At 39.8% G+C, this 72,089-nt stretch overlaps 1 protein-coding gene and 1 pseudogene across 8 annotated transcripts; both read right to left on the reverse strand.

Annotated features, from left to right (window-relative positions):
• Nucleotides 1-2,833: 2,833 nt before the first annotated feature.
• Nucleotides 2,834-46,341, reverse strand: CAPRIN2 (caprin family member 2). Of its 8 annotated transcripts, XM_038577175.1 has the most exons (19): nt 46,184-46,341; nt 44,795-45,060; nt 42,570-42,632; nt 33,992-34,078; nt 29,481-29,719; nt 27,950-28,032; nt 25,809-25,976; nt 24,658-24,701; nt 23,130-23,804; nt 20,671-20,793; nt 19,076-19,157; nt 18,011-18,066; nt 15,375-15,479; nt 13,029-13,175; nt 9,304-9,472; nt 7,820-8,002; nt 6,982-7,082; nt 4,926-4,989; nt 2,834-3,757 (listed from the first exon to the last, which is right to left on the reverse strand). In XM_038577175.1, exons 2-19 carry the CDS (start codon nt 45,044-45,046, stop codon nt 3,189-3,191), a joined length of 3,210 nt encoding a protein of 1,069 aa, XP_038433103.1. In that variant the 5' UTR covers nt 45,047-45,060; nt 46,184-46,341; the 3' UTR covers nt 2,834-3,188. The 8 variants fall into 8 exon arrangements, with proteins under 8 accessions (XP_038433103.1, XP_038433100.1, XP_038433099.1 ...); XM_038577172.1 differs by lacking the exon at nt 46,184-46,341 and having other exon boundaries at nt 7,820-7,942; XM_038577171.1 differs by lacking the exon at nt 46,184-46,341 and having other exon boundaries at nt 7,820-7,999.
• Nucleotides 46,342-69,659: 23,318 nt separating this feature from the next.
• On the reverse strand, nt 69,660-69,823 carry LOC119866470 (annotated as a pseudogene).
• Nucleotides 69,824-72,089: the final 2,266 nt, after the last annotated feature.

Genomic DNA, 72,089 nt, shown 5'->3' on the forward strand with positions numbered 1-72,089 from the left:
ATAGTATACTACTATATCGTAGTATAAAACAGGGTGATGTTAAAGCACTGTAAAAATACAGCTATTAATAGGACTTGAGAAAGTTGAAACAATGAGGCAGTTAACATAATTGGTATAAGAGGAGAGTGAGCAAATCTCTCAAAAAAACATATCCTGCTTTAAATACCTGCATTTATTCACTAAATCATTATACAGGTGGTAACAGAAGCTCACTGTCGTTGGGGGAGAGTTCATTTAAAAAGACTAAAAAATTTAAAGTGAAATAACTCCAAGGGGAATTTAGTACACAGAAAAGCTTCACCTCCCCCATCTCTCAACCCCGGTAACACAGATGAGTATCTACATATTCAGGGACTACATAGTAACTATAGGGAAAGCCTTCCTTCAATTGTATCTACAAGTTCTTCTGAATAAATACAGGTTCTTTGCACCAGGTCCATAAATGGGCTAAACCTATCTAGAGACCCTCACTCCATGTCTTGCAAATACATTCAAAATATATGCATATGTACACCTTTCTGTAAAGATATCTGGACTTTTGCGATTAAACTTTCCTGGAGAACTGTCTTCAAAATGTTACATTGTTTCAGAATTAAAGATCTTGCCCATTCATTCTCCCCAAGTCTAGGGATTGTTCATTTCCAATTCAGTCTTTACACTGGGGAAAATATTTCATTTAGAAGACTGTCCCAAAACATGACTGTCTTCACAAGGGAATAACCTAATCAATCTCTTTGTTAGACACTTTGACAGTTCTTAAACAGTTCTTCACAATATTTCAAGTAAATTTATAAATAAAAATGGTCTTATGTGTAGGAGAAAAGACTAAGTTGGAGACCCTAGTGTTGTAGAAAATAAAATGGCTAAAAAAGCTGAGAGGTGGGCAGCCTGGGTGGCTCAGCCGTTCAGCGCCGCCTTTGGCTCAGGGTGTGATCCTGGAGACCCAGGATTGAGTCCCACATCGGGCTCCCTACGTGGAGCCTGCTTCTTCCTACGTGGAGCCTGCTTCTCCCTCTGCCTGTGTCTCTGACTCTCTCATGAATTAATAAATAAAATCTTTAAAAAAATTAAATAAATTCTTAAAAAAAAGGCTGAGAGGCCTTGTTGAATTTGACCCATAATTCTTAAAAATGAAATTTTCCCCTTGGTCATTTAATGTCCCTGCTTTTCCATAATTTTTTAGTTTGTATTCCGGACAAAAAAAAGCCATTAACTGGGATCCCTGGGTGGCTCAGCGGTTTAGCGCCTGCCCTCGGCCGAGGGCATGATCCTGGAGTCCCGGGATCGAGTCCCACATCGGGCTTCCTGCATGGAGCCTGCTTCTCCCTCTGCCTGTGTTTCTGTCTCTCTCTCTCTCTCTCTCTGTGTCTCTCATGAAGAAATAAATAAAATCCTTAAAAATTTTTTTAAAGCTGTTAACTTATTAACTAGGATACTGATGTCTCTACCCCACATCTACCATGAGTTGAAAAAATTCTATTAATCACATTATATCCTCTATCTTGAGAATACTAACATTTAACACCATGAAGAGTTAAATGTGGCTTACGGGCTTAATTGAAGCCATGCCCAGGACTAAAATAAACAAAAATAATTTTATGCTCTTATACCAACTCCCTGAGATTCAGCACCTGAGAGTTGTCAAACAAGAACTTTCAGTGGGTACCTGGGTGGCTCAGTGGTTGAGCATGTCTTTGGCGCAAGTGGTGACCCCAGGGTCCTGGGATAGATTCCCCACATAGGACTCCCTTCAAGGAGCAGGTTTCTCCTCCTACCTCTCTCACGAACACATAAATAAAATCTTTGAAAAAAGAACTTTTTGCCTCAGTAAGTTAGTTGTAGGATTAACAAAGCCCTTCTCCAATCCTTCCCTATATTCCAGAATACTGCAAACAAAATGCTTACCCATAAAAACTATTCTTTAATCAATAAAATACTTATTCATGAGAAACATATTTGAGCTTAAATTGTCAAGTGTGAGAATATGTGACTAAAATGAATACTAGGGCAGCCCAGGTGGCTCAGCGGTTTGGCGCCTGCCTTTGGCCCAGGGCGTGATCCTGGAGGACCCGGGTTCGAGTCCCACATCGGGCTCCCTGCGTGGAGCCTGCTTCTCCCTCTGCCTGTGTCTCTGCCTCTCTCTCTCTCTGTGCCTCATGAATAAATAAATAAAAATCTTTAAAAAAAAAACTTTAAAAAAAAATAAAAAAATAAAATGAATACTAAGCTCTGGCAGTGCCTGCTACACTAATACTACATAAGACATTATATATGAGGGGGAAAATTACATCACCTAACATTTATTAAATACTTATGTGCCAGGCACTGTGTTAAGTCTTTAGATATTCTCAACTGAACTTCACATTTGACCTATGAGATTATAGAAATGGTCTATTACAAAAAAAAGAAATTAGTAACTAAGTGGCAAAATTAGGACTCAAACATAACATTACCTGACCAGAGATCTATGCTTTCTCATGACTAAACATTCGGTCTATTGAGATTGAGAATCCACTAGAAAATGTAATGCCTGTTTATCTTGTATTATATTATAGATGTAGTAGTTACTTAAAGACAGCTAACAGATAACATGTCCTACTACAAAATAGCTTCAAGGAGAAATGTTATTCAATAGCCAATGGAAAGCAGATGAAATCTTTTGATGAATTACATGTATAATCAGAGAAAACTCTTAAAAAGAACTGTTCTATAGTCTTGCTTTAAAATAGCATCAACACATGAATAAACACTCATTCAAAAGATATCAGTGATGAATAGTAAAAGTTAAATATTTTACCTCAACTAAATTTTAACCAAATAAGAACACTGAAGGTGCATGTAACTTTTTTATTGAGGCACAACAAGGCATTATAACTTGCCTGAATTTGAGGCAGTCAGTTTAGTAAGCTGAACGTTAATACAGTTAAGGATTAAGTGCAAACAATATACATTCACAGCTTGACTAGCGAGGCTACATCACAATTTATAAAGTGCCAGATTAGTGCTAATTGTCATTCAGCTTGAAATTTTTCACCTTGGGGAGGAAAACAAAAAAAGTAAGGACCTCCTCCTTCCTCTAGGAATGAAACCATTTTCCTAATCCAATCAGTCACAAGGGCAAAGACTACTTCTCCTTTAACCCCACTAATTAGAACACCATCCTTTTACTGTCAATTCTGCACTGACTTTCAATCTTGATAAAGAAGATAGCCTGAAAATGTAGAATATTTCCAACTACTTCCATAAATTGCTCCCCTGTGCAAACGTAACCATATCTGGTCTCCCTGGAAGAGCTGAAGAATTGCATGATTGCTAGCAGTTTCGTGGTCTGGAGCACCGTCATTGGCATAGGCAGATACCAAGACTTCTTCATTCTTCATGAGGTTGACATATAGTGGCACATTCACTGCCAGCTTTAGCATGTGAAAAATGAAAACATAAGTGCCATTCACCGGGCAATTAAATCTACCAAGCTGAAGATCAAAAGTTTCTCCCAAGTTGTTTAGAAGAAGATCAAACACAATAGGTTGGTCTAAAGTTCCAGGGGCGAGATTAGAGGTTCTGGCTGCTGAGAAGGCAACTCGCATCTGCTGAGGCAGGGGATAGACGTGTACTGGCAGTATGGTGGCTGCTGGATTTGTCACGGGCACATCCACAGGGGTCATGCTACGGGAGTCTCCTTGTCCAGAGTCACCACTGTTAAAGGTTTCGTTGTCTCTTTCTGGGCTGCTCACCTGAGAAGAATCACTCCACCCTGCTGTTTTATTAGCAACAGTGAGTTTCTCATAATGAAGCAGTTAGCTTTGAACACAATATTTAACATTAGTCGGCTACTGAAACACAGATAAAGATACATTTTATAGTAAATTCTAAAACAAAAGCAACAAAATATAGCTACAGTATACTTTTCTAGATTTTTCTAGCCAATAGGCTTTTATCCTAAAGTCAAAAAGGACCTAAGATGATCTTGTCTAGTAGCCTCATTTTCTTAACAGTTTTCTTAAGAAAATGAGGCTCCCGAAAATGTTGGCTATTTCACTCGTTTCGATTAGTAAAGTCTAAAAACCCAGGTTCAAACGCTCTTCATACTACTTTATCTTTCTTCCATAATTCTAACTCAGCTCTTCATTCCTCAGTGATAAACATACTCAAAGAATCTAATGTATGATGACTCAAAAAAACTTAAGACTACTTTAAAGAAAGACTTTTAGAACTACTTGCCAAAGATTAATTTGTTATGGTAATAAGCCCCATGATAAATTTTTGTTCTACATTTCCCAGTTAATGTGATATCATAAAATTTTAAACACTAAGTAAAAAACTAAAAATAAAAAAATAAAAACACTTTAAGTACTGTACAGATAAAAGCTCAGATAAAAGGCCAGGACAGTGTGAATATATCAACTGCTTTCTTAAAAAGATTGTTTTCCTGTGATAAAGTTAGTTAATCCTCAGGAATTCTTGATTTTCTCAGTTACACTGTTTATCTTTTAATAGTACCTTCACATTTTAAAGAGTATTATAACATCCTGCCTTTGAAATTTCAAGTCATGGTGTCTTAATTGCTGTTTATGCCTATATTTTTAATGTAGTGACACTAGAAAATCTAGAAGTGCCCGTTATCACAATGGGCCATAATCCTAAACCATCACATGAAACTATTTCAAGTATGCATAGTGAATATGTACCCAAGGTTGAATTAGGCTGTGGTGCCAAGCAAACTGAAAGAAGCATACATTTACTTTTAATTAAATGGACAACTGATTTCCATAGCAGGTCAAGTTGTCTATCTCCCTCAGGTCAGCAGTACTACCATTACACAAAAAACTTTAAAAGATAAGCAGTAAAAACATATTCTGGGGGAAAATTCAAAGAAGATAAAGATTTAGAGGTATGTTTCAGGTAACCCACTTAATTATCCTTACCTCTTGAATTTGTTCGAGGACCACCAGATGTCCCTCCTCTCTTGTAACACTGCTGGAAATTATCCTGAAACGAACACATAAAATGTAACCTGGATATAAAAACTGCAAGATGATTACTTAGTTCCCAGTGTTACTGCTGATAAATCTGTAAGATTAAAGTCCTCTTAGCCTTTTATCTGGCCTTCTCCAACAACCACAGAGGATCATATATTTCCAAATACCAAGAAAAATAAAAGCAAGAGCCACAATAGCAGTACTTGCTTCATCTCTTAATTAACCTGACCAACTAGGTATACTATTATTTGCAAAAATGATAGGGCATCTAGGAAACACTATGTAAGATACAGTTCAATGCTAGGTAATGAGGGAAAATTTAGAAATAGGGCTTGATCCTCTATCCCTTATCTCAAGATAAAATGAAATAAGGTAAGAACGCAGACTATTTCAATCTTCCTCTGATTATAAATCGAACTGTGAAGACAATTATGTTAGGGTTTTATTTTGTTCTGTTTTGATACAGGAGTCGATAAGAATTATATGAATGTATCATTGTCTGAAAACAAAAAATGTTCAGGAGGGAACATTTCAAACGGACTACCAACTATGGTGAAAAGTCAACCTCAAAAAAAAAAGTCAACCTCCATACAATGTGAAAAGAATGGTTAGTGGTATGACTAGATTAATACATGCAATAAAAAATCTCAACAGTACAAGAAGGTGCACAATAATTAAGCCTCCTACCCCAAACTCCTAATCCTCTTCCTAATAGCAACCACTGCTACTAATTTTAGGTTTCCTCAGGAAGGAATTAATAATGTGATGGCTCTACACCTCACATGGGACTTGAACTCATGACTCAAAAATAAATTAATTAATTAACTATAAGTTTAAGGAGAATTATGCACGCTCTGATTAAGCCAGCCAGGTGCCTCAGGAAGAAATTCTAGAGGGGGGCACTTGACAGGATGAGCACTGGGTGTTGGCAAATCGAACTCCAATAAAAAAATACCAAAAAAGGAAGCAATTCTAGAATACTGGTGTTAAGAACAGCTCCAATACTGAAGTCTGTATTAATAAATGCACTCCCATCTCAATCATGTTATCTGAGCTAAAATTCACATCCTTGATATACATCCAGCATTATGGCACTAAGCATTTACATATATTAATTCAGTTAATCCTAAGGATAGCTCAGAGTAATCCTCACAACACTTCAGAGTAAGATGGGGAACTAACAGCTGAGTATCATCTGAGGAACCAGGGCACAGAAAGTTTACACAACATACCTAATAATGTCACAAAACAAAGGAAGTCTTGAAATCAGAGATCAAACCTAAGTCATTTGGGTGATCTGGTGTGTTCTTTAAAGCATGTTTTTAACCCCTTTTCAATACTGCCTCTGCACAGACCCTACTTTGTGTAACTAACTATAAGCTCTTCAAATACAGGTACTTTATTACAACAGAACTCGGTTTGGTACCATATACATTATTTCAGAGGCTTATTTAACGTCAAAACTGAAAATTCTGATGTATACATTCATATCCATATATGACCAAGGGCAGGGAGATCCCAAGATTTGTTATCCATCTTTTATTATAGTTAAAGAAAATCTGTTCAGTTATTCAAAAAAAATAAACAAAAATATTAAACTAATGAAAAAGACCTTTGCTACACCTGATATCTAGAAGTTAAATTGAAAGCAACATAACAAAGTGAAGCTTACAGGGTCTGGAGTTAAAAGAACTTAAATTCTTGCGTTTATTCTACCACTTGCTGAGTGACTTTAGAAAAGTTATTTAACTTATTTCTGAGCCCCAGTTTCTCTTATAAGGTGGAATAAATGAGTTAATACTAAAAACATGATAAGACCTTTTATGTTCTGTGTTAACAGGCAGGTGTCATTTACCCTCTTTGGTTACTGGAAAATCTTCCAACTCAACTACTCTCCACAGTACTAACAAGTAGTTCTACAACAGAGTGACTCTGCTATCATTTAATTGCCGGCTTAACATCAACAGCTGTACAACTATTCAACTACAACAACTCTTCTTACCCTTTGGGAATAAGGTGTTCCAGGATACTCTCTAGCTTGGAACTGTAGCTGGCTATAATTTCCATTGGTAATTGAAGGTGGTCCTCTATAAGTATCAAAACCTAATAAATAAACAACTTAAATAAAATTATGGGCAAAATTATACTAAACTTTTCAATAGTTAATTCCATACCACTTTAAAAGTTAAACTGATCCTATTAATACCATCATTAGATTTATGCCTTCTTTATAAGCAAACTCTACTGATATTGCTTCCACCATTAAACATATTTATAAAATATCGCCGACTTCAAATAAGACAACTGTAGAAATTTACCATTGCTAGAATGCATGTGGGGACTAAGAAAGCAGAGTAGCTACGGCCTGTCTAGATAGAACACTTTTGCTAATACCAAGCAATGACAGAACACTTGGAATCAGATCTAAGACTTAAGAGACTATCACTATTATAGTCTCAAAGTTTCTGTTTTTATCTACAGTATCCTCTAATAGACAAATAATTAGAAAGTGGGTATTGTCTAATGACATATTTTAAACAATCAAGTCAATTAAGAAAGGAAAGTACTTAAACATGAAAACCAAAATTCATCCCTGGAAAAAGATGCTCAACCTTTCACTTCAGCAAATCACAGGATCAACCTGCTTTTCATACAAAAAGTTCCTCTGTTACATACACAACAGGTACAATAGAAATACTGTATTTTGCAGAAATAGGGAATTCTCTACCACAATATGGAGGGCAACTAAAAAAAGAACAAGGTAAAGCAAAAATAGTTTTGAGTTAAGTAAATATATAAACAAAATAATTCAGTATAATTAAACTTTATTCAGAGCATACCTTTATAACCACCAGGGGACCGATACGTATTGGTTAGTAATCTCCCACCACGAGTACATCCTCTAACAGATCCCCGGCTATTGACAAATGGTTGAGAGGGTCTGGGAAATACATTCGTCTGTGCTGGGTAAAAGGCAAGGCTACCATTGCTTACTTGAATAGTTCCATCAGGATAACTTGCTGCTTAAGGAAACAGTTTTAGAGTCCAAGAGTTAAATGGTAACAAAAGTTTAATACTCTTTAACTTAAAAGTCATTGTATATCAAAACGTCTAATGCAATTTTCTTGTATTAAAAAAAAAACCAGGTACTATATAAATGGATGTATAGAGATCCTGGTATCTACACATATACATATTTAGGTAATAGAAGATTATTCACCTTAAAAAGGGAAGATATTCTGACACATTCTACAACATGGATGAACTTGAAGACATTATGCTGAGTGAAATAGGTCAGTCACAAAAGGACAAATACTGTATGACTGTACTTACTCTAGGTTAAGCACCGAGAGTAGTTACATTCATAGAGAAGGGTGGTTGCATGGGGGCTGTTAAGGAGAGGGAATGGAGAGTCAGCATTACATGGGTAGAGTTTCAGTTGGGGAAGATAAGTCCTAGAGATGAATGGTGGTAATTACTGCACAACAATCTGGATGTCCTTAATGCCACAGAACTGTATACTTAAAAATGGTTAAAAGGGCAAATTTTATGTTATGTATATTCTACCACAATTAAAGGGGAAAAAAGGCTAAATATTCCAGATCAAGAGTAAAAGACGATGAATTTTAATACATACTGTAATTGAGAAAGCATGTGACAAATAACTGTTATGTAAATCATCTGCTCTGCTTTCACACTGAGGTGGATAGGTCCAAGAATTTACATTTATTACCTCCTGTGATTAACCAAGTACCCAGAATGCTCAATTCATTTGCTCAATCTTAAGTTTTAGAAAAATTAAAAGGGATCTGAAATAACTGCAGAGTTGCCTACTCTTTCATGTATTAGAATAGCATGAAAGAGCAAACTAGTTTTTTATCTCCAAGCAAACAGTGGAATAAGCACACTAAGTTGTATCTTCACTTTAATCAATGCTTTATTAGAAGAGGGAAGAACAGAGACAAGGCCAGATAGCTATCTGCGCTAAAAGAATTAACAGAATGCTTTCAAAAACCTTCATAAAAGCAGCTATAGTGTCCTATATACCTCTCTTATCATGGTCCATGGTAATCAAGGCAATCAGATTTAAAAATATCTGCATGGTTCAAGTTTAAACCACCTAGGTGCTACCTCTACCAAAGTTAAAATTAAACAGGTGAACTTAACCAAAGAGAAAAGGCATTTAAGTGTTTCTCAACACTTGAACATGAAAAGAAATAATGCTTAGCTAGTAAGAAAGAACCCCTAACCTATCACTACTGAGTAGTTTTCCATTCAATGAGCTTTCATTTGTCTTCAAAATTATCATACTCAAAGATCTTACCAGTCTCTTGAGAAAGGACAGTTTGTTCTACATGTATAGCTGGCAGTTGGCACTGGGGTGGTGTTTGTGTACTTGCTGTAGTAAAACTTTGATTGTAGCCGGATGAATAAGGGGATTCTTTTATTTCTTGTTCTTTCCGTGGAGGCAGAGGTGCATTAACATTAAATACCTTAAAAGGGAAGACAGTCTTTTGTGAAGTTTCATAGAAATTAAGGATGACATCCAACAAAACTCTGCAAGGACTTTAACATTTCTCCAAAGAGAAGTGGCCAATAAGCACATGAAAAGATGCTACACATCATTAGTCATTAAGGAAATACAAACCCAAACCACAATGAGATCCACCTCATACCCATTAGAATGACTGTTACAAAAAAAACACACACACGAAACCAGAAAATCTAAGTGTTGGTGAAGATGTGGTGTAAATGAAACCTTGTGCATTTCTGGTGGGAATGTAAAATGGTGCAACCAATTGTGGAAAACAGTATGGTGAGAGCGCCTGGGTGGCTTGGTCGGTTGAGCATCTGCCTTCAACTCCGGATTGATCCCGGGGTCCTGAGATCAAGCTCCACACTCCAGGCTCCCTGCTCAGTGAAGAGACAGCTTCTCCCTCCCCCCACTTCCCCCACCATTCCCCCCACTCATGCTATCTCAAACAAAATCTTTAAAAAATAATAGTATAGCGGTTCCTCAAAAAGTTAAGCATAGACTTACGACTGTGTGATCCAGCAATTCTACTTCTCACATATACCCAAAAGAAATGCAAGTAGAAACTTGGGTTTTGTAAGCTAAGATTAAAACATCTGTAGCTTGGTTCTAATCTATATAAGTTTAAATACTTAATACACATAAGTATAAAATATTATTCATAATAGGCAACAGGTGAAAACAACCCAAGTATCCATCAACAGCTGAATGGATAAACAAAAAGCAAGTACAGGGGCACCTGGGTGGCTTAGTCAGTTAAGCATCGAATTCCTGATCTCAGTTCAGGTCGTGATCTCAGGATTGTGACCTCAAAGCCCCATATTAGGCACTATGCATAGAGCCCCAACCCAAAGGTGGAATATGCATACAATGAAATATTTAGCAAAAAAAAGAATGAAATTCTGATCCATGATACAACACAGAAAACCATTGAAATATTATGCTAAGTAAAGTAAGTCAGACACAAAAAGACATTTTGTCTTTATATGAATTTTACATGAATTTATATATGAATTTCCATGAATTTATATCAATACTTAGGATAGGTAAAAGTTGTAGAGCCAAAGAGTAGAAGAGAAGTTACCAGAAACTGGAGAGACGGAAGAATAAAGAGTTATTGTTTTAGGAGTACAGTTTGTTTTGGATGATGAAATGCTTTGGAAATAGTGGATATGGCTGTACAACAATGTGGATGTACTGAATGCCACTGCATTATATACTTAAAAATGGTTAAAATGGTGAATTTTTTTATACATATTTTACCATGGCAAAAAAAACCCACTTCTATTTGTTTTCTAACAGATATAAATTCAAGTACAAAAATTAATCTTCCTGCTACTATGATATAAGACTGAGAATGGGGATCCCTGGGTGGCGCAGCGGTTTGGCGCCTGCCTTTGGCCCAGGGCGCGATCCTGGAGACCCGGGATCGAATCCCACGTCGGGCTCCCGGTGCATGGAGCCTGCTTCTCCCTCTGCCTGTGTCTCTGCCTCTCTCTCTCTCTCTGTGTGACTATCATAAATAAAAATAAAATAAAAATTAAAAAAAAAGACTGAGAATGAAAGCTACATAGGAAGAAAGGGTACTTTTTTCAAAAATTAAAGATGAAAAAAAATCTACCAATCTCCCTAAATTTCTACCAGGTGCCTGGCAGTGACCTGTCCAGACTCGAAACACTGTCTATAAAATAGCATCTCTAACCCCCTTATCCTGCTTCTTTTTTTCCACAACATATAGCATTTGATTATATCATATATATGAACTTTTCTATTAGTGAATAGAGGCCTATAATAGGCCTCTATTATGAAATATAAGCTTCTTGAGCACAAAGTCTTGTCTCTTTTTCATTGTCAAAAACCAATCCCAGTCATTGAGAACCATGTCTGATTTCATCACTGTTTATTGAATGAGTAAACAAATTAATAACAAATGAGAGTCAATTCATACTGGATAGGATTCAAACAGGTAGAGAAGACAGACTGGCATAGGCAAAAAAGGTACTGTGATGAGAACATACAAGCCAGGGACACCTGGGTGGTTCAGTAGTTGAGCATCTGCCCTCGGCTCACAGCCGGAGTCCCAGGATCAAGCCCCATATCAGGCCACCCGCATGGAGCCTGCTTCTCGCTCTGCCTTTTGTCTCTGCCTGTCTCTCTGTCTCTTATGAATAAAAAAATCTTTAAAAAAACATAGAAGCCAAGTACTTGGGACTAGCCTAGAAAGATTATATCAGACTTCAAAAGTTATTAAGTGTCAAGCAAAGGACTTTCAATTTCATTCTGTAATGAATCATTGCTTTTAATTAGGAATGAGAAAGTCAGTAAAACCAATTTGGCAATACTGAGTAGGAGGGACGGACTAACAGGGTAAGAAGAAAAACAAAAACTAAACAGTTCCAAGTGGCAAGCAGGAAGTGTTAAGATTAGTGAATTCGGGTGTCTGAATTTATCAATCTATCTCCCTGCATTGTACCTGCTTCCCATGGCCATTCCACTGACTCTACCCCACCACCATCACTCAAAAGTATCTATTGTAGGGCATTAAAGCACCATTAGATACTTATTGACTAAAACTTCTTTTTTCCTAAAGAGCTGTTTTATACTATCTTGTTTTAGAGAATAAACAGAAACCTAGTTGTCGAGCCTTACACTTAAACAATTTATAGAGGAATATGTACTTAAGAATACCAAACAAATAATGCTCCAAAAACCAGCATGGGATCAAGAGGAAATCAAGTTTCAGGGACACCTAGGTGGCTCAGTGGTTGAGCGTCTGCCTTTGGCTCAGGTTGCGATCCAAGGGTCCTAGGATCAAGTCTTGCATTGGGCTTCCTGCTCAGTAGGGAGCCTGCTTCTCCCTCTGCCTATGTCCCTACCTCTGTGTCTCTCATGGATAAATAAAATCTTTAAAAAACAAAAGCTTAAGGAATGATGGAACACCCAAGTATGTGTCCATATTTCAGGTTATTGATGCCATGGACCACCACTTGTGTAGTATTAGTAGTGGTTAGTACTATTAACCTATTCACAGAAAATTATGTTTCTCAGGTCATGTGGATGGTGCAGTCAGTTAAAGTGTCTGACTTGGTTTCCACTCAGGCCTGATCTCAGGGTCATATGATCGAGCCCCTTGTCAGGTTCCACTCATTCGGCTTACCATTCTTTCTCCCTCTCTCCTCCCCTCACTCTCTCAAATAAATAAATCTTTTTAAAATAGAAAATTATGTTTCTCACCCACACATTTCATTTAATTAATATGGATCCTCAGCTTTCCTTACTAATTTTCTAAGAGGGGAAAATGTTCCAATAATATACCCATTCGAAAGTCTCAAGGCTTTGGATTTAATACTCTTCAACCACAAACAATATTTGCATTGGACAAGAGTAAATAATCCAAATAAGAATAAAAAAGCAAAGTTTTTCACATACATCCATTATCGTGTACTTAGTAAGAGAAACAATGGTTTTTTTAACAGGAATAATGAACTGCAATTGTTATTTACGTTTATACTCACTGTCTGCATGGCTTGAAAGGGCGCTGTGTTAATGGTTACTGAGCTACTACTTGCTGGAGGTGACTGGAAGCCCTGTTCAGAGCCCTTTGACATGGGAGGATTTGGAGAAGCTAGTGAAGACGGCTGCTTGCTTGGGGGAACTGCTGCCTGAGGAGGAGAAATGCAGCATCAGCCAATCACCTGCCATGTAACAAGCAGTTAACTTACACTAAACCCCAGGCTAGCATAAGTCAGCAAGTTCTATAGGATGACATTTGGACACAGGAATGCAAAAGAATAGCTTTTGCTTACAATTTCAAATCACAACTGCTGAGGATGCACACTAGCATTTGCTTTGCACAGCTTGCTGACTATGTGAAAGAGTCTTACTATTAATCAGTCTAACAGATGAGGTGCTGAACTTTTTATGAATACTTGGTACTTTTCAAACCCTGAAATGGCTTTTTCCAGCTAAGAATATAGTATTATTCCAAATCTATACAGAACAATTAAGAAAAATCTTGTGTTAGTTGCTTAGTGTTAATTTTTTCTTATTTTAAAGTCTTATTCTTGGATTGCTATGTCGGCTGCCTAAAAAAGAAAGCCAAACTTGATCTAATTTATATCATCTTTATCTACTATCTATAAGCAAGTCCTTGATGAAACAGATTACAAATTCAAAGGCTTATTTAAAAACATACCAAAAAAAACAAAAAAAAATAAAAAAAAAATAAAAACATACCAAAAAACAAATCCCAAGTAGAGAGCTATGACTCACTTGGTCACATTTTCCTCTTAAAATGAGGAACCAAATAATTTTAATTTAGTACAAGTCTGCACAAAAAAACTTAAGGTGTATCTCTATTTTCTTATATTCTATAATGAATACATTCTCTTGTATAATAGTTATATTGTAATAAAACTTAAGAGTTGCTAACTTGACCCAAAAAATCATGGTATCTCACTATACTTACTTCAAGGACTTGCTCAAACTTAGCAAAAACTACCACTTTAGAATTGAAAACACAAACAATATAGTTGACCCTTGAATAACAGGTTAGGTATGCTGACCCCCAAGTCAAAAATCTCCATATTAACTTTTGGCTCCGTCAAAACTTTACTAATAGCCTATACTGACAGAAAGGAAGCTTTGCAATAACAGTAGTCTATTAACATATTTTTTAAGTTATATGTATTATATACTGTGTTCTTACAATAAAGTAACCTAGAGAAAAATGTTAAGAAAATGCTAAGGCCCCAGTGTCCATCAATTGATGAATGAGTTAACAAAATGTGGTATGTATGTGCACACACACAATGTAACATTGTTCACCCACAAAAAAAGAATGAAATCTGGCCATTTGTAATGACACAGATGAAGCCAGAGAAAGACAAATACCATGTGATTTCGTTCATGTGGAATTTAAGAAACAAAGCAAATAAGCAAGGGAGAAAAGAAAAAAACAAACCAAGAAGCACTCTTAATCATAGAGAACAAACTGATGGTTACCAGAGGGGAGGTGAGTGAGGGATGGGTTAAATGGTGATGAGGAATAAGAAGTGAACTAATTGTGATGAGTAGCAGGCGATTTATGAAAGGCTGAATCACTAAATTGTACACCCAAAACTAACATAACACTGTATGTTAACTACTGAAATTAAAAATTTAAAAAAAGAATCTGGGCAGCCCTGGTGGCCCAGTGGTTTAGCACCGCCTTCAGCCCAGGGTGTGATCCTGGAGACCCAGGATCGAGTCCCATTTCAGGCTCCCTAAATGGAGCCTGCTTCCCCTTTTCCTTTATCTCTGCCTCTGTCTGTCATGAATAAAATCTTTAAAAAAAATCATAAGGAAAATACATTTACAGTATTATATCATGCTTATCAAAAACTCCATGTATGTAAGTGGACCTGCACAGTTCAAACCCATGTTGTTCAAGGATCAACTGTACTGTCAAAATACTGACAAAATTAGCAAAAGAGAATGTAACTTATTCCAATGGAGACAGTGCTAATACTAACACTATAAACTTACTGAGTCTTCAGTCACATAAGTAGATTTTTCTAAGAATTCCTTTGATATAAAAATATGAGAAACATGACCTAATCCTATCTAGAACTTTTCAACTTTTTTAACATAAGCAATTTAGTCATATTTATTGTATCTCATAAGGCAATACACTATTAAGTCCATTTATATGGCAAAGTTACCTGTGTAAGTTCCAGGACCATAACATCTACAGAAAGCAATACATTAGTAAAGTATAAATATTAAATCATTCAACTGATTGTGCCCATAATGCATAAGGTAAGTTGGTTCTGCTGTTCTTTAAGACAGAAAAGAAATTAAGACAATTGGTCTCTTATTACCTCAGGAGTCTCCGAGGTCATAAATTCGGTTTCAGATCCCGAAGAGGCCTGATCGGTAGTGACCAAGCAAGCATTTGAGCTACAAGTAACTGAAGAAGAAGCAGCCTAGACACAGGGAAATATAAAACATTATAAAAAAGCATATTTTGTTCACTTTTTATTTCCTGGGCCATAGGCTTCCTAACATGTTACTCTTACCAAGCACTCACTACTGCCAAGTACTATGCTAAACACTTTATATTTATTAATACATTTAATCCTGACAATAACTCTGTAAGGCAGATACAACCATTCCCCTTATATTGACAATAAGGCAGAGGCAAAGAAAGGCTAGGTAATTTATACAAGATCACACAAAACTTAAGTGTTAGAGCTGAGAGTCAAACCCACGCAGTTAGCTATTCCAGGGCTGGTCACCAAAGCTACACATCTAATCCTGTCCTCACTTAACAAGATTCTTGGCCCTGGAAACCTGGGGCCAGATTTTCTATCTGGCACTCAATAGCAGTTCACCAGAAGCAGCTCAAGGTACATTTAACACTCTAGACACAGCTCTGCCAGGGATCATAATAACCATGTTTTCACTCTCAGTGCTCCCAATGTCTTAAAGAGGTAAATAGAAAGGATCCGCTCTACATAAATCAGTTGCACCAAAATTCTAAAAAAATTACTGCTAATAATATTTATAAAACAAAAATTGAGAAAGCAGAGTAGGAACTAAGGGTGGAGACAATTATAACTGATAAGCTATGAGAGTAGCTGAAAAAGAATTGTAGTACAACAATATTAGAATATAACTAAGATCTATAAAAATCTAGCAATCTCAAGCTCCAAAGTGTCAGTGAATCAAGTCCTTTTATCTAAGTGCTTTGATGTGGAAAAAAATAAATGCTTTGATGTGATTCTTAGAAGCCCAAGTAATATAATGGGTAAACTGGAAACTAATGAACGGCAACCAAATATCCAGAGTAGTGTTTCAGTGACCTTCTAGATGGGGTCATTGTAATAGGCCACTTCTTGGGAGGGAGACAAAGACGAAGTTTTAAAAAGCTCTTATGAAAAGTCTGAAATCCTATAGAACATTTTTTATACCTAAATAGTTGTAATTTAGACCTTACCAAAATAACAGAACTATTAAGAAGCTGTTGTCTTTCTAAAGCTAGGCCTTTCTTCTAGCCCTCTCATTAAAATAATGAGACAACTGTCCAAAATAATTCAGACTGGCTATTGTAGGGACAGAACTCTCTTGCCAGAGAAAGACTTCTAAATGCTATGTTAAGACAACTCAGGGTACTTGATACTTAAGCTTTTGTTTTTGAGTTAAAAGAGTCACTTAACAAAATAACACATTCTTCACATTACTATTATTTACAAGTTATTGCCGATCTTGCGTCCAAACTATTGTTCTTCAAGTAGACCAGCTGAATGTAGTTTTAAGTATTGAGTAAACATGATGGTAGACACCAGTGATTCCCAAAAAATGGATGTGCAGATTCATCCAGGAAGCTCATTTCAAATAGATGGCTAGGTTAACACCTCTGGAAATTATTATCTGATAGGGTCTATGATTTCTGGGAATATATAACTTTATTATTAAAGTGAGCTTCTGATGTGGGACACCTAGGTGGCTCAGCTGTTGAACATCTGCCTTTGGCTCAGGGCTTGATCCTGGAGTCCCTGGACGGGTCCCACATCAGGCTCTCTGCATGGAACCTACTTCTCCCTCTGCCTCTGTCTCTGCCCCTATCTCTCATGAATAAGTAAAATCTTTAAAGTATTTAAAGACCAGTATATTCCCAAAAAATTTAACTTGTCAAATGAAAGCTCATGTAGAACCTTAACAGCCAGAAGGGAAAAAATGGAGCCTTTATAGCAATGAGTTGAGTGAGGACTCAGCTTAATGTATTTTGAAAACTGAGCCACACATCTAAATATAAACTACTATAAACAAATGGTATTTACTCAGAAGTTTTTGGACAGAAAGGCAACAACTGTTGAGCCATCTGGTAAAAATATTTAACCTGTCAGAGCTGTTACTATTAAGAAAATTGCAATAAGGTTTTCAGGAAGATCATGAGCTTTTTTTTAAAGGTTATGAACAGAAAACTAGCAAACCTTGAAATTACTACTGATGGAATCGTAATGTGGCATCAGGGATCTCAATGATCTGGTCCCTAAGGGATTTCTAAGTATGTTCTGTGAAAATCAGTTCCTCGGAATGTTAACTCTTACGTGTGGAGGGAGGTGGGAGATTAGCTAACCATGGGTTTAACAAAATTAGTGTTTTTTTTTAGACCCTTTACTGTGCTACCATACCAAGTGACTTAGGTAGCTCAATGGCAAAGTTAAGATTTCCAGACAAGGTACCTCTGAATTTTTTAGTCTTGCTTTTTCCTTATTAAAATCAGCTAGCCTTCTCTATTTTAACGGAGTTCTTCCCCATAGTCATTAGGTAACCTTGAGGACCAGTTGTACTTAATCTATAAAGCTAGATATCCTTAGAACACTGTCGATCATTTATTTAGGTATATTAGAAATAAGCAAGTCTGATCATTCTTACCAAATCAAGAGTTTCTTCCCAGAAGAGCAAAACAGGAAAAAAAAATAGCAAAGATAGATTACTTTGGAAAAGTTACCTGTAATGGCTCTTGAAGAAAATCACTTTGACTGGATAGATTTTGTTCTGTAGATGCTACAGATAGTGAAATAAACAGTAAACTACTGAGGGAGGAGTAAAGTTTATGCATCTCAAATGAGTAGAAACTAAAGTTCTTACTTTACAAAAAAAGCAGTAGCCAAAAGAACTAGATCGAGTTCATCATGAATTTTTCTATTAGAGCTCTAAAAACTCACAAAGGATTGAAGAACAGGATATTAATCCGTTCTGTGATACACAATGTTTTGAGGTTATAAACAAGTAAAGCAGCATTTTGAGGCTTCCAAAAGAACTATTACCTTAAAAAAATAACTAGTAATAGTCATCTGGAAGATCTGAGCTATCGTGAATAGTAACCAACTGCTACTCAAGTTCCAAATTTCAAAAATAAGTCATAGGTCCCTTCCAGGTTCATTTCCTCTTTAATCATGTATGTTAATATACTTTTTCAATTATACAGTTTTCGTTTGGTATCTTATTAATGTCCATCACTTTTATTAATTACACTCTTCTCCTTACTTCACACAGAATTACTACACCAATCTTCTACTTGGTGTCTGCTGCTCACTACAACCGGACTATGGCTTCAATTACCTCATTCCTCCCAGAAATAAATTATTGTAGAGCAAGAAGCCTAAAGTTTGTACGTCAGACCAGATTTAATTCTAGGCTCCATCATTAGTTAATGTGTTAATTAGCATACTAAATATCACTGAGGTAATTTCACTCATAATTAGGATTGAAAAGTTTCAACACTAGATTTAGAGTCAAAGGGACTCCAGTCACTTCAAAAATAACATTAAAAATTGCAAAAACGGTCATTGCACATCTCTTCAACCATCTGGATACGTTTTCTAAAATGCAAACAGGCCAAAGGAGTACACTTATGTCTTAATGTAATTTACCCTTATGTAACCAATGACATAGATACACTTAGAATAAATTAGTGCATAGTTTAACCCCTAAAATACAGAGTAAAATTTGTACAAGACTCAACTACTTATCCTATACATGTTTATTCTAAGTATCAAGGATGATTACATACCTACTGGGCTACCTGGAGTAGTTGAAGGCGGTTGTGACGATGGAATTGCACTTGAAGGTTTGTCAAAATCCAGAATAGATTCCTAAAGACAAAACTAAATCATGACTAGAAACAATTATTCATTTTAAAGCTATTAACATTATTCATGATGCTATCCATAGCTATTAGCTATAAGAATCTAGCTAATAGGGATCCCTGGGTGGCGCAGCAGTTTGGCGCCTGCCTTTGGCCCAGGGCGCGATCCTGGAGACCCAGGATCGAATCCCACGTCGGGCTCCCGGTGCATGGAGCCTGCTTCTCCCTCTGCCTGTGTCTCTGCCTCATTCTCTCTCTATGACTATCACAAATAAAAATTAAAAAAAAAAGAATCTAGCTAATAACTATCACAATATATTACAATTTAGTCTTAAGAGATAAAAAGTTAAAAATAAAATCTAAAGTAACTGTCAATCCTTAGAATTATTTCACATATTTGTAAGGCTTACCTTGGGGGAAAAAACTAAACACCTGACTTGAGGTCTTAAGCATACACATTAATCCTGTAACCTTGGGATGCCTGGGTAGCTCAGCAGTTGAGCACCTCCCTTTGGCTACAGGTGTGATCCTGGAGTCCTGGGTTCCAGTCCCACATCAGGCTCCCTGCATGGAGCTTGCCTCTCTCTGCCTATGTCTCTGCCTCTCTGTGTGTCTTTCATGAATAAATAAATGTTTTAAAATCCTGTATTTTCACTTTTATTATGCCCAAGCAATGAGGGTTTTAATTATCTCAACCACTAAACTGGCTCATGCTATTATTAAACCTTTCCTAAAGAGCAACCATTCTCTTCTCCCATCTGCCTATCTTGGTTCTCCTAGAAATGTTTCCAGCCTTTTGAATACTTAAGCTACACTCTAGTTAGAGTACGCTTGTACAGTTTAGTTCTTTCATTTATCTTAACGGGGTAAGGAACTCCCTCATTTTAGAAGAGGGTTACAAGCTAAATAACTTCCCACAGATTTTACAGGTAGTAAACAGCAAAATTGGGATTTAAATAAATGCAGGTCTGAAAATAAAGAAGAAATGCAGGTCTATTCCCAAAGTATAAGATCTTTTTATTTACACAAAAATATTTGTCTACTTCCTCAGTAGGATCATACTATTCTGAAGTTTTGTAAGACTATGACAATTTTGCACTTCATTATTGCCATAACACTACAATCTTCTACAACTACAACATCAATTCCTTGAAGGCAGTAATTGTCTTGCAATTTTCTAGACACAATAGCACCTACCAGCATACCAAGCAGAGTAGATTCTCACAGTGGAAACTAGCCATGTTCTACAGCAGAAATTATATTCAAGCACTAATAGTTTTTACATGTTTAATTCATTTTATTTCAAATTTAGCAAGAACCATCATCCTCATTTTTTCAAAAGAGAGGCAGAAAGTGAAGTAACATCCCTAAACTATAAAAGCTAGGAAGTGGCAGAGCCAGATTCACTTGCATTCTGAACACCAGAATCTATGCTCTTAACAATGTCATCATAATGCTTCAGATCAGAAGCTAACAGCCCCAGGAATATCATTCAAGATTCATTGAAGAACGACTCATACTTGCATAAAGTTACAAGTTCCTTGAATCTGGGTCATCAGATCCTGCAGTTTTTCTTTCCTCAATACTGGATCCTTTGGAAGAGTCGAGGAAGAACCTACAGGCTGATGCATAGGCTTAGGCACCTACAAAATAAACCCATAACGTGTAAGAGTGAAACTCACAAAAAAAAAAAAAAAAAAAAAAAAAAAAAAAAAAAAAAAAGAGTGAAACTCACACTGAACAGCCTAATTCAAGAAACTCATCTTAGCTACATCTTAATAAAATCGAAACACTTAGCAAAGCCCATTTATCAGATTCATCTCAGGTAAAGAATTTCCACATAAATGCATTTTCTTAATAAAGTTTAAAGCACTCTTCTCTCCCCTTCAGAACATCTTAAAATATTTCTAAAATATCCTTTTTAATGGGAATACCCAGAATAACTGAACTTCTTTGATAAAAGTTTTTGCATTGCACACAATCAGCTTATGTCCTTTATATTAAGATGCCACTAGCTGTAAGACACATAAATGATTTCTGAGAAAAAATTACTACCACCATTCTCATTTTTAAATGTCTGATCTCAGACATTTAACATTAAGATGTAAAAATGTATACATATATATCCTAAAATTGATGAAATACACTACATTGTCATCAAGTAAGTTTACTTTGGGGGGGCTACTAATGTTTATGCAGTGGTTAGCCTTCATGTTAAATCGCTTATGAATTCCATATACCCTGAATTAAAAACCTACTGCTCATATAGTTAACTCCTTACAGCTGTTGGTGTGCCTCGCCTACCAGCAACTCTTCTCGACTTTCCAATTCACTGGGAAAGTCACAAAGCTAAGCTGGTCAAGAGTATCATAAAACCAGTTAGTAGACCCTAAGTGAATATATGAAAGGAGAAAAGCAGGAACTTCAGTGATTAATTTCATGTTATCTAGTCTTTTAGCTCTGAACTTGATTTTGCCCTTGACTGTACTTAGGCAGCTAAGATTGCAAGACAGATAGTGTATTATACAGGAAAGCATCCTCTCAGTCACTGAAAGGCCCTGCAGTTTCAGTATAATACTGTCTATACCATCAAAGCAAATTAAATGAGTTTTGGCCTTTCCAATCAGCACTCTTGATTTTAAATACTATTCAACAAAGAGCACACTCCTCTGGTATAGTAAAGGCTCACCACTGCTAAACCTAATGGAATTTTAAATTGGGTTTTTAAAAGCAGCCTTACTGAAATATCAAATTGGGTTTTTAAAATAAGTTTCTCAAAATAGTTGTCATTACAATTACTGCTATGTGATATCTGGTTAATGAAATAAAGCTATCAATCTTCTACAGGGTGAGAAAAGTTTTAAAATCGATATTAGCACTTGAAGAGGAAGAAAGGCTAGCAAAAGCAGACAACTCTAAAATTCTCTTCCCATGAGGTAGGACTGAGGTAGAGATTATTTATAAAATGCAATGCTTTGATTTTTCCAAGCAAATGTTTTTCATTTTGTTAGAGGGCCAATGATTTATCAGAAAAACTCTGGCTAAAATGGCATTGAAGTATGGGGAAGACTACCAGACAGAGATAGACAACACTGGGAAGATAAGTTTCCGGAATGCCTGGGAGGCTCAGCAGTCTGCCTTCAATTCAGCTCAGGGTGTGATCCCAGGATCGAGTACCACATCAGGCTCCCTGAATGGAGCCTGCTTCTCCCTCTGCCTATGTCTCTCTCTGCCTCTCTCTCTCTCTCTGGATCCTATCAAACTTTCTAGAATATCTGCAACCAACATGTACCTTCTTCAACAATAGTACAGGCTAATCTGAGTGATTATAAATGAGTGAAAGAGAAACAAGAAAATATAGAAAAATGTAACTTCTGTCAGAAAAAGTCATCTTGGGATGCCTGGGTGGCTCAGCAGTTGAGCATCTGCCTTTGGCTCGGGTCCTGATCCTGGGATCTGGGATCGAGTCCCACATTGGGCTCCTTGGGGGGGGGCTGCTTCTCCCTCTGCCTATGTCTCTGCCTCTCTCTTATTAATAAATAAAATATTAAAAAAAAAAAAAAAAGAAAAAGTCACCTGTGTGCCAGGTCGAAGACAATGAGTGACTTACAGTAAAACAAGCCCCTCAAAAAAAAAAACACACCCCTCATTCTATGAAATACATTTAGACTTCTCACTTGTTCATATTATGGTCTTGTCTGAACTATCCATTATTTTCACATCGTGCCATGTCATTAAAATTTTGGCATTCAAACAATATTTTCTAACTGGAAATTTCATCTCAGGTTAGGCTCAAAACAGACTAGGTCTACTCCCAATTTTCTTACGCATTAGAGTTAAGTGAAACATTTTACACATTAATTTAACATGGTTTTGTAGAATTTAAGAGGACTAAATAATTTAAAAAAAGAGGACTAAATTATTACCCCAAGTCCTTATTAATGCCTACACTGACCAAAGTAGACTGGTACAAACTCACATCTTTGGGTTCTGTATTAAACTTCCTGGGCAGAAGCTGGTCATTTGGTATGAGGCTTGCTGGAGCTACCCCCCAGGACTTTGGAGAAATCTGTGACTGTGGTGTTAAAGGGTGTTTTTGACTCTCAACATTGTTTTCCCAGGATTTTGGAGTCTCTGGCTGTCTTGAATCCTGGTCTTCACACATGGGAGTGGTCCATGACTTGGTGATGTCCTGTTCATTCTGCACAGAAGGTGTCCAAGACTTTGGAGATTGCTTCTTTGGATCCTGTTCTTTCTGCAGCTGAACTGGCCAAGGCTTTGGTGTCTCCTGCTTCTTCTGTTCTTCTTGAATATATCCTGTTTTGGATTTTGGAGTTTCTTGCTTCCACTGGCTAGAAGCTGGCTTGGGTTTAGATACATCCTGCTTCTTCTGCTCTTCCTGGAGAGTGGACCTGAGTTTTGGATCCTGTTTCCTCTGTTCTAAGGAAACCACAGGCTTTGATACCTCCTGGTGCTTAACAGAAGGCTCCCAGGACTTGAAGGATTCCTGCTTCTTCTCCTGACCATCTGGTTCAGTAAGCATATCCCAACATTTGGGGAGATTTGGTTTTCTAGCATAATCTGCTTCCCAAGATTGCTCTTCATCTTGTTTGCTTGAATAATCTACTTCTGTCATGTAGCGTCTGTTAAGAAACTAGACCAGAGGAAAAAAACATGCTTGAGTCACAAAATCTGTAAAAGACCTCAAGGGGGAACACTAAACTCTTAGTATTCCTACGTCCCCTAGTCTGAGTCACTGTACTAACAGGAAACTTCTGTCCTTATCCTATTTGAAAAGAACATCCTACTTATTTATCCATTCCTTTTCTCAACAGAAATACCTTTGATACTTCAAAAGTAGCAATCTATACTTGACTTATCCAAAACTAGTCAGAACTGCACATCACACAGTGCTACTTTTGCTTGTTTCAGGATTTTACCAAGGTTATTGGCCTCTGCCAACCTTAGATTACTCACTCTACCCACCTGACGTCCTAAAATATTAAGGCAGAGGATAGTTCAACTGCACACATCTATACTAGTTAACCTTAAGCCTTGGGTTTCCTGAATTACCAGCCTTTTCTTTATTTCTATTACACAAATCATGTACTTTGACTCTTCCATTCTTTTCGGCTTCCAAGAATTTTAATGTCGCTTCAGAAAAAGAACAAATACTCTATTACCAATATAAGTTCTGACCAAATCCTACCCCGTCTTCAAATTCTAACACCAGGGCCAAGAACAGCAGCTATTGTGTACCAGGCCAAATTCTAAGTAATTTAGAACTGAACCCCTTTAACCCTCATAGCAACATGAGGCAGACATTACTATTATCCCCACTTTACATGAGGATAACAGACACAGCTGGACCCAAAGTCCCTAAGCTAGTAAGCTGCAAAGCCAGGTTTCAAGCTTAAAAAAATCTAGTTCCAGAGTCTCAGCTCCTAAACGTAGCAAAATGCAAATGTCTTAAAAACCAATCAGCAAATTACCTTTCAGAAACTTACCTCTTGGGGTTGTATCTCTGGCTGTGCAAGTTCCATAAGCGACTCTGGAAAGATAATACCCCCTTGAGTATTAAATAAATACTAAATAAGCCACATATTTTTAGGCTGATTACAACTTTAATTCATTCTAGTAACAGATTTCCCAAGAGTTACAGAAAAAGGATAATACAATGAAATATATTCATGGCAGGAGTAATCCCCACTATTACTTATGGGTCAAAAGCATGTAGTCTAAAGCTAGCTGAAGCTAGCAGCTCCTCGCATGTGCCACTTTTCTAAATTCAAGTTCCAATTAAAAACTGATTTTTGGTTGAAAATAAGACTATTTCGTCTTACGCACAAATACAGCTTCTTTCAAGTTGAAACTATAGCTCCAGGCCTGAGGTAAAAATTAGTCATCTCAGCTTGAAACGGAGGCCTAAAAGGCCTCTTACAGGCCCTTAAATGACTCCTAAAAGCCAGTGTAAGGATGGAAGGTGGTAAGGGAATAGACACACTAAAGTATTAGGTTTATTGTTAGTTCTTTTCTTTTTTTTTAGACTTAGTATTAGTTCTTAACATGAGAAAGTAAACATAAGAACTTGAATCATGCTAATAAAGGCCACTAGAACCCCACCCTGGACTACCTGCATAGAAATGCTATTTTATAAACAAACTGAGTCCCAAAAAACAAGAGCAAAAGCCCATTTACTCAAAGTATTTCTCCCCCTGGAAAAAGTGGAATTTTGAAGTTTACCTCCTTTACTGACTTTGGCACATTTTTTCTGAATATGTTAACACTCAATTACTTATATTCTCATTCTACCACCATTTTTAAATTCTACTATGAATATTTTTAAAAACAATTTTAAATGGAATTATCTTACCAACAACTTAACCAAGAGATCCATTCAAATTCCATAAAGGTCTCATTTGAACAGTGTATTCCCTCATAACAAAGGATAACCTTATGTTTCTGTTAAGATTCATTCTGTAAATCATGGCAATAAAGCCTTTAGACATATGCTAAACCTAAGCTTACCCTGCTGTAAGATTTCCATGCATGTAGAAATTAACAAAATTAATATAAGGCAATCCTTTAACAAAGATTTGACTCATTTTGTGTATTAAAAATGCAACCACTACAAAGAATTTCTGAGATCACAACAAACCTGACTCTTTGACAGATTCAGTTTTCAATAATTGTTTTTTCTTCTCTGATTTTATTAGCATTTCTTCCTCCAATGATACTTCTTTCTCCTTAGCATTTTTTGGGACTGGGATACTCTCAAAATAGCCTGAGTTCAGCAATTTAGACAGCAGATCTTTCATGTGTTTGTCTAAGAAAGAGTGATTAAGACTTAGTTATCACATAACCTAATAGTTCATGGAAATTATTTGGAACAGATATTCTAATATAATTTTATCCTAGTTACAGTATCTCATTATAATATCCTACATTGGGGCGATTCAAAGAACTGGTCAGTACCATGAAGGGTAATTAGCAGTCCATCTTTGTTGCATGCTGAATCAATATAAATTTTAAAGATCAGAATCCCAAAATTTAGCAAGTCACTTAAGTTTCTCTGGGTCTCCATTTCTACCATTTGAAAAATCACTAAAACCAGAGATCAATGACTAATGTTACAAAAGCACACATCTGTTTCCGGAGCTGAGAAGAGAAGCCATTTCTCTTATCTGTCCCCAAAACATCACAACTAGCAACTACTCTACCTTCCAAGTTAATTATCGTTTTATAGACAAGTGAAAGTTCCTCAAGCATAACCAGTAGAAAACTCCCTTGGACAATCTCTAAAGGATTTTAAACGACAAAATCCCATGATACAGATTTTACTCTTGAATTATACTGTGACTCCTCACGTATCACCATTCGATTAACAAGAAAAAACTTAAATGATGAAGTCACTGCACCATAAATAGATCTAAAATCTATTTCATTTTTACCATCCACTAAAAATATAATTCCCAAATTTGAGCGCCCATACCCATACTTGATTTGGGTCTATTATTACTTCCATAGCAGTACTATGACATAGATTTTTTTAATCAATTTTGAAGTATTATACAAAGTTCAGTCATTTTAAGTATAGTTTTAACAGATACATAATCATATTACTTCCACCAGAACCACAACATAAAACATTTTCATCAAAAGTTCCCTTATGCCCCTTTTATATCAATCCCCTTCACTCCACTCCCTGGGAACCACTGACATATTCCTCTAGTTTTTTCTAGAATTCTATATAAATGGAATCAGAGTATGTACTCATTTTGTGGTCTGACTTCTTTCATTCAGCATAATTATTTTGAGATTCACATCCGTGTTGTTACATGTATCAATAGTTCATTCCTTTTTTATTACTGAGTAGATTCTACTAACTGGATATACCACATTTTCTTTATTATCAATTGATGTCCATCTAGGCTGTGTTCAGTCTGGAGCTATCATTAATAAAACTGGTATGAACATTCATGTATAAGTACTTATGTGAACCTATATTTACAATTCTCTTGGGTATCAGAAGTGTAATTACTTGGTCATATAGTTAAGTGTACACTTAATTTTATAAGAAATGCTAAACTAAAAAAGAGCTAAACTATGCTCCACAAAATTATTTGCATTATTTTGCATTCTAAACAAGAAAAATTTCTATGATTTAAACTTGAAAGGACTTAGAAATTGAGATAGTTCTACTACATACTTAGGTATTTTTAAAAAGGAAGCAGTGACTAACAAAAAAGTTTACTAGCTTCTAGTGTTTTCATTATTCTAACCTAGCACACCAAACTATGTACTTCATGTCCATGTGTACTTGGTCATTTGGTCAAAGTCTATTTAGGAAGCCAAAAGGACTCTCTCCAGATCATTTCCAGAAGGATAGACTACAATGCTTCAATAAACTATGTAGCCATACCATTCATACTTTCATAGGCATATCTCGTAGGTAAGCCTTACTATTAACAATGTGTGGATTTAAGATTCTGAAATAGAATAGGTACTGCCATGCAGAGAACTGAACCCCAAAATGGCCAAGCCAGTACCAGTCTTTAGTTCTTGTTCCCATATTACAGTGACTTTGCTGCTTCAAAACTCTTCTAGATTCCATTTTAGTGAGTACAATTACACATTAGCTGCTTTTAAGAGACCTAAACAGAGATCATTCTCCCAATATAGTATCACTAGACATGTAAGTTCTTATGGACTGACAGTTTCAGTCATTAATATCCTATTAAACTTCTAAACATAAAGCGTAGTATTTACTGCATTAAGTCCAGAATAGAGGAAACTCACATGTTGTTCCTACCACTGCTTTCTCACTGCCTTCCAAAAGGTCCCAAAAGTACAAGGATGACTGCTCCATCTGGTCTTCAACACTGACAAGGAAAAGCAGAACAAAGGAGCTTTAGAGGCACATACATTCATATGTATGCATACACACACACACACACACACACACACACACGGAGCAACACAATTTATACAATATAACTCATCAACATTCCAGACAATGTTAAATTTTATCTTTTTACTCTCTTGAAAAGTTGAAATTTTATAAAAGATGACTCACTGTCCATTTAGGGATTTCAAATAAGCATTTTCCATTAAAACTAAAATATTTTACCAGACAAAACTATTAAGGAATAGACCAAAATGCAGCGTCTTTCATTATCAAGTATACAGTCCTAGATGAAAGAATAGTGGAATGATAATATTAAGAACTGCATTTGACTTTGAAGAGTTTATTTTTTCATTTTTCACTTACACATTTTAAAGTAAGCTAAACTAGGGCCTGGGTGGCTTAGTGGTTGAGCGTCTGCCTTTGGCTCAGGTCATGGTCCTGGGGACCCGTATCAGGATCCCCACAGGGAGCCTGCTTCGCTCTCTGCCTAGGTCTCTACCTCTGTCTCTCATGAATCAATAAATAAATCTTTAAAAAATAAGAAATAAAATTCCTAAATCCATTAAAGTGAAATTAGAGAAGGAAGCAACCAAACAAATAATGATGATGGACTAGGCTGTCAGAATGGAAATTTTTAAATATATATAGCTATGATATATATATGCATATATAATTAAGATTATGTTTTTTCCTGATACAGGACTGATTTCCAGCAACAACTAAAATCTGACTCTGCTTTAGCATGGCCAACAGATACAACACTGGAAGTACTATATTTAACAAAGTACAGAGATCTGTTCATTAGCTGATTTCCTCCATTAAATCAAAAACAGCAAATGGTTAACTACAGAGGGAAAAATTGGGTAGCCCCCATTTGCTGATTTTGTCTCTTAAATTATCTGATGTGTTTCTCAATATTTATTCATAGCATAAGACCACCAATAATTCTCACTTTGAATGTTTAATGATACTGGCCAAGTTATATTTTATTAACGCCACTTAAGTATAGCAGTAGTAAGAAGGTAAAGACTCTCAGGTAATACAACAGCCTGAGATAATTACAAATAAAGAAACTATAGTATATAATTAGTTTTATGGTTAGTAATCATAGAGAAGCAAAACTTGATAAGACATCATTTTAAAAATCAATGTTACAATTTTAAAAAAGCATGTTAATGAGATCATTCAAATTGATTTTCCTTCTAGACAACCTATCAATCTTGTCACAGTCTGGTCTGGCCATTTCTCATGGTGAATCAAATGAATGTTTTTTCAATTCCTCTGTGTGTGTCTATATATAATACACACTATAATACCTACACGTGTATGTATACATACATAAACCTTATAAATATATAAAACTAAAAAGCTATGCTAAAATGTTATATGTTCTCTTTTAGGGAAGTATTTTCATTAGCTTACCTTAGACTTTCATTTCTTTCAGGGCAGGTCAGTTTTGAAAATTTAATGAGGTAGTCAAGTTCTTTTAAAGGCAAATACACTGCACCATTCAGGCCCCCTTTGAAATCCTTCTGTACATGTTCCTGTGTCAAGTTCTGTAATACATACTGAACTTGAAGTATAGTACGAAGTTTTTTCTTCTCGGCCTCAAGTTTTAGCATATGTTCCCTTCTCTGGGCCTTCTTCTGCGCTTTAAGTAGCTGTTAAAACAAATGCTAATTAAAGTTGACAAATCTCTACCACCATATTAGCAACTCATAGTCCACAAAACTCTAATCTCAAAGAGTTGAGATTAGGTGATAAATCTCATACATACATCTCACTGGGAAATGGAGAGGCTCATTTAACCCTTTTCTTTTCCGGTTGTAGAAAGGGGTTATAGAAAGGACGGAGTAATAAATAAACTGCTTCATCTCAAGATAACCAGAGCTGAGAAAGTCCAAGTATCTGACTCTCAACTCCAATCTATACTCAGTACATCTTGTTATCACCATAAGAAATGAAGGACCTCACTGATGCACATATTAACCCCAAAATTTAACTTTTTATGTGTATGTATGTATGTAACCCCACAATTTCCCTATTTATGTATATCAACCCTTTTTTAGGCCAAGGATTTCAAGAAAATGCTTCAGTTTAGTTTTGCAGTTTTGGGTTTTTGTGGGGTTTTAATTTCTTGTTCTAGGAGAAGAATATTTCATCTAAAACAGTCAATTTTGGGGATCCCTGGGTGGCTCAGCGGTTTAGTGCCTGCCTTCAGTCCAGGGCATGAACCTGGAGTCCCGGGATCAAGTCCCACATCAGGCTCCCTGCATGGAGCCTGCTTCTCCCTCTGCTTGTGTCTCTGCCTCTCTCTGTGTCTCTCATGAATACATAAATAAAAATCTTTAAAAAGAATAAAAACATAAAAATCAAAAATAAAACAGTCAATTTTCAGGCAGCCCGAGTGGCTGAGCAGTTTGGCACTGCCTTCACCCCATGGGGCATCCTGGGTGGCTCAGCTGTTTTCTCAGGGCCTGATCCTGGAGAAGCAGGATTGAGTCCCACATCGGGCTCCCTGCATGGAGTACAGCCTGCTTCTCCCTCTGCCTGTGTCTCAGCCTCTCTGTGTGTCTCTCAGGAATAAAATATTTCTTTAAAAAATAAAAAAATAAATGAAACAATTTTCAACCAACCAAAGAGGAGCTAAAGCATAAAGAAATAAAAACCAAAGAACAATAAAATGTCTAACAAACACAGTGCTAAAAAACATCCAACAAAGAGTTTTAAGTAAAAGAGATATTTTCATAACAGTTCAACCAATCTGGTTGAAAAACAGAGCTGTACTTTTCAATATTTAGCTAACCAAACATAAGGATGTGAACAGAACAAATTTTCCCTCAAACGTGTATGTAGATTGAGCAGCCGGGAGTCTACTCTAAAGCTCAGAACCACAATCCCTTCAAGTCTGACATAACACATGGGTCCCAGATGTTGCTTCCCATTTATAAAATACCAATCAATAAAAAGTACCACCTATTTCCATTAAGAAACCTAAAAGGTCTTTTCTCCCCAGAGTTGTTTTTCTAACTGTAACATATCCATCACACTGGATGTTTTCCAAGGCATGACGAGTAAGAGAACAAAAATCTAAAAAATCTTTCCTATATGCAGGTTAAAGTACTTTATACTATCATACTTAAGACTCCTCAAAACCTATGTTCATAAATCCTAATAGAGTAAGATAGGAGGGAACCTCAGGAAAAGACTCATGACATTAATTCCTTTCTAGGGGATATGGAAGTCACTTGATAAATTTAACTTGTTCTATCAGGGGCAAGAGACAATAGGTGAAGGTAAAATTTTGAGAATGAGAAATGAACTGGTTGAGTTATGGGGGGTAGGATATATTTTAGGATGGCAAAGGCTCAGAAAAGCTTTTCCAAGACCTCAATATGGACTTTCACCAATAACATTTACCAAAACTCAGTTCCTACTTGAGAGGAAGAAAGAGAATAGAGGTGAGAATTCTAGCTCTCCATGAGACTTTCTTGGATAGTTTCATGATGGCACAGGAAAAGGCAACTGACACTGAGCACATCTAAGTTTATCTCATGATCACTTCATATCTCTCTTTAGCCATTCCCAAGGCTGGAGTGGATATTCTTTTGGGCTCAGGATACCTTGAACTTCCTCTACCAAAGTACCTGCTGCATTAAATGGCTACCTTTTTATTATTTGCATCCTCTCGGTTTCAGCTTTGTGAGGACAGCGACTATATGTCTGTTGTTTACCAATATATATCACTAGTGCCCAGCACAGAGCCTGCCAGATGACAGGACCTCAAATATTAGTTGACTTAATCAAGTATTAAGTAAAGAAAGTACATTCTCTCCTACACAATATTCGGAAAATTACTGATGATAGCCTTCTCTTTATGTATGTAAAAATGAAGCTATATGCATCTATTTCCTAGACTGCTGTAATAATCAAGTAAATTTACTTATGTACCTGGCACATGGAACGTGTTCACAAAATTTAAATCTAAAAAGAATTAAAAAGTACTTTGAGGGATCCCTGGGTGGCGCAGCGGTTTGGCGCCTGCCTTTGGCCCAGGGCATGATCCTGGAGACCCGGGATCGAATCCCACATCGGGCTCCCGGTGCATGGAGCCTGCTTCTCCCTCTGCCTCTCTCTCTCTCTCACTATCATAAATAAATAAAAATTTAAAAAAAAAAAAAAAGTACTTTGAAAAAAATAAATACCTGAATGAAAAACTAAAATTATCAAATTAACTGAGTAAAAAGGTTAATAGAAAATTTTAAGTATTATAGAAGTAGACTTCCAAACATCTAACCAGAGGGAAGAAATGAAATATTTTTATAGTAAAGTGGGTCAAAACTAAATAAATCAGAGGTATTACAAGAATTAAGATGGCAGATGTCTTCAGCCTAGAAATGATTTGTTGGTTTTGATGCCAAGAGCAGAAGAGAATTTTAGTTCACTATACACAAAGAAAATACCCAAAAAATGGAAGACACCATCTTATGAAGCATTCTGACCACCCCACTAGAAATGGATTTACAAAAAAATTTCCTTAATTGTTACAACATGATCTATACAGGGCCTTCTAATAATTCTAAGGCAGCAAAGAATACTTCATTAGAATCCTTAAAGTTTCATATTACTGACTAAATCTGTCAGATATATTGGGATCCCTGGGTGGCGCAGCGGTTTGGCGCCTGCCTTTGGCCCAGGGCACGATCCTGGAGACCCCGGATCGAATCCCACATCAGGCTCCCGGTGCATGGAGCCTGCTTCTCCCTCTGCCTGTGTCTCTGCCTCTCTCTCTCTCTCTGTGACTATCGTAAATAAATTAAAAAAAAAAAAAAAAAAAAAAAAAAAATCTGTCAGATATAAAAGTATGCACTGCCAACAGAGAACCTAACAAACTGTGAAACTAGGCTTAACTACATTTAATATGAATCAAAAATCTTCCTGGTAATAACTATCATAGTATCAAGAAACAGTTTATCAATTCTGTTTATTTATATATTAAATAATGCTAAGCTCACAAGCCTCTATTATATAAAAGAAACCTCTATTCTAAGACTTCTTTCATAGTGGTGCCTGGGTGGCTCAGTTGGTTACCCATCCAACTATTGATTTCAGCTCAGGTCATGATCTCAAGGTTGTGCCATAGAGCCCCATGCCAGGCTCCATGCTTTGCCTGCTTAAGATTCTCCCTCTCCCTCCGCCCCTCTCGTACTCTCTCCCTCTCTAAAAAAATAAACAGAACTCCTGTAAAAATATAAAATCTGGTGGGCCTACATGGTTCAGTTGGTTAAGTGTCTGCCATCGGCTCAAGTCATGACCCCGGTCCCAGGATCGAACCCCATGTCAGGCTCCCTGCTCAGGGAAGGTGTGCTTCTCCCTCCCCCTCTGCTCCTCCCCACTTGTATACTCTCTCTGGTTCACTCTCTCTCCAATAAATAAAATCTTTGGGATGCCTGGATGGCTTAGTGGTTGAACATCTGCCTTCGGCTCGGGGCCTAATCCCAGGATCCGGGATCGAGTCCCACATCAGGCTCCTTGTGGGGAGCCTGCTTCTCCCTCTGTCTTTGCCTCTGTGTCTCTCATGAATAAATAAAATCTTAAAAATAAATCAAATCTTTTTTAAAAAATAATAAAAATTTGTTTATAAATGTAACCATCAAAAGTTTTGGTTCCCTTCTCAATGATTGCTCTAACTTCACATTGAATACACATTAGAGAACTAATAATTTAGTCATGGGGACTCATTCATATACCATTTGTCTGGAGACTAGAAATCTGAAAACACTAGTTCTTCAATAGCCACTGTCAACCCCAATAAACTAACAGGAATTAGATGGTTAGTAACTGAATGTCACTAATGTCACTAATGACATTAATATTTTCTTCAAGATCAGTAGTTAAAGTGGTTTCAGAAAAAGCAAAGAAAATATACTTACATCTTGGCTCAGTCCAGAAAAGGTTTTCTGAAGTTCCTTGGCAAATTCTAAGTTATGTAGTACTTCTTCATATTTCTCTACCGCTTCCTACCAAATAGGATAAGAAAACATCAATTCTCTTAACTTCTCTAAGTACGAATGTCAAAATAAGTGTTCCTATAAAAACAGTAGATACTTCCTAAAACCTTATGAACTAGCCATTTATCATACATACTCAAAAAGTTATATGAAATTAAATTTAAAATTTCAATTTGTAGGGGATCTCTGGGTGGCTCAGAGGTTTAGCACCTGCCTTCCACCCAAGGCGTGATCCTGCAGTCCGGGGTTCGAGTCCCATATCGGGCTCCCTGTGTGGAGCCTGCTTCTCCCTCTGTGTCTCTCATAATTTTTTTTAATTTTTTAATTAAAATTCAGTGCTCGCTTCGGCAGCACATATACTAAAATTTTTAATTAAAATTCAATTTTTAGGGGCACCTGGGTGGCTTAGTCAAACATCAGACTCTTGATTTCAGCTCAGGTCATGATCTCGGGGTTGTGAAACTGAGCCCCTGCATCAGACTCCATGCTCAGCAGGGAGCCTGCTTGAGATTCTCTTTTACCCCCCATCAAAAAAATTTTAAAACTTAAATTTTTTAATTAAATTTTTCTACTAGAAATCTGAGCCACAATGATAGATCTGAGTCCCTATCTATAAAGTGTAAAATCAGAGAGACCAGGTTTTAAGTGCAAAAGACCAATAGGATTCCTCTGTCAATATTCATTCACTACTCAAATACAGTACACAAGAAGCACAATGAGGATCACACAGATGAATAAGCAACTTCAAGAAATCTACGGCACCTAGGTGGCTCAGTCAAGTGTCCAACTCTTGGTTTTGGCTCAAGTCATGATCTCATGGGTCTGGGGTGAAGCCTTACACTGGGCTCCGCTCTCAGCAGGGAGTTTACTTATAAAGATTCTCTCCCTCTGCCCCTCCCCACACTCGCATGTGCACTCTCTCAAATCAAGTAAGTAAATCTTTTAAGAAAAATTTATTATGGTAGGAAAGATTTGTGAACAATTGCCTTTATCAGTCAAAATTAAATATTGTAATAGAAATAGTAAATTTAAAGGAGTTAGGATTTTGTAGATTAACAACAACAACCAAAAAAGATTCCACTGGTGAATAAAGTTGGTAATTAGAGAAAGCATAGACTTTTTAATGGTATTTTAGCAAATCTATATGGGAGAACAAGAATATGAAACAAAATAAGGTAGGAAACTTGTCTAAACACATAAAGAGGGACACCTGGGGGCAGCCCAGGTAGCTCAGTGGTTCAGCACCGCCTTCAGCCCAGGGTGTGATCCTGGAGACATGGGAGCCTGCTCCTCCCTCTGCCTGGATCTCTGCCTCGCTGTGTCCCTCATGAATAAAATCTTTAAAAAAAATCCCCATGTGAAACACAGTCTGATAATATTAAGTCTTTACAAAGCAATAGAAAAAGAACCCCTATGATACTATTATTAGCATAAATTAGTAAAATGACTATGGAAGAGTATGGTTTTTTTGCCTATGAAGTTAACTATGGACATACCCTGCTGCCCATGATAGGTATGTATATACCCTGAAAAAAATCTTGGACTTCTGTCTCAACACATATTAAGATTGCTCAAAGTAGAAAATCTACCTACAATCTACTACTGAGTAAAGAAAAACAAAATATAACTACTTTCATTAATATAAAAATCCTTAGTATAATGAATGAAAAAAAGCAAACTGCAGAACATAGTACAATAACATTTAGTATAAGGTACAAAAAAGCAACCCTAACAGATTTAAGAGCAACAAAGTACTAAAATAAAGCAAAGAAATGGCAGTGGGGAGGAGTTCAGAGTCTGGTCACAGGAAAAATACTCAGAAAGAGCTTCTGTGGTGCTGATAACGTGCTATTGGAATTGAGTGGAATCTGACGTTCACTTTATTTTTTTTAAAGATTTATTTATTCATGAGAGATACAGAGAGAGGCAGAGACAAGCAGAGGGAGAAGCAGGCTCTTCACAGGAGCCCCACGTGGGACTCGATCCTGAATCCCGAGATCAGGACCTGAGCTGAAGGCAGACACTCAACCGCTGAGCCACCCAGGTATCCCTGATGCTCACTTTATTATGTAGTATAACCCACATGTAACATTTTGGGGGGAACCATATGTTTCATTTTAAAAAATATAAAGAGGCTTTCTAACTACAGAACCAAGAATGCACAGACAACATAATCGCTAAGTTTCTAGACGTCAGAGGTATATAAAACCAGAAAGGAATACCCCCCATATTTACTCCCAGGTTGTATTAACATGGATTCAAGAAAACCAGCATCAGATGGGAACTACCTCAACTTCCCATCATCCCATCATCTAGTGTGGATCCATCCTTTCTTCCTCCCCTTCTTTGTTTACTGGGACAGATATCCTACTGTGCTCTGGACCCTTTTCAATTATGCCTTAAGAAATCTTGCCCTATGATTCTCATTTTAAAAACTTGAGTTTGGGTAGCCCGGGTGGCTCAGAGGTTTAGCGCCACCTTTGGCCCAGGGCCTGGTCCAGGAGACCCGGGATGGAGTCCCACATTGGGCTCCCTGCATGGAGCCTGCTTCTCCCTCTGCCTGTGTCTCTGCGCCTTTCTCGCTCTCCTTGTGTGTATCTCTCAGGAATAAATAAAATCTTTAAAAAAATAAAATAAAATCTTGAGTTGCTCCCTCTCTTGATGCTTAAACCAGCATTTAACAAGTAGGGCACCTGGGTGGCTCAGTTGATTAAGCATCTGCCCTTTCAGCTCTAGTCATGATCCCAGAATACTGGGAGTCAGCCCTGCAATGGACTCACTGCTCAGCAGGAAGTTGCTCTCTCCCTCTGCCCCTCAGGCTCCTCTTGCTCATGCTACACTCTCAAATAAATAAAAACCTTTAAATTAAAAAAAAAAGTTCAAGTCTCTCCCAGCCTAAATAAGAAAAAAAGTGCCTTTTTAGCAACCACCTCCTTCAAATTCAATGGAAATTGAAAAATTTCCATCAATGGTGGAAAAATTCAATTTCCACCATTCCACCATAACTGATGTCAGCAATGTCAACACCACCCTTTAAACCCATAGATCTTCTATAGCTCTCATTTGGGTTTACTTCTCAGAATACTTCAAATTAAAGGCATCCTGATTCCACAAAAAAATCTTTGTTTAAAATAGCACTAAACTGGGATCCCTGGGTGGCTCAGCAGTTTAGCTCCTTTTTTTTAAGATTTATTTATTTATTCACGAAAGTCATAGAGAGGCAGAGACATAGGAAGAGGGAGGAGCAGGCTCTATACAGAGAGCCAGATGCAGGACTGATCCCAGTCCCGGGATCACGCCCTAAGCCAAATGCAGACTCTCATGCTGAGCCACCCAGGCATCCCTATTCTTAGCCTTTATTATTCAAACATTAAATGCCAAAGTTCCTCAGAACTCTGTCCTAAGCTTTCTATATTCTCACCCAAGATAGTCTCATCTTTTCTCAGGGTTTCAATAAGCAGCCATACAGATAAGATCTCCATACACCAGACCTGTATCTTAAATACTTACTATATACCACTCCTTAACGTTTCACAGGAAGATTAAAATCAATGGTCCAAAATTGAGCTCTTTATCCTACCCTGCCATAACCTTTTTCTCCCTAAGTGTTTCCAAGCCAATAATAAATGGTTTTGCCATCCATCCATCCAACTGTTCCAGCCAGAAACCTGGAAACTATTCTTGGCTCTTCCTTATACTCCTACATCCTGTCACCAAGCTATGTTAATTCCACCTCTCAAATCCAGCTACTTTACTCAAACCCCTCTGCTACTAAACTACTAGTCTGACCCAGACTATATAGCCAACCCTTAGTCTCCTTACCTCCACACTTACCATCTCCAAACCATTTACTCACCCTGCAAAACGATTTTATTAGAAACCTATAGCTATGCTCTGCTTAAAACCTATCTGTATTTCTGATAACCTTAAGAAGCACAAAGTCTTCAAAGGCAAACAAAAATGTGTATGTAGCTTTACCCCCTCCAACTACATTACTCCATTCACACTGGCTTTCTTTCTAGTTTCCTAGAAAGGCTCTTTGTAAAAACATTTACCTACTCAGGCTCACATGCTAGCATTTGCTTAGCCTGCTTCTTCCTCCTTTCCCCTTTTAATTTGCTAAGTCCTATTCATTTTTTAGGTCTTAACTAAAGCACTTCTTTCTCAAGAAAGCTGTCCTCAATTCTCCAAACTAGGTTAGAATCCTCATTACAATCCATTTTCACTCTGTACTTCACCCTAACATCCATTACATTTATATTTAGTTATTTCCTACCTCTCTTTTCCATCACACTATAACCATGAAGGCAAGGATTACATTTGCTCCTTAGGTTATAACCCTCTCATTAAGCACAGAGCCTCCCAGTGTAAATACTTAATTTATAATTGCTGAATTAACAAAAGGCAGTTTAGAACATGATTTTAGCCTCAAATATGCTACAGATTATAAATAGAACTTTAAAACATTTGAATATTATTATATACCGGGATTTGTTTCGAAAACAGAACACTAGCAGGAGTAGGCCTAGTGAACTGAAAAGGAAAGTCTCAAGTCAAGAATATTAATTAGGAAGCCTATGTAACATTTGAGTGGTATGCCTTGACTAGGCCAATTGCTGTGGGACTACAAAGTGGAAAAGATTCCGTATTATTTAATGAGTTTTGCATTATGTATTAAATATAACATAGGGTCGAGACACCTGGGGGGCTCAGTGGTTGAGCACCTGCCTTAGGCCCAGGGCATGATCCTGGAGTCCCAGGATCGAGTCCCACATTGGGCATGGAGCCTGCTTCTCTCCCTCTCCCTCTGCCTGTGTCTCTGCCTCTCTGTCATGAATAAAATCTTAAAAGTAAACTGAGAAAAATAGAACCACACAAAATTAGAAAGTAACACAGAAACAGACTTTTACCAAAAATTACTTTGTCCCAATCTCTGCAAATAAGTTTTTTTAAAGATTTTTATTTATTCATGAGACAGAGACCTACGTTCAATTATAACAAATGGGCAGGGAGCCTATTTCTCCCTCTGCCTCTCCCCCTGCTCTCTGCTCTTACTCTCTCAAATAAATAAAATCTTAAAAAAAAACCCTGGACAGATACCTAATAATCTACTAGCAATCATTACCGTAATTCCCCCTTGTCTACAAAGGATGTGTTCCAAGACCCCACAGTAGATGCCTGGAAACCAGACAGTACTTAACCATATATATATACTGTTCTTCCCTTCCCTATCCACACATGCCTTTGATGAAGTTTAATTTATAAATCAGGCACAGTAAAGACTGACAATAACAAAAGAGAATTATAACACTACACAGTAACAGAAGTTTTATGAATGTGGTCTCTCAAAATATCTCACTGTACTGCAGTCCCCCTTCTTGTCATGATGGGAGATGATAAAATGCCTACATGATGAGATGAAGTGAGGTGAAGGACATAGGCACTGTGATGTAATGTTAGGCTACTATTGATCGTCTGAACACACAACAGGAGGAGGATCTTCTGCTTCCAGACCATGGCTGACCACAGGTAACTAAAACCAGGGAAAGCAAAACCACAGATAAAAGACTACTGTACTTCATAAGAACTGAACAGAGGAAGGATAAGATGAAAAGAAAAACTGTCTTTTAAAATATTTCCTGGGGGATCCCTGGGTGGCTCAGCGGTTTGGCGCCCGTCTTTGGCCCGGGGCGCAATCCTGGATTCCCGGGATGTAGTCCCTCGTCGGGCTCCCGGCATGGAGCCTGTATCTCTCTGCCTGTGTCTCTGCCTCTATCATGAATAAATAAATAAAATCTTTAAAAATAATAAAATAAAATATTTCCTAATTTCTGAGGCACCAGGCGGCTCAGTCAAGCATCTGCCTTCAGCTCAGGTCATGACCTCAGGGTCCTGGATTGAGCTCGGCATAGGGCTCGTACTCAGTGGTGTCTGCTTCTCCCTCTGCTTCTGCCCTCCCCCAGGCTCATGCTCTCTCAAATTAACAATTTTTTTAAAAAATAAAATATGAAAAATAAATAAATAAATAAATAAATAAATAAATAAATAAATAAATAAATAAAAATAAAATAAAATAAAATAAAATAAAATATGGGATCCCTGGGTGGCTCAGCGGTTTGGCGCCCTTGGCCCGGGGCGTGATCCTGGAGTTCCAGGATCAAGTCCCCCATCAGGATCCGGGCATGGAGCCTGCTTCTTCCTCTGCTCTGCCTCTCTTATGAATAGATAAAAATCTTAAAAAAAAAGAGAGAGAATTAAAGCAAGGCAACAAGCTAAGGAATGTGATTGAAGGAATGGAGGTATCATGTGGCCAGGACAAGTCTTACTAAGATAACCTTCAAATAAAAAGCTGAAGGAGGTTGAAAATTGAGCCACTTAGACACCTGGGGAAAAAGTATCCCAGGCAGAAGAACAGCACATGCAAAAGCCCTGAAGCTCAAGTGTGCTTCAGATGTTTAAGGAACAGCAAGAAAGCCAGTGTAGCCAGAATGAAGGTAGCAAAGGATGCAAGTGCAGAAAATACAATAAAGATGCAAAAGGAAATAGGGAGCATCTTTTGTAGGACTTTGTAGGCCATAGTTAAGAACATTTTGCCACCATGATAGGAAGCAACAGAGCTGAACAGAGGATAATGTCCAACTGACTTGCATCTGAACAGGATTACTGAGGCTATCATATTGAGAACAGGCTTGAAGAGCAGAAATATAAAAACCTGAGGAAGCTATTACAGGAATGTAGATGAAAGATGAGGCGGCAGAAGCGGAATGAGAAATGGCCAATTTCCGGATTTACCTTGAAGGTAGAAGTGACCTTGCTAATGGGCTAGATGTGTGGTATCAGAAGATGAGAAATTCTCCACAGGTTTTGGCCAACTCCACCCTAGTTCCTTAAGCCATTAACTGACATCGCTAAGATTAGAGGAACAGGTTTTGGGGGGCAGGGTGAAGTCAGGAGATGCCAGCCAAATAGGCAAATGAACATAGGAATCTAGAATTTCAAAGACATATCTACTGGCAATACAAATTTGGCAGCTGTCAGCATTTAACTTGAGAATTCAAAGTTAATACTATAAAAGCAACATGTAGTATGAAAACAGTAATGAAATACTGAGATTACAGTTTGCAAGGCTGTAACTCTAAAATACAGCACGTCCTTGACATTTCTCAGAGCTACCATGAAAACCACCAACTTCCCTATTCCTATACTCCCTATTTCCCAAAAATCAAATACTATAACAGAACACTTCCTTCAAGGATATTTACACAAAGAGAATTATCACTTCAGAAGTTATAGAACATACCATGACTACTTGAAAACAAAGCTATATTGAAATGCTGGATGTCCAGTTAAGTCCTCTCACCAGCTATGTGAGCACATCATTCTCAGAGCTCACACAATTCAAATCTGTGCCTCAGCAAAATTATAATTTACTACATCACAAAAATTCTAGGTCAGTGAAGAGCAGTCAATATGGCAAGGGAAAAGACCTTGAATGCCACTATCTCAGATACACAACCAAAAACCTTAGCTGAAAAAAACGAGAAAACAGATCCAGACTCTGTAAAGCAACTTAATTTTGTCCCTTCTTACCCAGAGATGTGATCAAGAAAACATTAAGCGTTTTCTTCATTTCCATATTGCAAACTCTTTCACCACATTAGATAAAACTTGCAGTTACCAGGTATACCATAGACAAGTTAAATATTTTTACAAGTTGCAAATACTAAAAAAAAGTTATATATAAAAGTTATATACTCTGTTACAGGAAGGTTTAAAAAAAAAAAAAAAGGCAAAAGGCCAGATATCAGATAAACATGCCTCCTGAGAGGTGACATGGCAATCCAGGGTAGAAAAGTAGGCAGAACACAAAAGGAATTAAGGGGAAGCAAAAAAAAGGGGAGGGGGGGGGGGCAAAAGGAGAAAACCTAAGCAAGCAAGCTAGAATGAATATCCTTTTACATTTTGGAGGAGAAAGATGACTGGTTTAGAATAAATCAGTGAACAGTGGGGGGGAAAAAGCTAGCCTTCCCTCTACTTCTTCAGCCCACCCTAGCAAAAGTTTCATTTAAATCCATTTGTTGGATCCCTGGGTGGCTCAGGGGTTTAGCGCTGCCTTCAGCCCAGGGTGTGATCCTGAAAGACCTGGGACCGTCCCACATGAGTCCCACAGTCCCTGCATGGAGCCTGCTTTGCCCTCTGCGTGTCTGCGTTTGTCTCTGCACCTCTGTGTGTCTCTCGTGAATAAAACCTTTTAAAAATAAATTCATATGTTGACTCTTAGTGATGTCTACACTTTCACTCTCACCAACCACACCCCCAACCTATTCCATCTGCTAGTGCAAAAGATCTCATAGGTAAAGAAGACAAAGCCTTTTGAAAAATCCAGTGGATTTTCACTGTTCTTTATTGGCCTTATATCTTTGGTCTCACCAAACCCATCTAGTTTTATTAAGGAAAAAAAAAAACACCAAGTGTGATCAAAGGATCATAAGCCACTTACCAACTGGTCTGGATTAAGTTGCTCTCCATTTTTCAGGCGATCCTTGTAGTCTTCCAGTTTGAGCTACAAAAGAGAAACTTGTATCTACTATAGTCTGATATAAAATTCTGAAGAACATACTAGACTGCTTCTTATGAAAACAAAGTTCTTGAAGTAAACTATCAATCTAAGAATACGAGTTTACTGCAAGGCAAGCAGCAACTATAGGTATAGTCCAGTCAGAGAAAAAAATGTTACACACAAACATTAGTCTGGAATTAGAAAAATTAAATAATAAAACTTTTTATCTTCCTGGCCTCTATAATCAGACTATTTAACACATAGGGACTTAGCTAGTTAATCATATGCCCCTAATCCAGTGGTGCTCAATCAAGGACAATTCTTGACCCCCAGGGATCTATGGGAATGTGTGGAGATATTTTTGGTTGTCACTAATTGGAGGGTGGTAGGGAGGTAGAGAATGCTACAGGAATCTTGTGGCTAGAAGCCAGGGATGCTGCGTATCATCGCACAATCCACAGGATCGCCCCTCCCCCAAACCAAGAATCATCTGGCACAAAATGTTAAACAGTGTTTAGACTGACAAAACCTGCTCCAACTTCATGCCTAAACTATTAGTTACCTGTTGAATTAGGTGGCATTTGTCCAATAGCAAGCTTCATAATGGAAGTACAGAAATGTAAAAGATATTTTTCTCTATCATTATGAAAGCTTTAACTCAAAGCTTTTCATATTAAATTTGGTATTTCAGTAAATACAGAACAAATTGCATTTATTGCCCCTATAAGAATGACATGCCCCACTATGGTATTCTATAAGCAACATTTAGGCTCCTCCCATATTGCCTTTATAGCTTTAAAGTGCTTTCTCAAAAGCTTGAAACAAAAGCACTGGTACTGACCAGATAAGTATTCAAAATTAAAGAAGTACTATAGTTAAGCTGGAGAGCACAAATATACGAATATATGTAGTTCCTCCGCCTGGGAGGAAGACATTGAGTCTCCATCAACAGATCCTGCTCTGAATAGATCTTTTGACTAGTTTCCCATGTGGCAGGGAATTTGTGCTGACCCAGGCACACTCACCTTATCACACTTGTGATCAAGTACATGCATTCAAAAGACAACTGGTGAGAGCTAGAGCTACAGAGAAGCTACTAGTAACTGGTCTTTCTTCACTATCTTCCTGGTGGGGAGAAAGGGAGGAAAAGAAACAGAGTCAACTAGACTCTGAAAAATCTTACACTCCTCCGTTAAAAGCTAACTTTCCTAAGGTTTAACTAGGTCGTAGAATAAAAATATGTTAAAGAGTTCCCGGGCCCAGATAGTCAATCACTCACTTTATTATCACAAGCAAAAAAGAGGGATCCCTGGGTGGCGCAGCGGTTTGGCGCCTGCCTTTGGCCCAGGGCGCGATCCTGGAGACCTGGGATCGAATCCCACATCAGGCTCCCGGTGCATGGAGCCTGCTTCTCCCTCTGCCTATGTCTCTGCCTCTCTCTCTTTCTCTCTCTGTGACTATCATAAATAAATAAAAAAAAAAAAAAAAAAAAAAAATTTAAAAAAAAAAAAAAAAAAAAAAAAAAAACAAGCAAAAAAGAATCATGACACAACAAAGCAACGTGCAGTCCTGTTTCACAGGCTACATGACTCAGGAAATGAGGAATGAGTTGGATCTTTACATCAGCATTTACTGTAAGGTTAGGCTGATAATGAGTCTCTTTATAAGGTTTTCTACAATGCTTTCACCCACCAATCGCAAACGATCACCTAGCAACACAAGAATTAGTGCTAAAATATTTTCTGGCTCTACCATCGTTGAGGCTTCCAATGACTGCAGCAGTTATACTGCAATATCAACTGCTGCAGAAAGTCACAAGGAAAACAAGCTAAAGAAAAAATCAGGCTATTACTCATCTATGAAAAGAAACAATTCTACACTCAAAGAATCTGATCTAAAGTTGCTAGCTCTTCAAGTATTTCAACAGCAGCAGGCATAATAATTTTACTATGAACAATATTTTTATTTAGACTGAAAAAGCAAACAGAAAACGTTTAATGTACCCAATATTTAACCTGCTTGTAGGTTTTCAGCCACCAAATCCCAAGATTAATTTACATCTTTCAGGAAAGAATACCTATGAGCCTTGACAGCAAGTAAAAATGCCTGTTCCCTGACCCTTATTAAAGACGGCACATTGAGGGGATGGGGGGAGGGAAGGTTACCTTCTTTTTCTCGATGTTTCTAATTTTGTGTTTAAGGCATATGAGTCCATTATCAATATAGGTCTCATATGCTTGGGAAGGAGAGGCAGCAGAACTGAGAGTAGACTGCAAGGGGCTCATGGCCCGCTGGCTTTCCCCATGCTGACTGTGGTTCACTTGGGGCTTGGCTGACTTCATATTCCCCTCTCTTCCCTCCTCTGAATGGCCTGAAGGTGACTGGTAACCAAAAGGAGATGAAGAGAGTTGCACCATTGAAACAGATGAAGCTGAAGCAAGGGAAAAAAAAAAAAAAAGTTAGGTGTACAAGAAAATTAAGACTACAAGCAAAGCTTTAAGTTCCCTGAGAAGTCTAGACCCACTCTCCCGGAATTCTCTTCCACAGGAGCGAGCTCAAAACCCAGTGATGCTTTAGGTACTATGCTTCCATCTCACTACTTTTAAGGCGATTAAGTGCCAAGCCCTAGCGCCTTTACGCAGGCAAAAATCTACAAGACGGGGGACGTTTCCAGAAATTCAACTTTCCACGGAGGGAGAACTGCTAAATCAAGCAAGGGCATCAGAGCTCCTCTCTTCTCGTCTCGGCCATCCACATTCTGAATAATTTCCATGGTCAAACGATGACACACACACACACACACACACACAAAATAAAATAAAATAAATAAACAGGCTCTCCCCATTAGGACCGTTCGGCAGCCTTTCAACCCTCTTCCCATTATCCCTCCCCGCCAGCCCCAAACCCAGTTACAAACAACGCCATTTACACGAAAACCCCCACCCCGAACACACAACTCACACAATTCTCGTGGAGCCTCACTCGCTAACCAAGGAGCAAGCTTCTAGAACAAGACCCCTAAACTTCCCCTTTAAACAGCTCCGGGGCCTGCAGGGCAAGTCCGTCGCTACCTGGACGTTTGCAGCGAGGTACCTGCGAGGCCCCGCGTGGCCTTTCTGCTCCGGTTTAGACTAAGCCGCAAGCCCTGAGGCCGCACCCGCGTGAAGGTTCCCGCTTACGCCGCCGGCGGGCCAGGGGTCCCCGCGCCCCCCCGCCCGCCGCAGCCTCTTACGGGGCACCCCCGAGGCCAAGGGCGGGAGGGCCCCGCGCACGCCGGCGCGCATCCTCGTCCCCGCAGGGTCCCCTCGCCCCGGGGCGCGCGCAGCGACCCCCGCCCTCCCCACGGCAGTTCCCGGAGCCGCTTCTGCAGGGGCGTCCGGGGAGGCCGCCCGGGCCACCTGCCCCCTCCGGCCCCGCCCCGGGGATGCCGAGCCGCCCCTGCACCTCCTGCCCGCGGCGGCCGCCTCGCCTCGCCTCGCCTCGCCTCGCCTCGCCTCGCCCTGCCCACCGCGCCGCGCCGCCCCGCGCCCCAGGCCGCCGCAGCCCGGCTTCACCTCCGCAGGCCGCTGCCGCCGCCGCAGCCCGGGCCCGCCTCCGAAAGCCGGCGGGAGCCAGGAGAGCTGCGGAGGTGGACCGGCGCCACCCCGCACTCGCGTCTCCTCCCCCGCCTCCTCCCGCTCCCTCCCTGTCCTCGCGGGCGGCGTCTGCGGCGCCGGGCGCTCCGCCGACTCAGCCGCTCTCGCCCAGGCCCGCCCTTTCCGCCGCGCGCGGGGCTTATATAGGCGCGCCCCGCCCCCGCCCGCCCGCCCGCACGCGCAGCCTCGGGCCGCCCGGCCCCGCCCCCTTCCGGTGCCCCCGGGCCCGCCGCCGCCGCCGTCTCGCCGCGGGTCCCGGCCCCCGAGGTCGTGCGGTCCCGGCCCGGCTGCGGCGCGGAGTCGGTCGCCAGGGGGCGCGTCCTCCCCGCGCTCGCGCAGACGGCGGGGCTCCAGGTGGGCCCTGCGCGTCGCCGGCAGCCCCAGCGGCCCCGCCCGACCTTGCTGATTGCGCGCGGGGACTAGTGCAGGCGCGACCTTGAGCAGGTGATCTCCATCGTCGGAAAAGGGCAGCGCGCCCTTGATGGGATGCCGGCGAGCCGAGCGGGAGCCTCCGGGGCTTTAGGCGCTCGCTCCTTCTTGGAACGTCCTCCCGGATTCCATCCTTCCCGGCAGGATGGGGGGGAGAGCACTGTTTCTTCAGAAAGGACTCCGCCTGTGGGAGCAGGATGCCCCCAGTCACCATTGCCATAAAAATAAAAATAAAAATAAAAATAAAAAACAGAGTGAGTGACTCCGCGCAACCCTCAGTGTAAGATTTATGTCTGTTAAGGCTGTGTCATTTGCTGCTTCGAAGCAGGTGGATCTGTTTGCGGTCAGAGAAAAGACAACAATCTTGATCAGGTTGCATAAAATGAAAAGACTGGAAACATCAGTATTTCTGAAGGAAGGCATGGTGTTTCTCATACCAAACGAGTAAGGGGGGTGGGGGGCAGAAAAACCACCCAGCCACATCTGGGCCCCAACATGTGTCCAGCTATTAGGCCCTATTTAGGTCCCGTCCCTGAGGCTCTGATTAAATGTATTTAGACTAGCAAGAAAAGAATAGAGGAGATTCCAAAATACAAAGAAACAAAGGTCTAGTTTTAAAAGTGTTAGTCAAGCCCACACAAAAACTAGCACGATTTTTAACATTCCTTGATACAGTGTTTGCAGCTTATTATCCCTCCTGAAGAAATTGTACCTTTAATGTTGCATTTTAGCTTTGAATCTCTGAATCCCATATGTGACCTTGAGGGTCAGACAAATATTCGACTGTACGTTTGTTTCATTGTTTGTAACTAGAGAGAACAGGAACTTCTGAACATGAAGAGAAACCAACAAACTGGATATAGTTTTTTTTTAATGTGAAGGACACGCTTTTGGATTAATAGGAAGCCACAAGGGCAGCCCGGGTGGCTCAGCGGTTTAGCGCCGCCTTTAGCCCAGGGCGTGATCCTGGAGACCTGGGATCCAGTCTGACATCAGGCTCCCTGCATGCAGCCTGCTTCTCCCTCTGCCTGTGTCTCTGCCTCTCTCTCTCTCTCTCTGTGTCTCTCTCATGAATGAATAATAAAATCTTTAAAATAAAATAATAGGAAGCCACAAAGTTACAGCACAGGTTATGACTGCTGTAGCCTGAACCAATACCTGAGAATGGTATTTCAGGCATATTAATCATGAAATAATTGCCTTCTAATTGACCAGAAAAAAAAAACTATCCCTTGAGTCATATAGATCTGGCCGTAGGTCCTAAATATTCCATTAAATGGCATAATTTGGAGTAATTCTGTATGGATTTATTTCCTAAAATGGATTCAGAAAATTAATCAAGAAAGAATACAAAAACAAAAATAATTAAATTTCAAGTCCAGTAAGGTACAGTCTGTATAAAGCATAACATAACATTTGCAGGAGATTGTACCTCAGTAGATAATGTTGAAGTAATGTCTTCCGAAAAAGAGAAAAAAAAGTGATTCAGAAAGCTTTCCTGCTAGAGAAGATCTCTTAAGCCAGTGAATCTGGCTTATTTTGGAACAACATGCCCAAAGCACAAATTTATTGTCGGTTTTCCCCTCCCCGACTCCCTATTTTCTACAGTACCTTGATTTGTCTTACCACCTATGAGACAGTATTTGCGGAAAGTCACCTCCAAGCTTAGCAAAGAAATAATAAAAAAATAAAATAAAATAAAATAAAAATAATAATATATTTAAAATGTGATTTTTTTAAATGTCCTTTCCAATCCATAGGGAAAGAATACATACATTCATTCATTCAACAAATATTTATCATTACATGTCAGTTATATCTCAATAAACCTGAAGGGAGACAAATATTAGGCATCTGCTATGTGTTGGGTGATAGGTATATAATGGTGAGTGAGAAAAATGTACACCTGCTCTCTTGGAGCTGAGTGGGAATTCAGTGAAAGCTGTCAGTAATAAGTAGCAAAAACAACCAACTCAGTAAAATAGAAAAACAAAAATGCTAAAGACTTATAATGGATGGTTTGTTTGATATCTATAAAAACAGCCAAACTTTACAACCTTTGAAAATGAAGGTTTTAAATATGCATTGTCTGGCAAATGTATGGTTCCTGCAGGGAAGGTTATACTGGGCAGTCACTTAAAATTAATGTAGCTTCATATTGTTGAAACTGGAGAGATTAATTCACCAAAGGATGCTGAAGCTGGTAGCATATGAGTGGAGATTCAAGAAATGATCTTAGAGGTTTAGTTACAGATGATAGAATTCTGCTTCTCAACAAGAAATCTGCTTCAAGGGACGCCTGGGTGGTTCAGGTTCAGCGGTTGAGCCTCTGCCTTCAGCTCAGGGCGTGATCCTAATTCCAGGATCCAGTCCCAGGATAGAGTCCCACATTGGGCTCCCTGCATGGAGCCCTGCTTTTCCCTCTGCCTAGGTCTCTGCCCCTCTGTCTCTCTCTAATGAATAAATTTTAAAGAAAGAAAAGAAAAAAAGAAAAGAAAAGAAAAGAAAAGAAAAGAAGGGAGGAGAAAGAAATCTGTTTCAAAACCTCTACAAGGTTTTGCAAAGTATTAACATGGAAAAAGAAAAAGGATCAAGAAAAATAAGAAGACTGAGAAAAATTCTTTTTTTATTTTTTTTAACATTTTATTTATTTATTCACGAGAGACAGAGAGAGAGGCAGAGACACAGGCAGAGGGAGAAGCAGGCTCCACGCAGGGACTCCAACATGAGACTCGATCCCAGGACTCCAGGATCATGCCCTGGGCTGAAGGCGACACTAAACCACTGAGCCACCCGGGCTGTCTGAAAGAAAGGAATTCTTAGGGAACATTTAACAAAGTAAAATTGTTTAAAATACTGAACTTTCACATGATTTCAAGATTCATAAGGGGTCTTTTCAAATATCTGAGGAGAGAAACTTATGAAAATAAAGGACTAGCCAATATTGACTTCAGGCAGAAAAATAGTTGCCACAATAGTTTCAGGCATTTTTGAGAGAATTCCTCTAGCTTCTAAAGTTAATATTCGTGTGGGCATATTTTTTCATAAAATTATAGTACCACACAAAAAAATCATAGTACCACATTCCCAGTGGTTTGGTTTATACTGCTTTTCTACTATTGAAATTAAATGCACTAATAGTGCTTCACGTTTGAATCCCTTTGAAATAAAAATGCTTGGGGCACCTAGCTGGCTCAGTTGGGGTCATGAGTTTGAACCCCATATTGGGTATAGAGATATGAAAAAAATATATATATATATGAAATAAAAATTCTCGGTAGAGAAATAATCAGTATAGGACTTGTGAATGTGTGTGTGGTCAATAATATCAACCCCATAAATATACAGTTTCTGTACAACTTCCAAATATTGTAAAGTGTCAACAACACAGACTTTGGAGCCACACAAAACTAGATCTCATTCTGACTTCTGCCCCTTACTTAATTGGGTGATCTTTTGAATAAGTTACCCAAATTCCCTCGAGGCCTCGGGTCCTCGAGTTCTAAGGCAGAGATAATAATACCTGCTTAACAGTGTTTTTAAGGACTTCATTTATGAAAAAGCATATTTTGAGGGAGCTGGCTGGCTCAGTGCAGTATGCAACTCTCGATCTTGGGGCTGTGGGTTTGACCCTCACTTTGGGTATAGAGATCACTTAAAAATAAAATCTTTTTAGAAAAAAGTTAAAAGCATATCTCTTGGTAAGGGGCCATGTAAACATATCCTTCACGGAGGTATCTTCATTTGATGCTTTTCTGGCAGAACAGAGACCAGCATTTCTACTGATAGCCTGAGGAAAACCAGATATAAAATAATCTTTTTACAGAATATTAATTAACATGATATTATGTGAAGTTTTTAAAAATGTCTGGATAATAATGAGTTAGGGACAACCAGGGCTAGGCAGGGCTAGGTAGGGGGCCTGGGAAGCCGGCTCACAAAAATCCCAAAAATGCCGAGGTGTAAGGAAACCAGAGATGATAAAGGAACAAACTAGGCCACCCTACCCTGAGGCGTGGGTGGGGAGGGTGTCTAGTTATCAACAGCTACTTGTGACCAACAAAGAATAACCAGATCCCAAAGAAGAAGTAAATCCTTAAAGATGTTATCAATAATCCTTACTCAGTGGTGATGTCAATAGATAATTTTAAAAGGATTTAGGTTCCAGGATGCCTGGGTGGCTCAGTGGTTAAGGTTGAGTGTCTGCCTTTGGCTCAGGGCGTGATCCCTGCATCCCGGGATCCAGTCCCACATGGGGCTTCCTGCATGGAGCCTACTTTTCCTTATGCCTCTCTCTATGTCTTTCATGAATAAATAACATCTTTTTAAAAAGTTGAAAAAAAAGCAAGCTCTATCCCTTATTATTGAGACAACCTTAGCTTTTTCCTTTGTATTTCCGTTATATTACATAAATGTGAATATAATATTGTATTAAAAAAAGAAAATTAAGACAATCCACAGAATTGGAAAAATATTTGCAAATCGCATACCTGATAAGGTACTTGTATCTCCGGGACATCTGGGTGGCTCAGCAGTTGAGCGCCTGCCTTTGGCCCAGGGCGTCATCCCTGAGTCCCAGGATTCAGTCCCACATCAGGCTCCCTGCATGGAGCCTGCTTCTCCCTCTGCCTGTGTCTCTGCCTCTCTGTCTCTCATGAATAAATAAATAAATATTTTTTTTTTTTAAAAAAAGCACTTGTATCACCAGTAACATATATTGCATTATATATTGTTGTGTTATATACAATATATATTTTTTCATTTTTTTTTACTATTTTTTGTTAAGTAGGCTCCACATCCAGTGTGGAGCCCAATATAGGACTTGAACTCACGATCCTGAGATCAAGACCTGGAAGCTTAACCGAGCCACCCTTGTACCCCTTATATATTTTTATCTAAGAATACATGAAGAATTCTTAGGCTAAATAATAAAAAGACAGGGATCCCTGGATGGCTCGGCGGTTGAGTGCCTGCCTTGGGTTCAGGGTGTGATCCCACGGTCCCAGGATTGCGTCCCACATCGGGCTCCCTACATGGAGCCTGCTTCTCCCTCTGCCTACATCTCTGCCTCTCTCTCTCTGTGTGTCTCTTATGAATAAATAAATAAAATCTTTTTTAAATAAATAAATAATAAAAAGACAAACCAATTTAAAAATGGGTAAAAAATCTGATTTAGGAATTTCTCCAAAGATGTACAAATAGCCAATAAGTACATGAATAGATGCTTAACATCACTGTTCTTCAAAGAAATTCTAATCAAAACACAGTGAGATGCCACTTCACAACTGCAAGGATGGCTCCATTAAAATGATAGATAATAACAAATGTTGACAAGGATGTGGATAAATTGGTTGGAACTCTCATACACTACTGGTGAGAATGTAAAATGGTGTAGCCACTTTGGACAACAGTGTGGGAGTTCCTCAGTTAAACATAGTTTCCATATGACCCAGCAATGCCAAGTATATACTCCTAGCTATCTATACCACCAGAAATGAAAACCTATCTCCACACAAAACTCTAAACACACATTTCCATAGCAGCATTATTCAAATAACCAAAAGGGAGAAACAACTCAAATGCCCATCAGCTGATGAGTGGAGAAATAAAATGTGGTATATTCATACCAAGGAATATTATTCAACAGTAAAAAAGAATTAGTGATTGTCTAGGGCTTGTAGGTAGTTTTTTTTTTTTTTAAGATTTTATTTATTTATGATAGTCACAGAGAGAGAGAGAGAGAGAGGCAGAGACACAGGCAGAGGGAGAAGCAGGCTCCATGCAGGGAGCCCGACATGGGACTCAATCCCGGGTCTCCAGGATTGCGCCCTGGGCCAAAGGCAGGCGCCAAACCACTGTGCCACCCAGGGATCCCTTGTAGGTAGTTTTAGAGGGGAAATGAAGAGGGACCGCTAACTGTACAGGGTCTCCTGGTGGGGTGATGAAAATGTTCTAAGGTTGAGAGTGGTCATGGTTGCATACTTTTGTGAATATACTAAAAACCACTCAATTGTAAACTTTCAGTGAGTGAATTGTACAGTGTTGCAGATTGATTTGTGTCCACCAAAAAGATATGTTGGAAAAAAAAAAAAAAAAAGATATGTTGAAGTGCTAACCTCCAGTACCTGAGAACCTTACTTTACTTAGAGATAAGGTCTTTGCAGATATAATCAAGTTAAGGTAAGATCATACTGGATGAGGGTGAGCCCCAAATCGAATGGTGTCCTCATTAGAAGAGAGAAACTTGAAGACACTGAGGAGAAATGGAAAAGAAAGCCATTCAAAGACAGAGATAGTGGGATGCCTGGGTGGCTCAGCAGTTGAGCATCTGCCTTTGGCTTGGGGCGTGATCCTAGAATCCTGGGATCGAGTCCCAAGTCAGGCTCCCTGCATGGAGCCTGCTTCTCCCTCTGCCTGTGTCTCTGCCTCTGTGTGTGTCTCTTGTGAATAAATAAATAAAATCTTTAAAAAAATAAAAATAAAACCTTAGAGCTAACCAGATTGCTGACAACCACCAGAAACTAGAGGAACAGGCAAGGAGGGATTCTTAACCTGAATCTTTGGAGGGCTCATGGCCAGGCTGACACCTTGATTTTTGGACTTCTAGTCTCTAGAACTGTGAGAGAATAAATTTCTGTTGTTTTAAGCCACTTAGTTGGTAGTAATTTGTTATATAGCAGTCTTAGGAAACTAACACATATGGTGTGTGGGTTTTATCCTAATAAAGTTTGGGGTTTCTTGGTTTGTTTGTTTGTTTGTTTGTTTTTTAAGATTTTATTTATTTATTCATGATAGTCACAGAGAGAGAGAGAGAGAGAGAGGCAGAGACATAGGCAGAGGGAGAAGCAGGCTCCATGCAGGGAGCCCGACGTGGGATTCGATCCCCGGTCTCCAGGATCGTGCCCTGGGCCAAAGGCAGGTGCTAAACCGCTGCGCCACCCAGGGATCCTTTTTTTTTTTTTTTTTAAAGGACTCTGGTTTTAGTTTTGTCATAAGTGGAAATTTATATACTCTTATGTCAGAGAGCATTGAAGCATAGAAAGCAAAGGAAAGCCCTAACCATGAAAATTTCCCCTGGGGGGACCAGAATTCATGTTTCATGCATTGGAACTGTTGCAGCTGCCAGGTGGTTTAATTCATTGGTTCCTGGGTCTTTTATTCTTTCTTATCTCAGAAATCCTTGTCTCACCTGGGTTTAATTCTGTAACTGGGCCACAAACAAAACAATCTTGCTCTCTCATTTTCTTACATCACTTACTTTCTCAGTTGAGTTCAGAGTCTCAGATTTCCTAGGAGGAGCCTGGATAGAAAACAGTGTGAGGTTCTTTGCACTCTTCTAGACCCCAAAATTTGCACCAAGTGATGTTTGTTATGCAAAATGAGATATTGTCTCATTTGTACCTTTGGGGTTTTAATTTGTGGAGGTGACTGAATGACAGCACAGAAAGGTCAATGCCTTTGAAAGAAGATCCGTGGTACTTACATTTCCCATGAGCAGGGCGCCTGCCACACCACACAGGGCCACGTGGGAAGCATCAGGTTTTGGTGAAGAGGCAGAAACAGGAGTGAAGGGAAGGCACAGGCCAGGGCTGTAATTGGGGTTTCTGCAGAAAAGACAAAGCAGAGCAAAGTAATCAGGTTAGGGTTGGTTAGTCTGAATAATTTGAGCGGCTTCACACTATAGAGAGTGATTTCTAGTTGGCGGGGGATGATTTTTTTTTTTTTAAGATTTCATTTATTTATTCATGAGAGACACAGAGAGAGAGGCAGAGACACAGGCAGAGGGAGAAGCAGGCTCCATGCAGGGAGCCCGACGTGGGATGGGGCTCGATCCCGTGTCTCCAGGATCACATCCTGGGCCGAAGGCGGCGTCAAACCGCTGGGCCATCGGGGCTGCCCATGGCAGGGGATGATTTAGGGCAAGAGAAATATTGGCCTGGTGTGTGAGAGTTAGTATAAGAAGATGTGTGAGTTCCAGACAAGTTGACTTGCAGAAGATAAAGGCTGCTGTGATGCATGGATGCCATATGGACATCCAGAATCTAAAAACACAATACATATCCCATCGCTTATTACCTTCAGACCGAGTCTCCCATGGACCCAGGTACATTGTCTGAGAGGTGAACAGCTACATCATCTTCCCTGTTGTTTGGAATTGTTTGGGAATGAAACTTTTCTTCCTACCTTTACTTTCTTCGGTCATTGGCTCCCTGAAGCCCTGCATCCCTCCTTTTTTTTTTTTTAAAGATTTTATTTATTTATTCATGATAGTCACACACAGAGAGAGAGAGAGAGAGAGGCAGAGACACAGACAGAGGGAGAAGCTGGCTCCATGCACCGGGAGCCTGACGTGGGATTCGATCCCAGGTCTCCAGGATTGCTCCCTGGGCCAAAGGCAGGCGCCAAACCGCTGTGCCACCCAGGGATGCCCCCTGCATCCCTCCTAACTGCCAGTCTGTCCTAACAGGTCTGATCACATCACTTCTCTATCATCAGTGAAAGATCAAAACAAAATTTGAGTAGTTCCCTACTGCCCTCAAGATAAAATGTTCATTGTAAATTATTTAAATTTTACTTTTGAATAGCTAATGCAGCACAGCCACTCTGCAGAAGGAAATGTCTCCCTTCCGGCTTATCCTCACTTCCCTTCCTCCAAAGCCACCAGCATTTTCTATGTATCTTTCTTTCTTTTCTTTTTTTCTATGTATCTTTCTATAGATTTTTGTGCATATATGGTGAATGCACACATATATTTTCCCATGACCATCTCTTTTAGCCAAATGTTTGCATACAAAGACCACTTCAGCTTGGCTTTTTTTTTTTTTTTTTCCCACCTAATGCAATATCTTTGCAATCATCCCATATCACTGTCAAAGGAGCCATGAGAGACACACACACACACACGCAGAGGCAGAGAAACAGGCAGAGGGAGAAGCAGGCTCCATGCAAGGAGCCTGATGTGGGACTTGATTCCGGGTCTCCAGGATCACACCCTGAGCTGCAGGCGGCACTAAACCAAACCGCTGAGCCCCCGGGGCTGCCCCATCTAACCCATTCTTTAGTTAAGAATTTTAAGGGTATTTCTAACCTTTTGCTCTTACAAACAATGCCGCAATGAATAGTCTTACTCATGTGCCATTTTGCACATTTGTGAGAGTGTCTGGAGAAGAAAAATCCTTAAAAGCAGAATTACTAAAACAAAACAAAACAAAACAAAACAAAACAAAAACAGAATTACTGAATCTGTCGTACTTTGATAAATGTTTCCAAATCCCTCCACCCCCAGTAAAAGCAGTACCATTTAGATTCCCGTCAGCAACATACAATGAGGTCTGTTTTCCTAAGCCTCATTAACTTGTGTACCATTTGCCATGTGCCCTGCTCACATTCCTAAGACCTGTCAGTGTGCTCCTGTGATTTACAACTGTGAGAATCTGCATCCTTTTGCCTCAGGACCTACCCTTCCCATCCCCAAATGCAGAAGGTGCTCTGTGGGATTGTGGGTGAGGTCAGGTGCACAGATAATTACCGCTCCCCACCCCCATACACAGCAGCCCTCACCCCTGACTTTTCAGGTCCTTCATCCCTCAGGTGGGGTAGTTCTGAAGTTTATATGTTGCATTATCTCCCAGAATTCTCCCACAAAGTCGCTAGCTTAATAATGGACCTTTCATTAGCTGTTTTACTTTTTCTGTATCACTCCCCTACTTCCCTTTCCAGTGTCCCTTTCCAGATGTCCAATTTGAAATGCCTTCCTTGGTTTCTCTTTGTTTGAAATTAAAATCAGGCAAAAGTAGGGTGGGCAAGCTCTACCTCCCCAAAAGTAATTGAGCTACTTCTTGATCTAAATGTTCCCCAATATGTCTCACGCTCACCACAATGTTGATATTTTTCAGCCTATTGGAAACTAATCTTTTTAAAACCATGCTGCTTTAATTAAAGCTTTAAAGCAGATGTCTGTGCCAGAACAAATTCAGTGAATTACCTCTTTAAAAATAAGAATATTTGTTGGGATGAGTACTAGGAGTTATATGTAAGTGATGAATCACTAAATTTCTATTCCTGAAACCAATACTGTACTATATGTTAACTAACTTGAATTTAAATAAAAAATAAATTAAATTTAAAAATAAGAGTATTTCCTGGGGCACCTGGGTGGCTCAGCCAGTTGAGCATCACACTCTTGATTTCTACTCAGGTCATGCATGATCTCACTGTTGTAGGATCAAGCCCCAGCAGGGAGTCTGCTTCTCCCTCTCCTCTTGCTCCTCCCCCCTGCTCATGCTCTTTCTCTCTCTCTCAAATAAATAAATATAATATAAAAAAAAAAGGTGAGGCATTAAACCTAACAAGAAAATCCGATGATGGGGGAGGTCAGAGCAGTAGACTTTATTTGCAAAAGTATTCCCTGGGGACATTCATGGGGGGGTACAGTACACTTCCTCTCAAAAGCGTCTGCACGTCCAGGTACTTTTTCCTGGAGTGCTCGTTTTCCCCAGGGTTAAGTTCTCCCTCCAGTTCCTGACCTTGTCAAGAGTCAGCCTGGCTGCCAGCATTCTGGGAATCAAGTTAGGGGAACAAGCTTGGGAATCTTACTTTGCAAGATACTGATTTCTACTTAGTCCCCCTGCTTTCTGCAGAGCTCCCTGCCATTCCCCCCTGCCTGAACTCGGAGTCCTTCCATTCAGTACCCTTCCCTTTTCTTCCCCTGGGCAGAGGGAGAGTGATCAGTTGCCTGTGGTGTGAGAAGGGATTTGGGACCTAACTGCTCAGAGTCCTTCCATCCAGTACCCTTCCCTTTTCTGCCTGGGGCAGAGGGAGATTGATCAGTTGCCTGTGGTGTGAGAAGGGATTTGGGACCTAACTGCTCCATTTAGAATTTCAACCTATCTTTCTTTTTTCAGCCCTGCTCTCAACCTACCTTCAGAGATAATTGGCTGCATGATTCCTGAGATTTTCTAGGTTCCTAAAGCAAGGTTTTGCTTCTTGGTTTCCCCTCTGCAGGCAGCATGGTTTCAGCTTTCTCTGGTCGGCTAGATTAGTTAGTAATTGCCCAGCTGCTTTTTGGCTTTCAAACTTTGATTGACATCTCTCAACTGTTCTTCTGCTGTCCCCCCTCCAGCTCTCTTCTTCCTCAGAGGTTTAACTCTATTTTAATCCCTTAAATGTCATCTCGGTGGAGATTCAGGAAGGAGCAGAGGTGAATGCGAGTATACGTATACAATCTTTCAGGTTTAACAAGAAACCTGTGCTTTTAACCTCTCTGGTAGGCCGAATCTCTGTGTGACTTGCATGTCTATCCTCCACAGAGATGACAATTTTCTTCAAGGCTGAGACCTGAAAATAAAGAAGTTCCCACACTCCTAGGAAAAGATGAAATGTCCTGTAGTTAGAGAGACAAGGAACCACCAGAACCAGTTCTGAACAGCTTGCCTCAGTTTAATGAATCAATGGCAACTTCCCTAAGTGAGCACACTTCTGAAAGTCAGCCAGAAATGGCCCCGTGTTTTTGAAAGCCAGCCAGCTCACACTGTTCTCGTCTAAACAACAAGCAGGTTTCCACAGCGGGCATCAACCCCCTCCCGCCTCTGAAACTCCACTAATCCCTGACTCCACACTTCCCAAACACTAGCTAGATCAGCTCCTTGCTTCGCTGGAGAAGGCTGTTCTTCAGTAAGGATTCAATCTGGCCTTTCTTTTAGGCCCTGAGGGGTAGTCTTTTCCTCTGACAGACCTTAGCAACTACCACCTGTCAGGCACATGGGAAGTATTCGTGGGCAGATAAGGAAAGCCAAGGGCAACTCTGTCTGAAATAAAAGGGCCTGGGCTGTCTACCCTAGTGAGCCCAGTGGCAAGGCTAAAGTGGTAATAGCTATATATAGGCATGCCTTGCAGATATTGTGGGTTCGGTTGCAGATTACCGCAATAAAGCAAATGTCACAATAAAATGAGTCCAATGAATGTTTTGGTTTCCCAGGGCAGTATAAAAGCTATGCTTACACGAAACTGTAGTCTGCTAAGTGTATAATAGCATTATGTCTAAAAAACAACGTACATACCTTAATTTTAGAATGTTTTGTTAAGGGGCACTTGGGCAGCCTGGGTGGCTCAGCAGTTTAGTGCCACCTTAGGCCCAGGGTGTGATCCCAGAGACCCAGGATGAGTCCCACGTCGGGCTCCCTGCATGGAGCCTGCTTCTCCCTCTGCCTATGTCTCTGCCTCTCTCTGTCTGTGTCTCTCATGAATAAATAAATAAAATATTTTTTAAAACGGGGGGCATCTGGGTGGCTCACTTGGTTAAGCATCTGCCTTCGGCTCAGGTCTCCTCCTGGGATGGAGGCCCACTGCAGGCCCCTGCTCAGTGGGGAAACTGTTTCTCCCTCCCCCTCTGCCTGCTGCTCTGCCTACTTGTGTTCTCTCTCTCTCTCTTTCTGTCAAATAAATAAGTAAAATCTTTTAATAAAATAGTTTATTAAGATTAAAAGTATCTTTTAAGAGGCTAACCATCGGGGATCCCTGGGTGGCGCGGTGGTTTGGCGCCTGCCTTTGGCCCAGGGCGTGATCCTGGGGGCCCGGGATCGAGTCCCGCGTCGGGCTCCTGGTGCATGGAGCCTGCTTCTCCCTCTGCCTGTGTCTCTGCCTCTCTCTCTCTCTGTGACTATCATAAATAAATAAATAAATAAATAAATAAAAATTTAAAAAAATAAAAAATAAAAAATAAAATAAAATAAAATAAAAGGCTAACCATCACCTGAGCTTTCAGTGCATTGTAATCACTGATCTCAGGTCGCCCAAATAAACATAGTAACAACGAAAAAGTTTGAAGTATTGTGAGAATTACCACAATGTGACACAGAAACACAAAGTGAATAGATGCTGTTCGGAAAAAATGGTACGGATAGGCTTGCTCAATGCAGGATTGCCACAAACCTTCAGTCTGTTAAAAGAAAACAACAACTATGAAGTGCAATAGAAGCACAATAAAATGAGGTATGCCTGTTTATATATACATATTTATAAATGTAGGTTTAAATAAAATTCATTCAACATTGATTCATCAATCCAAAGTTATAGGTATGAGAAACAAGTATGTTTCCCTGCCGCCTTTGATTCAATATAATTAACAATATGTAACCTGAAGAATGAGTCATGGTAGTTATTCTCCTCAAAACCAAACTTACACACAGCATCCTTCCTAACCGATACAGAAATGGACCTGTTCTTGCCATATCTTTCATCTGAAATCTTTCGATGGCTCCCCATTGCTTATAGCATAATGCCCAGATTCATGAGAAAACTCACAGGGCCTCTTCAGAGGGGGCCCTCTCTGCAACCCACCTGCTACTTATCCTCCCGCTAGAATGAAGCCCTCCAACCATGCGAACTGACTCCCTGGACTGGCCAAGCTCTCCCTCATCTGGGGCCTTTGCACACCTCAGACCCCTGGCCTGAAGGCTTCCCCTCCACCCCCACCCCCCCATTTGTCTACCTCATTCACAGGCAAGCTTAAGTCTCCACTGAGGCATCACTTACTCTGCAAGAAGGGTTCTAAAGAACCCCGACTTCACATTTTTCTTTGGAAAAGTACACTGCATGAGAAAAAACTTTTCACCAGTAAGCTGAGCTCCTTGAAGGTAAAGACTGTGTCTGGGTTAACATTTTATTCCCCCGGTTGGCTTAGTGTCTGAGTCAACTTAGACACTCAGTATATATACTTGCCTGATTAACTGAATTTAGTAAAACTATGAATTTTACTGATGAGAAATTTGAGGTCAAGGGCTTGAGTGATCCAAGCCATTGAGTAAGCTGATAGAGATAGAATAAAGCACAACTCCCTGGCACCATCAGCCAGCATTCCTTCTGCAACACTAGCCAAGCATCTTGGCTTCAGCTCCATGCATGTGCCAAACAACTGCTTAGAAACTACTGGTTAGGAAGCAGTGCATTTGGCTCAGATTTGCATATATACCTGCTAGATGAAGCCTGTTAATTGTGTCAGTTGAATTCTCAAAACACTGATTTTTCACAAATATCCTCTGTCAGTCTCCAAAAAAAGTATATTTAAAATCTCATTCTAGGGATCCCTGGGTGGCGCAGCGGTTTGGCGCCTGCCTTTGGCCCAGGGCGCGATCCTGGAGACCCGGGATCGAATCCCACGTCGGGCTCCCGGTGCATGGAGCCTGTTTCTCCCTCTGCCTGTGTCTCTGCGCCTCTCTCTCTCTCTCTCTCTATCATAAATAAATAAATATTTAAAAAAAAAACAAACAAAAACATTAAAAAAATAAAATAAAATAAAATAAAATAAAATCTCATTCTAGGGATGCCTGGGTGGCTCAGTCAGTTAAGGGTCTGCCTTTAGCTCAGGTCATGACCTCAGGGTCCTGGGACAGAGCCCCTCATGGGGCTCCTTGCTCAGTGGGGAGTCTGCTTCTCCCTCTCCCCCTGCTTGTGCTGTCTCCATCTGTCAAATAAATCTTTTTTTAATTAAAAATAATAAAATCTCAAACTATAAATTTGTCTGTTTTTCCTTATAGTTCTATCTACCTTTTTTAAAAAGATTTTTTTTATTTTATTTATTCATGACAGAGAGAGAGAGAGAGGCAGAGACACAGGCAGAGGGAGGGGGAGAGAAGCAGGCTCCATGCAGGGAGCCCGACGTGGGACTCAATCCCGGGCCTCCAGGATCACACCCCGGGCTGAAGGCAGTGCTAAACTGCTGGACCACCAGGGCTGCCCTCTATCTACCTTTGATTTGTGTGTATCATAGACCTGTGGCTGGTTGCACATAATGTCATAACTATTATATCCTCTTGGATTGAGGTTCCTTTTATCACTATGAAATGTTTTCGTTGATCTCTTTTAAGATTGTTCACCTCTAATACTATTTTATTATTTGCCTAACAAATTTTTAGATGTCTTTTTCTAATCTTTGAGCATCGTTTGTAGATAACAGCAATCTTTTTCTTCTTAGGCCGTTTTTTTTTTTAAGATTTTATTTATTTAGGGATCCCTGGGTGGCGCAGCGGTTTAGCGCCTGCCTTTGGCCCAGGGCATGATCCTGGAGACCCGGGATCGAATCCCACGTCGGGCTCCCGGTGCATGGAGCCTGCTTCTCCCTCTGCCTGTGTCTCTGCCTCTCTCTCTCTGTGACTATCATAAATAAATAAAATTTAAAAAAAAAGATTTTTTTTATTTAATCATGAGAGACACAGAAAGAGGCAGAGAGACATAGGCAGGGGGAGGAGAAGCAGGCTCCTCACAGGGAGCCCGAGGTGGGACTTGATCCCAGGACTCCAGGACCACGCCCTGGGCCGGAGGCAGACACCCAACCGCTGAGCCACCCAGGCATCCCCTTAGGCCTGTTTTTAATTCTTTGTAATAGATAATGAGAAAGTTTCAGGGCACCAACATTTCAGAATACTGAAACACAGAAGACTGTTAAAGAGAATTTATTTTTCCCTTTACTCTCTATCTTAAACAATGCTGAAAATTCCTTAAAAAGTTATATATAGGGGCGCCTGGGTGGTGCAGTCGGATGTGTACCTGATTCTTGGGTTCAGCTTGGGTCTCATCTCAGGGTCTTGGGATAGAGGCCTGCATTGGGCTCTGCATTTTCAGGGAGTCCTCTTGCATTTCTCTCTCCTTCACCTGTCCACTCTCTTTCTCTCGCTCTCGCTCTTTCAAATAAATAAATCTTTTTTTTTTTAAGTTTTATTTAGAATTACCACATGACCCAGCAATTCCACTCCTAGGTATATTCCCAAGAGAAATGAAATATATCCACACAGAAACTTGTACACAAATGTTTATGGCAGCATTATTCATAATAGCCAAAAAATAAAACCAACTCAAATGCTCATCAATGAATATATGCAGAAATTGTCATACATACATACAATGGAATATAACTTAATCATAAAAGTAGGGAAGTACTGGTATATGCTACAACTTGGGTGAACCTGGAAAACATTATGTTAAGAACGAAGCCAGACACAAAAGGTCACATAACTGAATGATTCCTTTATATGATATATCCAGAAAAGGCAAATCCACAGAAGACAGAAAGCATATTAATGGTTACCAGGAGGTTAGGGAAGTGGGCAGTGATCACTTAAATGTATGGATGTTTATGATGATAAAGTATTTTTTTAATTTCCTTTTTTTTTTAAGATTTAATTTATTTATTTGAGAGAGAGAGAGAGAACTCAGGAACAGGGGGAGGGGGGAGAGGGGGAGAGAGAGAAAGAGAGAAGCAGACTCCCCGCTGAGCAGGGAGCTCAACGCAATGTGGGCTCCATCCCAGGACCCCAGGGTCATGCCCTGAGTCAAAGGCAGGCACTCAACAGACTGAGCCACCCAGCACCTCTGTGATGAAAAAGTATTAAAACTAGAGAGAGGGAGCAGCCCAGGTGGCTCAGCGGTTTAGTGCCGCCTTCAGCCCAGGGCCTGATCCTGAGTCCCGGGATGGAGTCCCAAGATCGAGTCCCATGTAGGGAGCCTGCTTCTCCCTCTGCCTCTCTCTCTCTCTCTCTCTGTGTCTGTCTCTCATGAATACATAAAATCTTTTTTAAAAATTTAACAAAATAAATGAAAAAAAAAATGAACTTAAAAAAAAAAAAAAAAAAAAACTAGAGAGAGGGATGCCTGAGAGTGGCTCAGCCATTGAGCATCTGCCTTCAGTCCAGAGCCTTATCCTGGAGACCCAGGATCGAGTCCCATGTCGGGCTCCCTGCATGGAGCCTGCTTCTCCCTCTGCCTGTGTCTCTGCCTCTCTCTTTGTGTCTCTCATGAATAAATAAATAAAATCTTAAAAAAAAAAATTAGAGAGAAGTGGTAGTGACGCAACATTATGCATGCACTAAATGCCAGGGGATTGTACAGTTTCTAACGGTTAATTCTGTAATCTGTGAATTTCACCTCCACAAAAAAGTGAATACATAGACCAGCAGCAGATGTTGCCTTGTGCTGATGAGATGAATTACTTTTTGGGAACATGTAAGCAGTTCTGATCTCATTTACTTACCTTGGCAATGAAACAGGGGGTTTGTCTGCGATTTACAGCCAAATCTGTGGCATGTCCAAGTGTCTGCTTCAAAGGGGGGAAATGTTCTCGTTTTATAACCTCTCCCGGGGCAACAATTATAGGCTGTGGTAACAATTCACTTGTAACTCTAGTACTTGAGTTTCATAGAAGAACAGGCCTAATGGGCAGGCTCTTCTTCAACAGCAACATTAAATAACAAAAATGAATAGCTTCTGAATAAAGATATTTATTAAATTAGATTTTTCTGGCAGAATTTACTCTGTTCTTATCTCATTTTGCAATATACACGATTTATCTTCTGGAAGAAGGGACAACACACATCTTCTTGGGTAAGATATTTCATGGCTGATTTTTCTGGGTTCAGTGATCTTCAATTTTTCAGAGGTAGGGATTTTAGATATATGGTCACTGCCCTTCTGTCCCAAGCATTGTTCCTGCCTGGCACAGATAGCCCCAAAGACATGCTGCCTAGACCTTCGAACGGTGGAAGTTGGAGATATTTGCCAGGGGTCCCTGGTATACTAGTTAGCTTTGTTGCGTCCCAAATCATCCCAAAGCCCAGTGGCTTAAAATAACACCCGGTTATTCAGTTCACAATTCTGTGGGTCAGCAATTTGGACTGGGCTCAGTGGAGAGTTCTATGGTCCTGTTCATGCATTTGTAGTCAGCTGCTACACATGCAGTCAGTTGGCTGGTCTGCTGGAGTTTGGCTGGTCCTAAGTAGCCTCACTTACATGTCTGACAGGTGGCTAGCTAACAGCTGGGGCACCTTGGTCCTTCTCTGTGTGATCTCTTATCTTCCCTCAGGCTAGCTAAGGCTTATTCACTTAGTAGCAGTGTTTACAATCACATAGTGTCACTCTCATCACATGTTTTTGCTCAAAGAAAGTCAAAAGACCAGCCCGGGATTCAAGGGGTGGAGAAAGATACCATGTCTTGGTGGGAGGTATATTGTGACCATTTTTGCAATCTTCCACCTGAAGTCACTATTTTTGCTCCAGTAACCCATTATTCCCCATACCAGTTTCCCCTAGACCTCTTCTAGGCCTGACAGCCACCAGGCATGAGGCCCACTTGGTCACTGATCCTTTGTGATCATACTCTTTCTCACCTCAATCATGGATCATTGGTTTCTCTTTTATCTGATTCCATGTATATTCAGGCCCAGAACACCCTCTCAGTTTCTGAACCTCAGAGAATTTCTTTCTTATTTTTAAGCATGGCCTTGGTCCCCTAGACTTAGTGTAACAGATGAAGCAGCAGGGCTAGCTGAGGACAAAGCACAGCTGCATCCCACAGAGGACCCCACCCAGGGTGGGATATGTGTGACATTCTTCAGGAAGTTTCCAATTGTCTTAAAGTTAATACCTCCTGGAGGGAAAAGCAATCTTTAACATGACAATGGCAAGGCCTCCAGTATCTTGTAGGTCCTCCTTAGCATATGAAGATCCTTTTGAAATCTCCCCATTTGCTTACTTCCCCCAACCCCTGGGTATATAATCAGCCACCCCTCACAGGCCCTGGGCAGCCACTCTTCCTGCCCATCAGTCCTGTTCCTGTGTTTAATAAAACCACATTTGCACCAAAGACATACCAAGAATTCTTTCTTGGTCATTGGCTCCAGACCTCACCTATATTCCAAAACTTCATCATAACATAGGATTTATCATCTAAATGGGGCCTTGTGAGGATGAAATGGAGCATCATGAATAATTAAGCTAGGACAGCAAGCATAAACTGGGTGTGGCTGGGGCAGCCCGGGTGGCTCAGCGGTTTAGCTCCGCCTTCAGCCCAGGGCGTGATCCTGGAGATCCGGGATCGGGATCGAGTCTCACGTGTAGCACGGAGCCTGCTTCTCCCCTCTGCCACTCTCTCTGTGTCTCTCATGTAAAAACAAGCAAACAAAACTGGGTGTTGCTATTTAAAGCCTCAGTGGTGGGGCACCTCAGTCATTTAAGCGCCTACCTTCACCTCAGGTTGTGATCCCAGGGTCCTGAGATTGAGCCCTGAATGGGGGGGGGGGGGGGGCGGGGGGTTGGTCCTTGCCCTGCAGGGAGTCTGCTTCTGCCACTCCCCTAGCTTGTGCTCTCACTCACTCACTCAAATAAACAAAACTTTGACAAAAAATCATAGTTCTGACAAGCTTGTTTTCCAGTTTTCCAGCCCTCAAACTGAAAGCAAAAAATTAGAGGGTGAAGAATATTGAAAAAGATACTTGGGCATGTTTGCTGATGGCTTGAGGGTGAGAGGAAAGACAAAAATAGAGAAACACAGAAAAAAAAATCCTCAATATCTAGAATTATTTAACAAATATGTCTTCAATCTTCAATAGTCCATGATATTATTGTTGTAGGATAGGACAGTTCATTTTGATTATAATAACTTTAGATGATTAGGAAAAATCCAGAATGTACTAAATAAAATATGTTTTAGAATGATTCCCATTAAAAAGTAAAAAAGAAAGCTTATGCTGAAAGGGGACGTCAATTTCACAGCTTTATTTTATTTTTAGGCCTTGAGTTGTTGTAAAGAGTCCTATGGCTTTGCTGAAGGTAGAGTGTGGAAACTAGGAGGATGTGAGCTCCCCCCCACCCCCACCCCAGGAATAAAAAAAAACAGAGAATGAAAGACCAGAGACCAGGACAGAAAGGCTTTTCTTCTAAATCCCAGAATTTTTGCCAATTCTCCAGAGTGGTTATTATTTCTATTCTCTTCCTGTTTTCTTTGAAGTCAAAAGTGACTCTCTGTATTTCATCTTCCCAAGCAGCAAGGAAGCAGGAAGTTGAGCATATTTCCCATCCCCACTTCCTCAGGTATGCTAAGCATGAAGAGGAGGGTAGAGCGGCTAGCTTCACACCCTAGAAGAAAAAGAAAGTCCTATTTCCTCAGTTCTGCAGTGAAGAGAGAACCTGGGACATCCATCTCAATCCAGAGAAAAGGCCATGATTCTCTTACTTTATCAAGCACTAAATTGCCTGGTGAGCTTGTTAAAAACACAGATTGTTCTCTCCAGAGTCCATGATTTAGTAGGCTGGGACTTGAGAATTTGCATTTCTAACAAGTTCCCAGGTGATGCTGATGATGCGGGTTCAGGGACCAGAACTACAGCAGACATGGGCCCTGGTCCTGACTAAGCATCAGAATCACCCAGGAGGTTTAAAAAAAACAAAAATAAAAACAGATTCTCAGAGCTTCAGGCCAGAATCTACCAATTAGAATCTTCCAAATTGGGACTATGGGCATGTGTTTGCTTATTTCATAAAGCTCTCCATTAGATCTTGGTGTTCAGTCGGTGTGGTGTTTCATAGCCCCTGAGTACCCAGAAGCAGGCTAAGCACTTAGTCAGTGTTTAATAAAGCCTTACTGATGGACTGATTTAGACCCAATGCTTTCAAGCAGTTAAATATGAATCCTTTAGTATGCTAATTTTATTTGATTCGTGATGATGATATTCTTTGAAAAATATCAGTACTGGCCTATTGGCCACATAAAAATGAACACTCTTGTAAAGGAAGTCTATTCGAATAGACAAATCTGTCTACTTGAATAGACAACCTCTGGCCCAGCCATGCAAATCACCAGAATATTTCCATGGCAACATGACTTTTTTTAATGCCCAAATGAAGCTATTGTGAGACTCTCTCAGATTTATCAATTAAAAATAGTTGTCTTTTGGGGTGCTTGAGTGGCTCAGTTGTTTAAGCATCCAACTGTTGATTTTGGCTCAGGTTGTGATCTCAGGGTCATGGGATCAAGCCCCACATAGGGCTCAGGGGGAGTCTGCTTGGGATTCTCTTTCTCCTTCTGCCTCCCTTACCTACCACCACCCCCCTCATCTGGCACGCATGCACTCTCTCTCAAATAAACAAATATTTAATTAAAAAAAAATAGAGAGAGAAAGAAAACTAGTTTATCTTTTATCGGAATATCCTAACAGTGTAACCAAATTGGTAGCTCATACACCGATCAAAATTCAGTAGATTAGACATTCCCATGCAGCACCAGTTTCCCGATATCCTTCATAGATTGGTTTTAACCACGTATTTTTCTTGGCAATAGTTTAAATATTTAGCAGAACTTGAAAACAGAAAAAATATTGTTCCCACTGTTTTAAGTCTTTCATTAAATAAGAAGTAATGTTGTCATTTCAATGATCTTCTCCAACCATAAATCAGAGATCATCGAAGGTCCAAATTGTGTAATTGTCTATTTTCTTCATTTCTGTGATGACCTATCTTGGTTCTGGGTCAGACTTCTTGCTAATGAACATTTAAATTCTGTCCAACCTATTTAGCTGAAGTAGATCATTAAGGTTTGTTTTCTTACAGACTGGCACAAATATAGGAAAAGTGGCTTATGAGCTTAACTCTGAATTGTGGTTAATTCAAAGAAGTTGGTCACTGTGTAATTTATAGATTGAGTATTGAACTCATTTCTGAAATGAGATAATAATGAGCTATTATTGACCCAAATGGAAAGACACACCCCATATTCATTAATAATATGCAAAAACGGAATTTTATCATTCTACTTGTGATGACAAAGAGCACAAAAGCAATGTGAAAATTAACTTAATTGGAAATATTGTAAAATTATTTTCAACATCATATGTTAAAGTAAGGAGCTGCTTTGATTGCTAAGTAGATAATAAAGAAAACTAAAGTAGTAAGCCTGGTTAATTTGTGCAAGTGCTTTACAAATTACTTATTTTCTAGAACCATCATAACACTTAATAATAGTGGTCCATTTAATAGGAAGACTGTTTGAGTTGAAATAGCAGAAGACAGTTAAGTAGATTTTAGGAAAGACTACAAGTTGTTCAAAAAGTTCTCTAAATGATACATCTTTTGTATCCAGAGAGCTAAAAAATACATTCCCCAGGATCTAGTCCTTTCCCTGGCATGTAGTTGGCAGTCTGTAAGTATTTGTGGAAGGAAGAAAGGAAGGGAGGAAGGGAGGGGAGAAAGTGGGGAGAGAAGAAATAAATACCAGGGAAAAAGCTTTAAATCTCTTTTCTCTTATCTCCTGGGCACCAGAGAAGTCTGGGTGCTAGAGAGAAACAATCTGGGAATCAACTCTGACTCTTATCCTAGAATTAATTAATTCCATCTTTCATATCCCTTTTCCTAACCCAGACCTCTCCCAAGACTCCAGACTTCAGCTCTTACTTGATACCTCCAGGTCAGGTATCAAAGCTGATATTATCTACAGAGGCTCAAATTATCTACAGAGAGTGTTGTTGAGCTCAGAGCCATCCTAAGCCCTGGGCTACCCCAAAACATAGGGATCTAGCAGAAGGGGAGGACAGGCAAAGGAGGCTGAGAAGTGGGACCAGAGAAACCAGAGGAGCGATGGTCAACCAGGGAACTCTGCAAAACTATCTCAATTTGAATAAACCCTAGGGGTTGGGGCCAGTAGAGAACCCTAGAAAGGACAGATTAGGCTTCATACCTGGGCCGAAGGAGAGCTTCGAGTCAGAAATTTTCCTGTTACAGAGAAATTTTTTTTTTAAATATTTTATTTATTTATGACAGATACAGAGAGAGAGGGGCAGAGACACAGGCAGAGGGAGAAGCAGGCTCCATGCACCGGGAGCCCGATGTGGGATTCGATCCCGGGTCTCCAGGATCACGCCCTGGGCCAAAGGCAGGCACCAAACCGCTGCGCCACCCAAGGATCCCTGTTACAGAGAAATTTTTAAGCTATACTTTTTGCATATCTGAGTTTAGGGAGTGAGATTCCCACTCACTACTAATAAACTGATTACATGCAATTTTATATTTACATAATTAATTAATTAATTATTTATATGTGTCTATATAAATGTTACAAAATACTTAGTGTCCCGAAGGCAAAGGAAGGTCTAGGAAAGAGAAGGAGAGGAACTCACTTGAGATAGCGCCTTCACTAAGAGAAAGCAATTCAAAAGCGTGAGTTCTAATGATCCCAAAGGGATGAGGAATTTGGGGCTGAAGGGTGGGAGAACAGACGTGAAAGCTCTTCAAAGTTTGGCAGCCCAATTCAATTAGCAATAATTGCACCTTGGATAAGCCTCATTGGCTACCATACTGCCACTGCGCAAAGCTTAACAGCCCAATTCAAAGCTTGAGAAACACAGGTATGTTGAGAATGCCCCAAAAAGAATTTCTGCAAAGGCCTGGGTGTGCGTGTGTGTGTGCACGCAGATGAGTCTTTTAGAGTAAAAAAGTCAATAACTCACTGTTGGAAAAGGTTAAGAGAAAGTTAAGGATATAAGTAGACTGCAGAGGGATCCCTGGGTGGCGCAGCGGTTTAGCGCCTGCCTTTGGCCCAGGGCGCGATCCTGGAGACCCGGGATCGAATCCCACGTCAGGCTCCCGGTGCATGGAGCCTGCTTCTCCCTCTGCCTATGTCTCTGCCTCTCTCTCTCTCTCTCTCTCTCTCTCTCTGTGACTATCATAAATAAATGAAAAAAAAAATTAAAAAATAAGTAGACTGCAGATTTTCTCAGTGGAAATTCCTCATCTGAACCCCTAACACAATTGGAGTGACTTTTCCTGATTCTCACAAGAGTGGTAAGTCTAGAATCTGAGACAGGTGGCCCTCTCCTGACACCACAGGAAGAAGCTGAAGTTGAAGAATCTGATCCAGCAGATCCATAGGGCACTGGGGCTTAATTGTTGAGAAAGGCTCAAAAGCTAGTCAGAGTAACGGAAAACAAACGTTAGAGCCTAACACTTACAAATGGAAATCTCACCTAGTGGAGGTTCAAGCCTCACTGAGCCAAAGTGGTATGATTCTGGAGGTGGGAGGAAGCCGTTCTGGACTCTGATATCCTGTGATCCTGTGTTCAGGGCCAGTGTGCTCTCAGCGGTTCATTACAGTAACACACTCACTCACCTGAGCTGCGGCACCTGGCTGCCATTACTTCAGGATCCCACCACCCCGTTACTATCAGTGAGCCCAGTTCTGGAACAGCATCTCCTACCATCAACCCTGGCCCTCAGAGCTCTAGAGAGGAGCTGCAAGAGATATTTGGTGAGGGGAAGGATGAGATTGCTGGTATTTAAGGGTACAAATGTGTAAGGAGTAGTGAAGAGGCCATAGGGATCTAAAGCACAGTATATGAATATAGGTAATAGGACCGAACTAAAATTACATCAATACGACAAATACTGCTACAACAGCAATCATATAACAACATATAAGTGCATCAGAGTAACATGCTGTACACCTTAAACTTACACGTTACATGTCAAATTTATTCAATAAAAAATAAAATTTTCAAAACTAAGTAAATAAATAATTTTTTAAAACAATCTTATTTACTCATAAGAGAGTCAGAAGGAGAAGCAGGCTCCATGCAGGGAGCCCAATGCAGGATTTGATCCTGGGATTCCAGGATCACACCCTGGGTTGAAGGCAGGCACTAAACCGCTGAGCCACCCAGGGATACTCCTTTGTTTTGTTGTAAAGGAGTTTCTCAAGCAGCCCGGGTGGCTCAGCGGTTTAGGGCCTGCCTTTGGCTTAGGGCGTGATCCTGGAGACCCAGGATGGAATCCCACGTCGGGCTCCTGCTTCTCCCTCTGCCTGTGTCTCTGCCTCTCTCTGTCTCATGAGTAAATAAACAAAATTTAAAAATTTTAAAAAGGAGTTTCTCAGTGATGCTGTTACCTTCTTACCAGGCCATGCTTTATCCCAGGGTAAATGGAGCATCCTCTGGACCCCACAGAACACAGTGACTCGTGGGTTTTCTAGTCTATATAGTATATGCAATCTAGCACCCCCACTTCTCTGGGGGTGCTAGAACATTATGGTTCCATCTATCACCATCTGTCATGGCAGTTCTAGTTCTACCTCACTGAATGTGGGCTAATACTCCCCCCCCCACACCCCGCTGCGCCCGTTTCTGAGGCAAACTTACAGTATATTAGCGCCATCTCCTGGAGTCCTTGTCAAAGTGTAAATCCTGTACCAGGAGAGCATGCTCTCCTATAAACCAACTCTCCCTCTTCCAAAGTTATATTCTCTGCACCCTCAGGATCCAGTCCCATACATATACTCCCACTTTTTTTTTTAAAGATTTTATTTATTTATTTATTTATTTATTTATTTATTTATTTATTTATTTATTTATTTATTCATGAGAGAGACATGGAGAGAAAGAGAGGCACAGACACAGGCAGAGGGAGAAGCAGGTTCCATGCAGGGAGCCGGATGTGGGACTCAACCCCAGGACTCCAGGATCACGGCCTGAGCAGGAGGCGGCGCTAAACCGCTGAGCCACCCCAGGATCAAGAGTCAGACCCTTAATTTACTGAGCTACCCAGACATCCCGATACTAGTCTTTTTTTTTTTTTTTTTAAGATTTTA

The sequence above is a fragment of the Canis lupus genome, chromosome 27, assembly GCF_011100685.1.
Source record: "Canis lupus familiaris isolate Mischka breed German Shepherd chromosome 27, alternate assembly UU_Cfam_GSD_1.0, whole genome shotgun sequence".
Lineage (NCBI taxonomy): Eukaryota > Metazoa > Chordata > Mammalia > Carnivora > Canidae > Canis > Canis lupus.

Bases quoted from the DNA above. Each gene is read 5' to 3' on its own strand.
- CAPRIN2 (XM_038577175.1), bottom strand. From the start codon at position 45,046: ATGGTGCAACTCTCTTCATCTCCTTTTGGTTACCAGTCACCTTCAGGC. The intron at 42,633-44,794 runs GTAACCTTCCCT...TCTCTTTTGTAG, and splicing joins GAAACATCGAGAAAAAGAAG to CTCAAACTGGAAGACTACAA. The intron at 18,067-19,075 runs GTATGTAATCAT...CACTATCTGTAG, and splicing joins TACTCCAGGTAGCCCAGTAG to CATCTACAGAACAAAATCTA.